Here is a 72,089-nt window from a genome sequence, read left to right on the forward strand (position 1 = left end):
GTGGTTCCAGAGATGAACTTAATGGCCTGCACAAGACCTTCAAAAGCTCAAGTCTGACAAAAGATTGTGGGGGAGTTGGGTGTGAGGTTCCATCCTAGCCTGGGAACATATTGACAACTGAAGGCGGCTAGGAGTGGGGCTTCAGTTTTTTATCAGGATACAGAGTCTAAGAAGCACCTTATGCTCCAGGACATGGTCTTCACCCATGCACATGCATTCAGGGGTGACGGGACTCAGTGGGAAATCAAACCCCAACCCTTAAGCTCTTTAAGTCCCTTCCACTTTTACAGGTATAGACAGGGAAAACAAAGACTTTCTTTGCCTACCACAAGTAACTGGCTCTGTCAAATCTTCCCTCTAGTTTTTTTAAATCCCCCACTTTCCCCAGACCCTCTGTACAGATCATAATGAAGCTCATTTGATGAGTCAAAGACTTTTTTCTCATTAAAAATCTGCTAATTTAATAGTTCTTGAAAAGCATCCTTAAAAACTTGTGATTCACATTCTTGGCACAATACAGAAAGGTTAAATTTAAAGCATTGCAGTACTCTATAAGGAGGCTCAGTTGCATCACGGAATCTCGTACTATACCATGGCTATTTTAGATTTAATTTCTGCCTCAGTGTCTGTCTCTTATCACTCATTCCCCTAAATCATCATATCCTTCAAAGTTGTCTCACTTCAGTCTTCCACATTAGTTCTCAATTCTTTCCCCCAGATTTAAATCTTCTGGCAGACAGGGTGCTGATTCCAACAGTTCTCATTTCTAGTATGCCATGGAGCTGAGTCTTAGTGTTTGTGTTCTACAGAGAAGTTTGGACCAGGCAAGATGCTTCACAGAGTCTCTCTGCTAGAAGCATCCCTTTCCTTGTAGATGCAAAGCATCCCTTCTTCAGGGTCTTGTGACTGAAGCTGAAAAGAAGGGCTGCCATGTCTTACATTAACTGACTGAAGTGGTGTACATGAGCTTCTTATCTCTAAAGCTGTGATCATCTACTCTCTTTAGCATGGACAGACAGCTGCTCACCTTCAAAGCAACAACAAGACTGTAAGAGAAAACCACATCTCTGGAAGATATTCAAATGCCAGAAGGAGAAATAAAGCTACTGACCTGAGGGACGAGATGGAGGCGATGCACACAGAGGCCCTGGAGTGGGGTCTTCTACCTTGTAGCAGACCTTTGGTGTGTCCATTGCGAATGGGAGATGTGACACTGAACTGGTGAACAGCGACAAACTCCTACTTCTGTAAGTGAAATGATCAAAGGGAAGTGCCCTATGAATGAATGCTCTGATGTGTGTGTCCACACCCATTCACGCTTGCCTCTGAGGGTTTCTAGGTAGTTTTGACCTGGGTGTCTGTCCTTCTCACACAGCTTACACACTGTTATCTTTTTTCTCTTTTTCTTCATTCTTTTCTCATACAATAGATCCTGACTGAAGAGTTCCCTTCCTCCCCTCTTCCCAGTCTCTCCCTGCCCCAGCCTCCTCTGTCCCTAGCTTCATTTTCCTTCAGAAAAGAGAACATTCTCAGTGACATCAATGAAGGCAGGATAACAACATGTATTAAGAGCAGTCATAATTTCCCACATCAAACCTTGATGAGGCAGCCCAGCAGGAGGAAAGTGTCCCACAGGGAACAAAAGAGTTAGAGATGCCTTTAATTCCCACTGTTAGGAGTCCCCCAGTAATCCCAAGCTGAACCACCATAGCATGTGTCCAGAGGGCCTAGTGCAGACCCATGCAAGCTCCCTGATTCAGTCTCTGAACCCCTGATACCCCTGTTAGTTGACTCCTGGTCTCCTTGACCCTTCTGCCCCCACAATCCTTTCTCCTCATTTCCTATGGGGTTCCTGTATTCCCCCAACCTTTGACTGTGGGTCTCTGTGTCTGTTCCCATCACATGCTACTGTGTTAAGAAGGTCTAGCATGTTGTTTTAACTTTCTTTCTTTCTTTCTTTCTTTCTTTCTTTCTTTCTTTCTTTTTTCTTTCTCTTCTTCTTCTTCTTCTTCTTCTTCTTCTTCTTATTATTATTATTTTTAAATTTATTTTTAGTTTTTTTGAAAAGAAAAAATTTCCGCCTCCTCCCAGCCTCCCATTTCCCTCCCCCTCCTCCCACTGCTCTCCCCCTCCCCCACTCCTCTCCCCTTCCCTCTCTAGTCTGAAGAGCAGTCAGGGTTCCCTGCCCTGTGGAAAGTCCAAAGTCCTCCCCCTTCCATCCTGGTTTAGGAAGGTGAACATCCAAACTGCTAGGCTCCCACAAAGCCAGAACATGAAGTAGGATCAAAACCCAGTGCCATTGTCCTTGGCTTCTCAGCAGCCCTCATTGTCCGCCATATTCAGAGAGTCCAGTTTTATCCCATGCTTTCTCAGTCACAGTCCAGCTGGCCTTGTTGAGCTTCCAATACATCAGCCCCACTGTCTCTGTGGGTGGGTGCACCCCTTGTGGTCCTGACTTCTTTGCTCATGTTCTCCCTCCTTCTGCTCCTCATTGGGACATTGGGAGCTCAGTCCGGTGCTCCAGTGTGGGTCTCTGTCTCTATCTCCATCCATCGCCAGATGAAGGTTCTATGGTGATATGCAAGATATTCATCAGTATGGCTATAGGATAGGGTCATTTCAGGTTCCCTATCCTCAGCTGCCCCAGGAGCTAACTGGGGACATCGCCCTGGGCACCTGGGAGCCCCTCTAGGTCCAAGTCTCTTGCCAACCCTAAGATGGCTCCCTTAATTAAGATATGTGCTTCCCTGCTCCCCTATCCAACCTTCCTTTATCCCAATCATCCGGTTTCCCCAAGTTCCCCCCATCCTCCCCTTCTCACTTTTCTCTCCCCATCTCCCCTTACCCTCCTCCCACCCCACCCCCAAGATCCCAGTCTTTTGCCCGGCAATCTTGTCTACTTCCCATAACCAGGAGGATAGCTATATGTTTTTCTTTGGGTTCACCCTCTTATTTAACTTCTTTAGGATAACAAATTATAGACTCACTGACCTTTATTTATGGCTAGAACCCAATTATGAGTGAGTACATTCCATGTTCATCTTTTTGGGTCTGGGTTACCTCACTAACCCACTGACTGGGAGAAGATCTTCACCAACCCTGCAGCAGACAAAGGTCTGATCTCCAAAATATATAAAGAACTCAAGAAACTAGACTTTAAAATGCTAATTAACCCAATTAAAAAATGGGGCACTGATCTGAACAGAGAATTCTCAACAGAAGAAGTTCAAATGGCCAAAAGACACTTAAGGTCATGCTCAACATCCTTAGAGATCAGGGAAATGCAAATCACAACAACTTTGAGATATCATCTTACACCTGTCAGAATGGCTAAAATAAAAAACACCAATGATAGCCTTTGCTGGAGAGGTTGTGGAGGAAGGGGTATACTCATCCATTGCTGGTAGGAATGCAAACTTGTGCAACCACTTTGGAAAGCAGTGTGGCGGTTTCTCAGGAAATTTGGGATCAACCTACCTCTGGACCCAGCAATGCCACTCTTGGGAATATACCCAAGAGATGTCCGATCATATGACAAGGGCATTTGTTCAACTATGTTCATAGCAGCATTATTTGTAATAGCCAGAACCTGGAAACAACCTCGATGTCCTTCAATGGAAGAATGGATGAAGAAAGTGTGGAATATATACACATTAGAGTACTACTCAGCGGTAAAAAACAATGACTTCTCGAATTTTGCATGCAAATGGATGGAAATAGAAAACACTATCTTATTCTTATTCTAACAAAACTTCTTGTTCTGATTCCAGTAACCATTTGTTTTGAGTTCTTATTTAAGGGGAAGCTCAGGGTAAGTGATATATAACATTCTTCTTCAACTTATATTTAAGTGACCATTTTCCACAAGTTATCAGCAATTAAGATATACAGTATATTATACTGTGGTAGAAAAATAATTAACATGTGAACTTCATAGTTACCGTTGACATGAATTGAAGCTCTAGAATCCTCTGGAAGCATCCATGCTGTGAAGGAAACTGTGAGATATGGAAGTGAGGACAAGACTGTGGGAAACACACGACACTGACACAACAGGAAGAGCAGTGAAGAGGGAGCCGCATGCGCTGCTCAGCCCTGTCCTGGAGGTCCATGTGGATGCGACATCATTCACCAGTGGAAGGACTTTGTCTGTCAGATCTACAGAGAGTGGAGGACACGGGTCTGTGGGATGTGCTGACTCTCCAAGAATTTCCAGGCCTAGAGCCTTAGAATGGGGTTACACATGCCAAGTCATACATTGTCATAGAAAAGCAAAGTTTTCCTGAAGTCACTTGCTGTGGTTGGGATGGATTGACACAAGGCCCTCACAATTATGAGACAGCAGCAGTCTGGTGACTGTGAGTTCCAGGAGACAGGAGGTGCACACATTGTATGGACCTCACACTCATTCCCCAAGAACACTGATGATTACAAAGTAAGGAGAAGCCTTGTGAGGGTCTCACAACACACTTAGGACCCCATGAATCCTCCTTAGCTGTCACTGTTTGATGACAGTCATTTCACCCAATGCCAGGCACAGGATTCTGCCTCGTGCTTTATCTGGGAGCACTGGGAATTGAACACAGGGTTTCCTAAAGTTGAGGCAAGCATTCTATCACTGAACTATGTTCCTGGCCCTTTGTGCTTTACCTAAACTGAAGATTTCAGCAATTACAGAAGGATTACATCTTGAGACATTAATTTTTCAACAAATATAGAGAATTTATAAGAATATCCTCGGCTTTCAGTACATAAAACTTTCAGCATATATAAAGCCCTCAGACCTTAGTACATAGAGGACTCACCTGATTGCTCATGAGTAATGCTTGTCCCTGTCTACAATCCTCTTCCCTTGCCGAGACACAGCTAGTTTTAGATGAGGAATGTGTGAAAAAGCATTGCTACTATTTAGGTGTTTGTAACCACCTAGTATCCCGGAAACCAATGACAATGGTGTGGATGTATTAGATCAATAAGGAGAAATCTGATGCTCTTAGCAGAAGATTCAAACTATGCTTTGTGGACAGTGAGGTTTAACTAAGTTCTGAAGCTGCCTGTGGCTACCAGGAATCCATAATGCCACTGTGAAATATGACAGACTTGAGGTGAGACATTTTCTTTAACTGTTACTGGCAAAAGTGTGAAGTGACCAGAAGTGAGAAGAGCTTCACGCGTCTGTGGGCTGCATGCAGTATGCAGCTAACCGCGATCATTTTGCCTGATACAGAATCTGGAACATCAAATACCTGCATAATCTTTACACGACAAACATCCTTACAATCATCATTGTACATATAAAAATAAAACCCTCTGAGAATTCGTACTTAGAGAATTTGTCTAGCTGTGCTAATGAAGCCACATGATCACATAATTGCCAAAATGATACTTTACTTCAAAAATCTATCTAAATTCAGGGTCTTGATCATGTCACAATAAAATATAATCATAAAGAGTGGGTGTTTGTGTGGGAAAAGGAGATTACAGTGGGATATTACCCACAATGTGATATTAAATATAACTAATTCCCATGGTGAGGTAGTGGGGTCCGGAGATATGGTTCAGAGCCTATGAGTGCCTGCAGATCTTGTGGAGGTCCCAGGTAGAGTTCCCACACCGCCATCGAGTGCCTCAGTACTGCCTGTAACTCTAGCTCCAGAGGGTTCTGTGCCCTCATCTGAATCTGTTTTGGAAATCAAGAGGCTATTGACATAGAAAGCAGTATTGTGATTCAGAGAACCTTTGAAAATATGTCTGTTTGTGGAATAATCTCCTTAAAAATTTGACAAATGGACTTCAATAGATCTGTCATAAGAGTTTACAAATATTTTCTTGTTGTTTTTCCTGCTTTCACAGAAGATCTTCTGAGCCCCATTTGTTTGTTTCTACAAAAAAGCAAACATTTCAAACATATTTTCTTTTTTCCTGCAAAATTCAGATGCTCCCAACAAGGTATTTTATGGAATGTACAAAATCATTTTCAAATTGTCCACCATTCTTTTGTGATGCCTATTAGCTTCTTTGGTAAAAACAAGTACTATTTTTAAATAGTAAACAGGCTTAGTTCTATGTTACAATGTAAGTCATCCAGTCTCCTAAATTGTAAAGATTCAATTATCTGACTTACTAGGTCTTCATAAGCATTTCTTATACACATATATATTTTTACACATATATGTACATACTTTATTGTTGATGGGGGCTGCTCATTCATTTCCCAGCTGCCCAGACCAAAATAATTACACAGCAACTATATTAATTGCAATTGCAATACTGTTTGGCTAATAGCTTAAGTGTATTTCTAGCTAGAACTTATATCTTAAATTAGCCCATTTCTATTAAATTATATTTTACCATGAGGCTAGTGGTTTACCAGCATTGTTCTGGCATTTCTGTCTTCTCCAGCAGTTACATGGTGTCTCTGACTTTGCCTACTTTCTCCCAGCATTCAGTTTAGTTTTCCCTGCCTGGCTATATTCTGCTCTGCTTCAAGCCAAAGAAACTTCTTTATTAACCAATGATAACAATGAATATTCACAGCATACTGAGGGGAATTCCATATTACTTCCTCTTTTTTGTCTAAATAAAAAGAAAGGTTTTAACTTTAACATAGTAAGGTTACATATAACAAAACAGGTATCAAACAAGAATTACAGTTACAATATTTATATCTACTTTGTCTTTCATCATAATTAAGGAAAACTATAATTATAATTATCTATTCTTGACTCCATCAAAGACTCCAGAGGGTTTAATATTACCCAAGTAAACAGGAAGTACATTTTAAACAACTTCCAAAACTCTAGAATTGACAGAGACATCTCACTGCCTAGACAGTCACCCAAAGTTCTTCTGTAACATTGTGGCATCCATTTCCAGCCTACAGGCCCATAGTATCTGGCAGACTTTTCCATGAAGCTTGAAATTTGAAGATTTGTTCTGCCTTGTAATGGCAAAGTTCATCAGTTGCTTTCTTCTGTGCCCTACAGAATGTCCTGCAGATTCTTTGATGAAGCAGGAACCCCAAAGGACCTTATCACCTTCAAGCAAGTTTAATAATAATTTTTCAGTGGGTCCTTAATGTCCAGTTTATACAGCATAACATCAAGTAGTACAGGCAATAGCAGTTTCTTGCCCAAATGGCTACCAAAGTCCATAAGGAGCCTCTTCAATGCCCATCTTCCTCTTGAAGTAATAGATAAAGAAAGTGTGGCACATCTACTCATTACAGTACTACTCAGTGGTAAAAAAAAAAAAAACAATGACATCTTGAATTTTGCATGCAAATGGATGAAAGTAGAAAACACTGCCCTGAGTGAAATAACCCAGACCCCAAAATAAGTATATGGTATGTACTTACCCATTAGTGAATTCTAGCCATAAACAAAGGACAGTGAGCCTAGAATTCATGATCTTAGAGAACCTAAGTAATAAGGCTAACCAAAACAAAAACATATATAGATCTTCCTGGAAATTGGAAGCAGACAAGATTTCCAGGCACAAGTTGGGAGCATGTGGGTGGGGGTGGGGTAGAGGAAGGGGCGAGGGGGAGATAGGAGAAAAGGACTGTTGAGGAGAGCTTGGGGGAGTGGGATGGTTGAGATGGAGGAAGGACGGATATGGGAGCAGTGAAGAAGATATCTTAATTAAGGGAGGCATTGTGGGGTTGGCAAGAGCCTGGACTCTAGAGGAGGTCCCAGATATCCACAGGGATGTCCCCAGCTAGGACCCTGGGTAGTGGAGGAGAAGGTGCCTGAACTGGCTTTGTCCTGTAGTCAGAGTGATGACTATCTTGCATATCACCATAGAACCTTCGATGGGGACAGATAGAGATAGAGACATAGACCCACCCACATGGGAGTGCTGGACTGAGCTCTCAAGGTCCAGTTGAAGAACAGAAGGAGGGAGAATATGACCAAGGAAGTCAGGACCACGAGGGGTTGATCCACCCACTCAGACAGTGTGCCTGAACTAATAGGAGCTCACCAAAGTCAGCTGGAATGGGACTGAATGAGCATGGGATCAAACTGGACCTTCTGAATGTGGCTGACAATTGTGGCAGACTGAGAAGCCAAAGATAATGGCATTGGGATTTGTCTCTATGGCAGGTACTGGCTTTTTGGGATCCTAGTTTATTTGTATGCTTACCTTCCTAAGCCTGAATGGAGGGGGGGAGGGCCTTGAACTTCCCACAGGGCAGGGTACCCTGCCCTCTATTAGGACTGGAGGTGGAGGAGGGTGGGTGAGTGAGGGAGCAGGAGGGAAGTGGGAGGAGGGGAGGAAGTGGAAATTTTGATTCCTAGTATTAATAAAGTAATAATTAAAAAAGAAAAAAAAAGGAAAACCAAAACTAAAATTAAACCAAGCCGGGCGATGGTGGCGCACGCCTTTAATCCCAGCACTCGGGAGGCAGAGGCAGGCGGATCTCTGTGAGTTCGAGACCAGCCTGGTCTACAGAGCTAGTTCCAGGACAGGCTCCAAAGCCATGGAGAAACCCTGTCTCGAAAAACCAAAAATAAATAAAATAAAATAAAATTAAATTAAACCAAAACAACAAGCAAAGGGAGAAATATTCTACATAGATAAATGAAACAATCAGATGACAGAACCACAGAGAAAGCACTAACAGAAGACAGATAAATGATGAATAAATAAAATTATCTAGCAATATAAATCATATTGAGGCAGGATCAAGCTCCCTCCTGCTGCATCAAGGGTGAGCAAGGCATCCCACCCTAGGGAATGGACTCCAAAAAGCCAGCTCATATATCAGGGATAGATCTTCATCCCATTGCCAGTGGCCCAATAAACAGACTAAGTCATACAAATGTCACCCACATACAAAGGGCCTTGTTCCCAAGCAGGCTCCATGGATGTTGGTCTAGAGGTCATGAACACCTACTAGTGTAGTAAGGTGGCCACTTGTTTGTTTCCTGTCTGCCCAGACTCCCGATATAACCACACAGAAACTGTATTAATTAAATTACTGCTTGGCCAATTACTTAAGCCTGTTGTTAGCTAACTCTTACATCTAGAATCAACCCATTCCTATTATTTTATATTTTACCATAAGGCTTGTGGGCTACTGGCAAGATTTCGGCACATGTGTTTCTGGCAGTGGCTCCATGGCTTCTCCTCTGCCTCTGCCTCCCTTCTCTCAGCATTCAATTTAGTTTTCCCTGCCTAGCTCTGTTCTATGCTATTAGGCCAAGCCAGTTTCTTTATTAACCAATGGTATTCACAGCATACAGAGGGGAATCCCACATCACCTCCCCTTTTCTGTTTAAATAAAAAAGGAAGGTTTTAACTTTAACATAGTAAAATGACATATAACAAAATAGGTATCAAGCAAGAATTTCACTTACAATATTTATATCTACTTTATCTTTTATCATAACTAAGAAAAACTATATTATTACTATCTACTCTTCAATTCCATCAAAGACTCCAGAAGGATATAATATTACCTAAGTAAACAGGAAGTTCATTGAAAGCAACTTCCAAAACTCTCGAATTAACAGAGACTTCTCGCTGCCTGGACAGTCACCCAAAGTTCTCATGTACTGTTGGGGCATCCATCCCATATTTAGCCTACAGGCCCACAGTACCTGGCAGAGTTTCCCATGAAGCTGGAAATTTCAAAGACAGTTCTGCCTATATTGGCAGTTGTCAGTCACCTTTTTCTGTGTCCTGCAGAATGTCTAGCAGGCTCTTTCATGAAGCAGGAACCCTGAAGTACCATCTCGCCTTTAGGCAAGTTCAGAAGTCATCTCTCTGTGGATCCTGCATGTCCAGTTCACATAGCATAGCGTCAAGCAGTCCAGAAAAGACCAGTTTTGTGCCAAAATGACTAACCAACTCCACGAGAAGCCTCTTAGATGCTCATCTTCCTCTTAGACTAATTGGTGGTTCCAGGAGGAGATGTGTCTCATTGTCATGAAAATTCCTAAGTTATTAAAATGTTTTAAATGCCATATTCTGTAGTCTTTGAAAGGTTTGAAGAATGCCTATCCATCTGAAATACATCTCTGTACATCTAGAAAATCTAACTAACATGACTATAAGCTTGACTATTATAGATGATTATCTATTAACCCATATTTCTTAATTATACATTACATTTTGAAATGAGCAGTACAAACACAATACCTTCATCAAGAGCAGAAATATATATATATATTTGCATATATATATATAAATAAACAAAATTGATCTTAAATTTGTACCAAGAAACCAAGATCAATACCAAGGCAAATCTCTATAGTATAACCCCCTTTAAATGTAAAGAAACATTTATAGACAATATTTGATAATATGGTCATAGTTCTGTGCAAACTGCTTCCTGCTGTTTATTGGGCAAAGTAATTTTTTGAGGGACGCTCAAGGCAGCCTTTTAGGGGGCTTTGGTCCATTAAACTACATTAGTCTGGAGGTTTCCACAGGTTCTCATCCTCTGTGGAAACAAAAGAAGAACCTCTTTTCCAAAGCAACAAATCCTTAGACCCATATTTTGAAATCAAGATACTTTTAAAGTATATATATATTGGCTTGGCTTAGCAGACCTGAGTATCAAATGTTTCTCTGCAGTCAAAAAATTCAAATAAAACACAATAGTATACATAATTCAGATATTCCATCTTTACGTGGCTTATTCTTTCTTTACTTCTTTTAATCCATGACTGACTGTACTCTGTCTCTTTAAAGATTTTACCTTTTATTTAAAAAACCATTTACTTCTTTTTATAACTGTCTATATTCTTTTTCTTCTCTCTCTCAAGCCTATGTACATTTATTCAACACTGTGACCCATTTAGTGGTCTTTTTCATCTGAATTTGTCTTTATTGTATATCTGTTATGAATAGGACAGCTTCTTAAAATGCAACGAGCTTCTTAAAAACCTAAGTGGCATCATTGCTAGGTAAAACAAGGCCCTGCCTGCTTGCTCCGTCCAGTCTGACATGGTATGGCAGAGGTCTTTTTAGCACAAGCCATGCTCACAGCCCCATTTTCAGGCACACAGGGGGGGTCTATGTTAAGCAAATTGTAGCGCTCTGCTCCCAAACCTCATTTAAATGTTGGCATCCTGAAAGAGTCAGAGTTCATACTAGCAGCATGGCCCATGGCAGGGAAGCTGCAGTTTCAAAACCACATGGCTATTTTTCTGCTACTGATGAATCAGAAAGACCTCTCTTAAATGAGCCACAGCATGCTGCCAGTAAGCAAATCACATTCAGGGAAAAAATGTGGCTAAACTTTGTTTTCTAGTGTCTAGAATTACTTTCCAAGCTCTCTCAGGTGGATAAAGGAGGCCACTTGTTCATTTCCCAGCTGCCCAGATCCCCCCAAAAACACATACAGAAACCGTATTAATTAAATCACGACTTTTTATATTACTTAAGCATATTGTTAGCTAGCTCTTACATCTAGAATTAACCCATCTTCATTATTTTACCATGAGGGATGTGCCTACTGGCAAGGTTTCAGCGTCTGTCTCTGGCGGTAGCTCAATGGGGTAGTGCACAGCAGTGCAGCCAAACTTGGGGTTCAGCTCTGTCAGTGGATTACCCACAAATGTTGACAAATCATTCCACACTCTGCTTTATTACTTAAAAAATAATTCTCTTGGAAAAGTCACTGTTGCTACCCAGTTTAGGAACAGGGCAATGTCCATTATCAACAACCATATATGTAAATAAAATACGTTGCCAGTAGCCAGGCCACAATGGAGTGTTTGCTGGTTTTTGGTTCCTCTTTCAAGAAGTAGGAATGTTGTGGGGAGCTTCGGGCGGCATTCCTGCTGCTCCGGCTCCCAGCCACCTGGCTAGCTTAAGCCCCGAAATAACAACACACAAACTGTATTCTTTTAAACACTGCTTGGCCCATTATATCTAGCCTCTTCTTGGCTAACTCTTGCACCTGGACTAGCCCATTTCTAATAATGTGTGTAGCACCCCAAGGTGCGCTTACCGGGAAGATTCTAGCCTACCGTCCATCCTGGGTCGGAGCTTCATCATGTCTGCTCCAGAGAGCAGAGTTATCGAGTCTGAGCTCACTTCCTCTTCCTCCCAGCATTCTGTTCTGTTTACTCCACCCACCTATGTTCTAACCTATAAAATGGGCCAAGGCGGTTTCTTTATTAGCCAATGACCTTCCTCCATCACAGGAAAGTGGCTTTACCTAAAGCAAGGCTGTAGTACAGATTAGAATACACAGTAAAGAGGACTTCCAGCAGCAGGAGTGAGTATTCTAGGGCACTGACTGCTGCTCTGAGCTTCCCTTTAGTGGGTACAAGAGAAGGAGGACTTTGGTTACTAGGAGCTTAATTTGGGTGGTTCTTTATTTTTGCCAACAACTCTTCCCATAGCATGTTTGTAGGATTATATTTGTTTAATTATGTTAAGATGTGTTGCTGTTTTACCTTGCCTGCCTAAGACACCTGATTGGTCAAATAAAAGCTGAATGGCCAATAACAAGGGCAGAGGTATAGGTGAAACTTCTGGGCAGGGAGACTAACAAGGAGGACAAATTCAGGATACAGGGGTGAGGGAGAAAAGAGGTGCCAGGGAGTTGCCAGCCACCAATCAGCCAGACACAGAGGAGGCAGAAAAGTAGGACATACAGAATAATAGAAAGACAAAAGGCCCAAGGCAAGATGTTGATGAAGAGAAACAGGTTAACTTAAGTTAAAGGAGGTAGTGGGACGTGCCCAAGCTAAGATAGAGAATTCATAATCAACCATGTTTCATGTCTTTGTTAGGAGCTGGTTGGCAGCCCAAAGAAAATTCCAACTACACGCGTATGTTGTTAATAACATGCGTGCTCTGGGGGCTGGAGAGATGGCTCAGAGGTTAAGAGCACTGACTGCTCTTCCAGAGGTCCTGAGTTCAATTCCCAGCAACCACATGGTGGCTCACAACCATCTGTAATGAGATCTGGTGCCCCCTTCTGGCCTGAGGGCATACATGGAGGCTGAACACTGTGTACATAATAAATAAATAAATCTTAAAAAAAATAACATGCGTGCTCAGCTGTGCTAGGATTACCATGGTAAACAGGAGGGGCTCTCTACTGATTTGCTTCAGAACACAGTTTGCCTTATTGAGCATGTACCCCTAGACCAGACTGACCCATGTTCCCAGATACATTAATAGTATGTTTGATTAGAAACTGTCAATGTCTGATTGCCTTTGTGTGAAGAACTTTTTCCATTGGTTAAAGTGGGTTTGCAGTGCTGTTCTATGGGTGTGGTGGTCTTGGGTGCTAGCATATTTTTAGGGGTGTTGTTTAGAGAGCAGTGTGCGCGTGGACATAGCCTGTGCAAGAGAGGAACCGAGGGTGTCAATTTCATTACCAGAAGAGAGGTATGTGCATAACTAAAATGAAGTAGATCCCAGGGTGATTAATTGTTCCCTGTGTTTGCTGTATTCACAGGCAAATATGTTCACTCTAATTCCAAGAGCAGGGTTTGCCTAGTAGGTTCTGACTAACTCACTGTCTTCCCCAGGGTATTAGTTACGTTTCTGCTGTTATGATAAATTACCATGACCAAGGTGACCTACAGTAGAAAGAGTTTATTGCTGGTTCCAGAAGTACATAAGGGCAGGAAGAAGGCATAAACCATGGTGCCTGGAATAAGGAGCTGAGAGCTCATATCCTGAACCAAAAGCACGAGGCAGACCAAGTTACACGTGAGGTTTTTAGTCTCAAGGCCACCTTCAGGGACACTTCCTCCAGCAGGGCGGCACTCCTAAACCTCCCCCAACAGTGCCACCAACTGGAGACCAAGTGATAAAATGCCAAAGGCTGTGGAGGACATTCCTCATTTCATTCACCACACCCAGGCTGGCCTTGAACTGGCTATCCTCCTGACTCAGCCTTCCCAGTGCTGTTAACACAGGCATGTGGCATCAGTCCCCACATTAAAAGCTTTTAACAATGATTTTGCAAATGGTCATCTGTGCTGTTTGCAGATGACCTCAGACACAGAGAGTGAGGGTCACAGACTCCAGGATTAGAACCCAGTGCTCCTCAGCTGTCTGGGCTCCTGTCCACAGAGCACTTCTCTGAAATGGCACATCAGTGTCTCTATCCTCTCTTCAGAACAAAGACTCAGAACACGGGCATCTGTAGGAGTCACAGTGGTTTTAGAGTCCATGCTTTGTGTCACCAACTGTGCAATATTTGAGCCAACATTCTAGACAGAAGGAGTGCAGAGATCTGTATGATAGAGTAATTGAGATGGGATTCCCAGTCAGGAGTCATTGCACCTGGTTTCAGGGACTCATTTTGGTTCCCTCTGGCAGATCCACTTGTTGTCTGCAGCACACTTCTCAGAAACCACTTTGTCCTTTGAGACAGTGACACAGCTGTTTAGTTTAGAGTCACCTATGATGTTCAGTCTGAGGAGGAAGAGAACAGCCACTATGAGTGTTTAGGATTTTCACATAAATGTCTTGTCATTGCTCTCCTATGGAATTTAAAGGAAACAGTAGAACGCACAGTTGTTAAGTGTACTAAGTACAAACATAATGTTATAAACACTGAAGGCAGAGCTGTTCTAAAACCTGTTGTTTCTTTACTGGCAAAGAAACCTTCCAGCAACAGTGTTCATAAAGATGCATAAATCAGAGACAGTTTGAGGGATAGAGACCTCTTCATTCCACTACTAATATGTCATGTGACCGCCTCTTTTCACTCCTAACATGTCATGTGACATTTTCATTCCACTACTAACATGTCATGTGATCTCATCATTCCACTACTAACATGTCATGTGATCTCATCATTCACTACTAACATGTCATGTGAACTCCTCCTTCCATTACTAACACATCATGTAATCTCCTCATTCCACAACTAACACATCAAAAGAACAGAATATTTTTTGAGTGTCAGTTTTATTTAATACACAGGGTTGGGAACTGGAGATTTGGCTCAGTGGTTGAGAGTCCTGGCTGCTCTTGCAAAGAACTTGAGTTCAGTTCCCAGCACCCACATGGCAGCTTAGAGTATCTGTAACTCCAGTACCAAGAAATCTGGTACCCTCTTCTGAATTCCATGGACACAGGCATTCATGTGGTCCACATACAAACATGCAAGCCAGGCAAACACTCATTTACATAAACAAAAATGAATAAATCAATCCCAATAGATTATTATCAAAGAGCACGGAGTTATATGTACATGTACACACACATATACACACATATGTACATGTATATAATACACAGATACATATACATATGAAGTTAACTAGCTAATGATTGTGAAAGGATTATGATATACATGATGGGTGACAACAGTTACACACAGTAGGTGCTCAATGAATATATCCAGTATACAGAGTGAGCTCACAGGGTCTAGATCACAGAACTAGATGCAGGGAGGGAAAGAGGCTCAGTTCATGAGACTCATAGTCATGATTCCTTTCATTCTCCTCCCTTAGGTGGGCCAGTATTTGATTAACACATGATTTTTTGGGCCCTAAAGCCCCACCAAGGAGGAGGTCACCCCAAGAGACACTATCAGCACGGTTGATGCAATAGCAAGAGGAATTTTTATTCTGCCACGGCAGAGGTCCCTCAGCCTCGAGAGGAGAAGGACACCTGCTTTGTCTATTACAAGCTATTTTAAAGGAAAAACCACAGAATCAGGGAGGGGTTAATACAGAATCAAAGGGAAAGTCCAAAAATCATTTGTCAACTATTTTGACTAGTTCATTCAATGGTCAGCTAACTCTACTTGATCAATGTTATGGCGATTACAAGGAGGAACACCTGCAGGTCGTCTCACCCCAGTTCCAGGGTCTGGGTCTATTGAAGAAAGACTACAATGGGGATGGAAAGTACTCAAAGCTCCAGTGCACGCGTGGTTGGTTACCAGGGTCCTGGTTCCCAGGAAGGGGGGTGCAGTAATGCTAAGGGCCTGGATCCCAGGAAGGGAGGTGCAGTAATGCTAAGGTGCCTCAAAGTCTTTCAGTTTCAAATGTTCATGGCTCCCATGGCCCCATTCTGGAAGGAACACAACTAGAATTTAAGCGCTAACACACAGTATCAGGGTTTACAGTAAGGGAGAGTGGAGTTCTAAGCACACTCAAAGGTCTTAGAAGAAGGTGGCATCTGACAGTGGCCGGGCTCCTCACGGGTGTCCTTCCTTTGTTTAGTTCTTAGTGGAGCCCTTGAGCTTGAGATGTGAATCTGATGCCGTCCTAGTGGTCAGCCTGCAATCCAGCCACGATTTCCTTGGATTCTTCCACCCTCAGGATCTGTCTTCAGTTCTCAGCATCATTTCCCTGTGGCTGATCTGTGTAGTCAAGGACTTCCTTTCACAATCCCTTTAAGGCCTCCCAGGCCTTCTCCTACTGGACTCCTGGAGAGTTCTCTGACATTCCTTATTAATCCCCAAATAACCCTGTGTGGGAAACTGTTACTCTCTCCCTTTCCCTTACCTGAAGCCAGGGTCAGAGAGTTAAAGCAAAGGCAGGGCTTGCTTGACTGACACTTCCTACTGAGCACAGCAGCCTCCAGGCTTCTCAGTCCCTTTAGTCTAATCACAGAGACATTTTGTCCTCAGAGTAAAACTACAAATCAGCTGAATTTAATCTATATACTTTACATACATTTCTCTACTCTACTCAATTTCTATACTTAACAAATTTTCATTACATTTTAAGTAAATCTAAATTAGCATTTTACATTTCAATCTCATGTGTTCTGAATAACAAGAAGTACATTTTCTTGTAAGATTTGTTTGTTTATTCAAGCAAGATTAATAAACAGCTCTCAATATCCCTTCTGAAGACCTCATAGAAAGCAGTGTATAGGAATTTGACTGAATACTACATATTTTGCTTATAAAAGGAATAAATATTCTGTTCTTATTATACAAAAATTCACGAATTATGCTAAAATCTAGAGTTTAGCTCTGAAATGTCAGGTCTCTCATTGCAGAGTTACCTTGATAATCTCAACAATAAGAAAGTGAGAAGACACCAAAGAGCTAATGGCTTCTTTGTGAGCCACAACACACAAATATACTTTTGATATTCAGTAACCCAAGAGGATGTGAAGGATAGCTGTCACAGTGTTAAGAGGTGACTGGATCATGGGAGCAATAACTCCATCAACAATTAACCCATTGCTGAGATCCCACCCAACAAAATGAGGCTCCCAGAAAGATGTAGGTCATGGTGGGAAGCAGCCTTTGATGGCAAATCTCTGCTTCTCATCCCACCCTGGGGCTTGCCATCTCTCCATCCTGCCCACCTTGAGGTGAGCAACTTTGCCTGAATTTATACAACCTTTCTGCACTGCCACAGGACCAGCAGCAATGCAGCAAGATGAAGAGGACTTGAGACCCCTGAACTGTGAACCAAAATGATTTTCCTTTCTTGTTTATCTTGACTAAAGTCTGTTTTCATCACAGCTCCTCAAATAATTGTAGCTTTCACAACTCAGCCAAGCTACACTGCAGCCTGTGACAATGAAGTCATTTCTCTCAGCTGACAAAGCTCCCTGCTGACACTGCCTTCCCTTCCCCACTCACTCTTCCTCTGCTGGCTGTGACCTGAGCTACTGGCCTCGCTGTACACTATGGCTCATTTCACCTTAGCATGGAAAGGACCACTTAAGAAATTCTTTGAAAAATATAAGAAATATTAGAGTGACAAGAGCAAAATTCCTTCTGCCTACAGGCTCTAAGTAGGCATTTTAAAAGGCATTCTCATTGGGTAACTGTACTATATTTTCCTTATCCATTCTTCGGTCGAGGGGCATTTAGGTTGTTTCCAGGTTCCGGCTATGGCAAACAATGATGCTATGAACATAGTTGAGCACATGTCCTTGTGGCACGATTGAGCATCCTTTGTATATATACCCAAAAGTGATATTACTGGGTCCTGAGGAAGGTTGTTTCCTAATTTCCTGAGATATTGCCACACTGACATCCAAAGGGGCTATGCCAACTTGCATTCCCACAAGCAATGCAGAAGTGTTCCCTTTACCCCACAACCTTTCCAGCATAAGCTGTCGTCAGTGTTTTTGATCTTGGGCATTCTTACAGGTGTAAGATGGAATCTCAGAGTTGTTTTGATCTGCATTACTTTTATGACTAAGGATGTTGAACATTTATTTAAGTACCTTTCAGGAATTTTATAATCCTTTGTTGAGAGTACTATGTTTACTACACAGCAGAAAAAAAAATAACATCTTGAATTTTGCAGGCAAATGGATGGAGCTAGAAAACATCATTTAGAGTGGAGTAACCCAGACCCAGAAAGACAATTACCACATGTACTCACTCATAAGTTGTTTTTAAATACAAAGCAAAGAAAACCACCTCACAAATCACAATCCCAGTTAACCTAGACGAAAATGAGGACCCTAAGAGAGACATACATAGATCTAATCTAAATAGTCAGTAGAAAAAGACAAGATCTTCTGAGTTAATTAGGAGCATGCAGACCTTGGGATAGGTCTGAAGGAAAGGGAAGAGAAAGGGAGGGGAGCAGAGAAAAAAGTAGAGCTCAATAAAAACCAATAAAAAAGAAAAAAATTGTTTATGAAAACATTTAACATATGAAAAATGCATTTTCTTTCCTAAGAAGTTAGTTTAGTCCTTAGCCTTAGAAGTCCATTGTATACATACATACACACTTGACCTTATAAAAGGCTAGAATCTTTTTATACATGAAAATTTTAAGTCACCTTTGGAATCATATTTTCAAACCCTTCTGAATATCTTTAATCTTTAGTATCGTTATTAGAGCCCTGAGATGACCTGAAATGAATATTCAAGTGAGCTCCGCCAATACTCACACATCAGAGCTTAAAGTGGAGCCGTTTATCCATCTCCAGTGCTTCTCTGACATGGAGTAACTTAGTCCAATCCAAAATGATTTGCCTTTTTCCTTCATCGAGTCCTTTATGAATCTCTACAATCAAAGCAGAGAAGAGAACTTAATCTGAGCCTGTGTGCTGTGACTTGTATTCCACAGCCTCCCGACACCTAGGTCAAGTGTCACCTGTGTCCGTCCTGAGTCCTCAGCACAGTTTATTCTTCATCCATTGAGGAATCTGTGCCCAGCATTTACGATCCTAGGACACTCACCTTACATATGCAGTTACTGGCTCACATGTCCCTTTAGTCTCTCAGACTATAAGCTCCCATAATGTAAAGTCTCCACTGTCTTTGCATGGAAGAGCTGTTAAGTTTAGAGACGTTGGTACAGCTTCAGAAATGTGTTCACGACTCTGTTTTATAGAACAACTTACCAGTTCTTCTTGGTCTTGAATGAGCAGCAACGTGGCTCCTTTTCTAGTGCAGACAGATAGACCTTCCTTCCAAACACTGGTCTCTTGAGAAAACTGTAGGCATTTATTTCGGTATGGCATCCAGTCATTGGGGCACGTTAGCTGAACTGGACTCTCTGAAGTGAGGAGCAGACAGGATAAATTTTTACCCTGCTGCACACACAGTAGTTGTTTTGTTAACACACACTTTTAGTAACGTGCTGCGAAGAGATTATTGTTATGATGAAAAGAAATGAAAACAACAAGGAATTCATTTTTTTCTATCAATCAACTAGACAGAGCTAACATTAACACATTTGTTTCAACAAATATTCTATTAGGATATTTTTAAAGTTATTGGTCTAGTGTGATGTGATAGCGTTGGAGGCAGCATGACAAAGTGATTAATATCTCAGGCGTCAAGGTTGCATTGTTTCAAAGAAGTTCCCAGCACTATCAACTACCAGTCATGAGACCTCGATATGTTTCTATACTGCATTTTTTTCTAACATAAGACCATGGTGCTGTCTTCGTGGGTGAGAGTTTGCAGCCTCTGCTCACGTAAGCCCTGGTAAATAGCAAATGTCAACTGTTATTCTTGGGAAAATCAAGCTGCAATAATTATATGCTGTGGAACAATGGTTTTACCCTGTAAAGATTTGCTTCTTGTACTTGTTTAATTAAGTGCTGATTGGCCAGTAACCAGGCAGGAAGTAGAGGCGGGGCAACCAAGCAGGAAGTAGAGTGGGAGCAATGAGAATAGTAGAATTCTGGGAAGAGGAAAGAATTCAGTCTACAGTCATCACCCAGACATAGAAGACACAGATGAGAATGCCTGTGGTACCAAACCACATGCCCAACACAGACTAGAATTATGGGTTAAGATGTAAGAATTAATTAATAAAAAGCCTGAGCTAATAGGCCAACTAGTTTATGATTAATGTAGACCTATTTGTGTTTCTTTGAGACAGAAACCTTGGTCAATGATTACCTGTTGAGCTAGCCACAATCCTTGGAATATCCACTCTGCATTTTTCTATTGATGGCTTTTGTATTAAGACTCGCACTAGCAAAGAAGAAAACAAATAGAGAGGATTAAATACTGAAGAGAATGGTGGAATGGGTGTTTTTCTTCCCACTTCAGGAAATTGAGTAATTTCAGCAAAGCTGACCATAAGACTGAGGGTAAAATATCAGCCACTGAGGAACTAGTTTGGAGACAGAATGTGTAAACAAACAAGAAAATCATAGAACATGTGATTTCAGACCACATATCATCTAATGACTTTAAAGAAACTCATAAATTACCAAAATAATGTCTGAATTCCCATCTTTAAAATGAGTATTATCACACTGTCTCCAAGGAAGGCAGCTCATTCCCACTGGAGTTCAGAAGCCAATTAATAAATTAAACACTTGAGCCTTTTAGCTTTCTATCTACATTGTTGTTTATGTCACAATTATGACTTGTTTTCTTTTGTTTTTGTTTTTTAGGTTCTTGGCGGACATGTGTTTTTGGGTGCTTGGAGTCAGCTAAAACATAACACAGACACCAAACTTTCAACACAAAAGAGATTTATTAAACTGAAGGGAGTGGGGAGGGGCTGCCTCTTGATCTGGCATAGACCGCAGCAGGTGTTTTGCAGGACTGGGTTGTTGAGGAGAAAAGGAGAAGTCTGTGCTAGGATGAGTTGTAAGTCCTGAGTGGACAGGTTAAACGTTGTAGCCAAAGAATTAAGTTTGATTGCTGGACATTGATGTTTTGAAAATTGTATCTTGGTGCTCAGCCTCAAGAGTATTCCATGGCCAAATAGAGGAATGCACTGGACTTGGGGACTAGTTTATGAGTGTAATCTAGAAGTTCAGAGAGAGGAAAGGGAAAAGGGCAAAACCTGCAAGTGCCATGTTTGCCATGCATGGTTCTTCTAGAGAGCCCTTCATGTGTAATAGCCCCTCATGGCCCTAGTGAAAATTCCGAAGCACAGGAATGGGAAGTTTCTGCACTGCACATGGGACATTGTCCTGTAACTATTCATGTCATTGACCATCCCCCAGCTTAAGGGGTCAAAGCACATGAAGACGACCTGATATCTAGAGGAACAATTCTGAAACAAAAGCTCTTGCCTCACTTACCTAAAACACTCAGTCCAATCACGGTCAAGAGAAGAAGGATGAGCCCAGCACAACTGAGTTTCAGAGCCAACCTGTGGGAACGTGGGCACCGGCAGGCATCTGTGAAGTTAAACACCTGGTTACTAGCTTATGTCAGTTGAGTACATCTGGGATGAAAGTTAAAGGTGGTTTGGATTAACGTGGACAACTGGATTCAAGTAGAGGGTGGGCTGTGGTTGTGAATGTTTCTCTGCCAATGTAAAGCAAAATTCCATGAGTTGAATTCTTCATTATGTTCAGCTGTTTGCTTTGATAACTTAGGAAGGAAAATGAATGCTCATGCATGTACTCTGCATAAAGACTCATTGAGTGACTCAGACTTGGTAGATGTGAAGATGTGTTGAAAACCACTGAGCGCTGCAAATCAAACAGCACATTCTGTTGTGGGAATGGAGTCAATGAGTCTCTAAGGAGCACTTTCTTTTATCCAAGACACATGTTAGATGATCACTTTTGTGGTCATTGTGACTTTTGATGCTACAGCATGTGATTCCATTGCTGAACATGGCGTCTGCTGCACTGAGGTCTACAATGTTCTTCTCCAATTTGGATTAAAGTTATGGCATCCAAGGAAAGGTATCTCATGAGTCCACACCATACTTTCAGGATTTCAATTGAGGTAGTTCCCCCTACTGGCTGAGTTCTAAAGCCCCCTAATGGACAGATGATCTGGAAGTGTGGCTAATACCACACTACACACACAAGCACATGCACAAACCTGCAAACTAAAACCATACAACACTGTGTGCATGTTGCCTTCACAGTGCACTTCCCTTAGATATCATACATTGATAATTGCTTTTGCTGTGGTCTGTTCTGCTTCTGAGAGATAGTTGTCCATTGGTCCAGGCTGACCTCTAACTCTCTGTGTGGCTGAAGATGAACTTGAGCTCCTCACTCTGCTGCTTCCACATCCCGAGTGATGGGAATCTGTTGGGTGGCGCTGCAGTCAGATGCTGCAGTCTACCATAGCCTGGCAGCTTTCTCTAAGCTCTGAAACATGGAGGAATCCCTCTCCGTCCACTGAGATTTCCTGCTCTCTACCTTCCCCTAGCTGGAGGAAGTCTCTTGGCTGGGAGGACTGTCCTACTAAGAAAGCTGTCTCCAAGCCTAGAAGTCTGATTTATCTTCAGCATGACCCTTGGCACAGTTTCCTGCTAGAAGCCTTTCTCCTGTTGCTCTTAAGGTAACTTAGACTTGTACAGGAACATTGCTATAGGACCCTGCTGCCACATATGAAGCCTTATGATAGGAGCGTGCTGCCTAATACAAATTAGGGTTTGTCCCCAGACTCCCCAATCCTATATATTTCCTATACTCTGGAATAAAGCTGAGCTGATTCGTCAAAGTCATCTCCTCAAGGACTATCTCTGTTGTACAGACAGCCATTCAAATCTTATTCTCCACTTCTGTTTTTTTCCCCCATGCACCAATGTACAATGTAGCCAGCCACCCAAGGAAGAAGCAGAACAACAGGATTCTAAGTGTGCACCAGCCACAAGTTTCAGTATGTAGAGAGTAAAAAACTAAGAAGTCCTCCACCTTATGTGGAACATCTGCATTCCATCCCATTCCCAACCAAGGCTCAGGCATTATCACAAAAGGGGGCAGAATGACTGCCGAACCAGAAGTGCTGGATAACTACAAGGAAAAATCGAATTCTGGACATAACAGTGCAGTTGCAGAGATGAACTCGCACCGTTTGTGATGGCCTGCACAAGACCTTCAAAACTCAAGTCTGACAAAAGATTGTGGGGGAGTTGGGCGTGACGTTCCACCCCAGCCGGGGAACATATTGACAGCTGATGGAGGCTAGGAGTGGGGGAGTCAGTTTTCTTCCAGGATACAGTCCCTAAGAGGTCACCTATGCTCCAGGACATGGCCTTCACCCATGCACATGCTGGCAGGGCTGACTGGATTCAGTGGGAAATCAAACCCCAACCCTTAAGCTCTTTAAGTCCCTTCCACTTTTACAGGTATAAACAGAGAAAACAAAGACTTTCTTGTGCCTACCACAAAGAACTAGCTCTGTCAAATCTTTTGTATAGTTGCCAAAATCCCCCAATTTTCCCTGACCCCTGTACAGATTATAATGAAGCTCATTTGCTGACTCAAAGATCTTTTTCTGATTAAAAAATCTGCTAATTTAATAGTTCCTGACAAGCATTCTTAAAAAGTTGTTATTCACATTCTTGGCACAATATAGAAAGATTAAATTTAATGCATTGTGGTACTCTATAAGGAAGCTCACTTACATCACAGAATCTCATACTATACCATGGCCATTTTAGACTTAATTCTGCCTCAGTGTCTGTCTCTTATTGCCCATTCCCCTAAATCATCATATCCTTCATATTTGTCTCACTTCAGTTTTCCACATTAGTTCCCATTTCTTTCCCTTAGATTTCACATCCTCGGGAGACAGGGTGCTGATTCCACCAGTGCTCAGTGCTAGGATGCTGTGGAACTGAGTCTTTGTGTTTGTTCTGTAGAAGTTTGGACCAGGCAAGATGCTTTATAGAGTCTCTCTGCTAGAAGCATCGCTTTCCTTGTAGATGCAAAGCATCCCTTCTTCAGGGTCTTGTGACGGAAGCTGGAAAGAAGGGCTGCCATGTCTCACATTAACTGACTAGAAGGGAGTGCATGAGCTTCTTATCTCTAAAGCTATGAAGAGATAGCTCTAAAGCTATCTCTTCAGCATGGACAGACAGCTGCTCACCTTCAAAGCAACAATAAAACTGTAAGAGGAAACCATAACTCTGGAAGATATTCAAATGCCAGAAGGAGAAATAAAGCTACTGACCTGGGGGACGAGATGGAGGCGATGCACACAGAGGCCCTGGAGTGGGGTCTTCTACCTTGGAGCAGACCCTTGGTGTGTCCATTGCGAATGGGAGATGTGACACTGAACTGGTGAACAGCGACAAACTCCTACTTCTGTAAGTGAAATGATCAAAGGGAAGTGCCCTATGAATGAATGCTCTGATGTGTGTGTCCACACCCACTCACACTTGCCTCTGAGGGTTTCTAGGTAGTTTTGACCTAGGTGTCTGTTCTGCTCACACAGCTTACACACTGTTATCTTTTTTCTCTTTTTCTTCATTCTTTTCTCATACAATAGATCCTGACTGAAGAGTTCCCTTCCTCCCCTCTTCCCAGTCTCTCCCTGCCCCAGCCTCCTCTCTCCCTGGCTTCATTTTCCTTCAGAAAAGAGCACATTCCCAGGGATATCAATGAAGGCAGGATAACAACATGTATTAAGAGCAGTCATAATCCCCCACATCAAACCTTAATGAGGCAGCCCAGCAGGAGGAAAGTTGTCCCACAGTGGGGAAAAAGAGTTAGATATGCCCTCAACTCCCACTGTTTTGAGTCCCCCAGAAACCCCAAGGTGAACACTACAGCATGTATCCAGAGGGCCTAGTGCAGACCCATGCAAGCTCCCTGACTCAGTTTCTGTGTACCCCCGTGAGACCTGCTAGTTGACTCCTGGTCTCCTTGACCCCTCTGCCCCTACAATCCTTCTTCCCCATATCCTGTGGGTTCCTGTACTCCCCCAACCTTTGACTGTGGGTCTCTGTGTCTGTTCCCATCACATGCTCCTGTGTTAAGAAGGTCTAGCATGTGGTCTCTCTCTCTTTTTTTTAAAACCAAACTCAAAGGACACTTCTTGTTTTGATTACAGTAACCATCTATTTTGAGCTCTTATCTAAGGGGAAGCTCAGGGTGAGTGAAATTTTTTCTCAATTGAAATTTAAGTGACCATTTTCCACAAGTTATCAGCAATTAGATATACAGTGTATTAAGCTGTGCTGTAAAAATAAATATTAACATGTGAACTTCATAGTTACAGTTGAGATGAATTGAAGCTCTAAAATCCTCTGGAAGCATCCATGCTGTGAAGGAAACTGTGAGATATGAAAGTGAGGACAAGACTGTGGGAAACACGCGTAACTGACACAACAGGAAGAGCAGTGAGGAGGGAGCCCCACGTGCTGCTCAGCCCTGTCCTGAAGGTCCACGTGGATGTGACATCATTCACCAGTGGAAGGACTTCGTCTGTCAGAGCTACAGAGAGAGGAGGACACGGGTCTGTGGGATGTGCTGACTCCTCCAAGGATTTCCAGGCTTAGAGCCTTAGAGCAGGACTACATACACATGCCAAGTCAGACACTCTCATATCAAGTGAAGAAGAAGAAAAGAGATTTCCTTAAAGTCGCTTTTTAAATTCAAAGCCTCTAAATTGTGGGAATCTATAGCATCAAAATTAAGTTAAACACTTTTTTACTTCAAGAAGGAAGAACCAGGATATTGTCACAATCAGATCAGAGGAAAATCCAACTCCCAACAGTGTAAATAACAAATTATTGAATGTCTCGGCTTTGCTCACAACCGTCTGGTCTCCTCCATAGGGTTTGAGCACTTCTATGGATTGTTCCTCTACAGTACACGCAGCTTGTGTCCCAGGCTCAGGCCTATATTCCATACCTCAGCTCTCCTCGGCAGTCAGCCCAATGCACTGACATCTACAAAATGGGGTCTTCTACTGCAACTGGGCTGCACTTTCACCAGGATGTTCTCATAGGCTCTCTTCACGGCGCCAAGCTTCAACTTCTCTGCATGACCCCTGCCTTCAATCCTAGGCCTTGAAATATGGCTGTTGCTGCACCTTTACCAGTGGCCTCTCCTGGCCTCTCTGAGTGCCAACACTCGACTACTTTCCATGACCCCTTTGTGCCTTCAAAACCCATACCACCTGGGTGACACTTACACTACCAAGGTAAGTTGCCAGCTTTTGGTACAGCCTTGGGCAAGTCTAAAACACAGTTTCTGTATGTTTTCAGGAAAAACTTCCCAGGAGATTTCACCTCAGTGATTCCAGTCTCTTCTTACTCACTGCTAAATTCTCAGCTCCAGCTTGTAGTAATAGGAGTGGCGGGGCTGCGTCCCCAGCACCCCAGCCACCCGCACGGCTAGTTTATGTCCGAAATAACAACACACAAACTGTATTCATTTAAACACTGCTTGGCCCATTCTCTTCTAGGCTAATTCTCACATATTAATTTAGCCCATTTCTAATCATCTGTGTTGTGCCCCTAGGTGCTCTTACCGGGAAGATTCTAGCCTATGTCCATCCTGGGTCGGAGCTTCATAGTGTGCGTCTGCCCAGGAGCCAGGAGCATGGCTTCTCTCTCAGGCGTCTGCTCCCGAGAGGAGAGCGGTCGAGTCTGACCTCACTTCCTCTTCCTCCCAGCGTTTTGTTCTGTTTACTCCACCTACCTATGTCCTAACCAATAAAATGGGCCAAGGCAGTTCCTTTATTAGCCAATGACCTTCCTCCATCATTTCCCCTTTTTCGGTTTAAACGAAAAAAAAAGCTTTAACTTTAACATAGCAAAATTACATATAACAAAAACAGTTATCAAGTAAAAGTTACAATAATCTTTATCATAACTAAGGAAAACTATAACTAATTATTTTTAACTCCATCAAAGACTCCAGAAAGATACAATACTACCTAAGCAAACAAGAAAAAAAGCAACTTTTAAAACTCTAGAAATGACAGAGACATCTTGCTGCCTGGACAGTTATCCAAAGTTCCTCTGTACCGTTGGGGCATCCATCTTTAGCCTTCAGGCCCATGGTATCCAGCAGACATTTCCATAAAGCAGGAAAATTCAAAGTCAGTTCAGTCACTATCTGTTGTGTCCTGCAGAATGTCTCGCAGACTCTTTCAAAATGAATCAGGAACCCCGAAAGAACATCTCACCTTAGGCAAGTTCACTAGTCCTCTCTCTGTGGGTTCTCTGTGTCCAGTTTATGCAATAGTCCAGGCAAGAGCAGTTTTTTGCCCAAATGGCTATCAAACTCCATAAGGTGCCTCTTCGATGCCCATCTTCCTCTTGAAGTACATTGGTGCTGCGAGGAGCAGAGTGTCTCATTGTCATGAAAAGTCCTCAGTTATTAAAACATTAAATGTCCTATTCTGTAATCTTTGAAAGACAAGAAGAATGTCTATCTAAAATATATCTCTATATATCTAGAAAATCTAACTAACATGACTACAAGCTTTACTATTATCGATGATTATCCATTAACAACCTATATTTCTTAATTATACAGTACATATTTAAATGAACTACACAATCACAATACCTTAATCAAAATCAGAAACACTTATACATATAACAAAATTGACCTTAAATCTCTATCAATAAAGCAAAATCTATACTAATGTAAATTATTCATATCTATATCATATCCCCCTTTAAATGTAAAAGGATGTTTATAGACCATATTTGGGAACATGGGCGCAGTTTTTTCTCTCCAAACTGCTTCCTGCTGAATAGGGGCGTTGTTAATTAGGTCTTTCATGGTATAACCTGTGTGCTAGTTTCATCTCAGTTGGCAGTTGAGCGAAGAAATTTTCTGAAGATGTTCACAACAACACTTCAGGAGGGCGTGGTCCATCATACCAAATCAGAATAGAAGAAATGAACAGCGTCTCATCCTCTGTGAAAACAAAATAAGAAACTCCTTTCCAAAGTATCATATCCTTAGATCCAAATTCAAAATATCTATGTTGGATTAGTTCAGCAGCATTTATAAATAAATATCTTTTAGCAGCTGTTGCTCCTTCCTCAGCATTCAAATAATTCAAAGAGAGCATAATAGCATACAGTATCAAGATTCTCTGTGTATTTTCCATCTTTGTACAGCTTTGTTTTAACCTCTATTTCATTTATTTTTACTTTTAACTTTTTGCTTTTTGAGACAGGTTCTGTATCTTTGACCTGAAGTAACTCTGTAGACCAGGCTGTCTTTGAACTCTCAGAGATAGGCCTGTCTCTGCCTCCCAGGCATTGGGATTGAAGGCGTAAGCTACTACACCTTGAACTCACAGAGATCTGTTTGTCTCTGCCTTCTAGGCACTGGGATTAAAGGCGTGTGCTACCACACACAACAACTCTCTTCCTTTTTTTGCTTTTTACTTTAAGAACTTCAACTTTTAGTCTGCATATATTTTTAACACACTTTAAACCATTCAGAAATTTTCTCTGTCTTTGAATCTCTCTTTACTGTATATCTCTCTTTTTCTGACCACACGAGTCTTTAATTTACCAAGTAATATCAGTAGGATTAAAGGCGTGGCTTTGCCGGCTGGATCCAGCCCATTCCTTAGTTTTCCAGCCTCATGGCTGAGGTACTGGCTGTAGCCAGCAAGCGAGCTTCAGCAGCCTGTGCTTGCAAACCGCACAAACTGCCTGTGTAAAAGAGTCAGAGTTTGCCCTGGCAGGACAGCCCAGAAAGCCGGCATTTTTAAATGGCGCAGCTTTTTTCCTGCTATGGCTGAAAACCGAAAAGCATGCGTTCAGCTTTTCGTCAACACCGTTTAAGTGTTTCGTGGCAGGACCTCTTAATGAGCTGCAGGCTTTGCAGCTAAATCTGAGTCAGGAAGCCTCTCTTAGATGAAAGTGCATGCTTGCCTCTAACAAGCAGAGCAGACCCGAGAACACAGCGAGTCTAGTTGCCATCAAACAAATCGTAGCACTTTACTCCAAATGCTCTATTCAAAAGCTCTGTCTCCTGCAGGAGCCAGACAGAGATCGCAATGCCGGCACAGCCCCAGGAAGTCGCGCTTTAAAATGACACAGCGTTTTTTCTGCTACTGTTGCCGAATCAGGAAATCTCTCTACAGCACAACACCAACAAACAGCAAAAATCTGTGTTAAACTCTCTCTCCCTTATTTTTAAGCCTTCTCAGGTTTTTTTAAGTGGGTTTCGGCTGTCCATATGTCTGGCTGCCAATCTGTAGTAATAGGAGCCGGACATGGCGTCTCTCTCAGGCGTCTGCTCCCAAGAGGAGAGCAGTCGAGTCTGACCTCACTTCCTCTTCCTCCCAGCGTTTTGTTCTGTTTACTCCACCTACCTATGTCCTAACCAATAAAATGGGCCAAGGCAGTTCCTTTATTAGCCAATGACCTTCTTCCATCACCAGCTGACCAGCATATAGCATCCCAGCAAAGCAAAGATTCCACTTTAGTAGCTCTGGGGTCTTCTTTTTTTTTTAAATTTATTTATTTATTTTTTCATTGAGAAAAGAAAGAAAAAAAAACAAGTTTCCACCTCCTCCCAGCCTCCCATTTCCCTCCCCCTCCCTCCCTCCTCTCACCCTTCTCCCCCTCCTCCCACTCCTCTCCCCCTCCCTCTCCAGTCCAAAGACCAGTCAGGGTTCCCTGCCCTGTGGTAAGTCCTAGGTCCTCCCCCCTCCGTCCATTTCTAGGAAGGTGAACATCCAAACTGGCTAGGCTCCCACAAAGCCAGCACATTGCGTAGGATCAAAACCCTGTGCCATTGTCCTTGGCTTCTCATCAGCCCTCATTGTTCGCCATGTTCAGAGAGTCCAGTTTTAACCCATGCTTTTTCAGTCACAGTCCAGCTGGCCTTGGTGAGCTCCCAGTAGATCAGCTGGGGTCTTCTTAATCACAGCTGATTCTTCAGCCTTAGCTAACCAGGATGTCAGAATTTTAATTCAAATAACAAATGTCCCAGTTAAAGACTTTAAATGTCCCTTTGAGACATCACAAAAAAGGCCTCCGTCTTTTGCATTGTTCTGAATATTCTATTCTTCCAAGCTCCTACATAACAGCTCACCCAGCTTGGAACACTCAATGGCTTTTCTTGCACAAAATTCCAAAGTCCTTCCATAATTCTCTCTAAAACAACGTGGTTAGATCTGTCACAGAAATACCCTTCAATCCTGGTACCGATTTATCTTAGGGTTCCTTTTGCTGTGATGAAACGCCATGACCAAACCAGGCTCAGGAAGGGTTTCTTTGGCTTATGCTTCCACATCAGAGTTCACCATTGAGTCTGTGTCAAGTTGACATAAAACTACCCAGCACGGTGGCCAAGGCAAAGAAAGTTTGTTTGAGTTTACAGTTCCAGTGGGTTAGGAGGTCTTCACCATCATGGAGGGGGAAGGGAAGGCAGTAGGAAGGCATGGTGGTTGGAGCAGAAGCTGAGACCTCACATCTTGAACCACAAACAGCACGCAGAGAGAGCAAACAGGTAATGATGCATGGAGAAAGGCCACTCCCAGTGACATGCTTCCTCCAAAGATGCACCTCCTCAACCTACACAAACCATGCCGCAAGCTGGAGATCAAGTATTCAAACACCTGAATTTCATCTTATTTCTATTTTATAACACTGTATAAAATGTAGCTCTCTATGGACTGTGGTGGTTTGACTGAGATGAGACAATTCTCCCTAGGCTCAGGTGTTTAAACACTTGGTCTCCAGTTTCTAAAATTATTCAGACTTTTCAGTAGATGAAGAGAAAATTTCAGGATACATAAGTGAAAAGATAAGATATTGTTACTGTTTATGTTCTACGCATTCTATGAACCCACTTCACCCTGTTAAGACAAATAGAATCTATGAATTAACTATCAGTCTATATCATCCTGTAGTGCTCCTTAGTGTCCCAAGTGACAAATTAAAGTAAGTCAGTAGCAAATCCCAGTGGGGATTTCCTCACCTGTGTTACTCATGAAAAGCACTGCTGATAAATGGAGATGTCTGACTTTAAGCATTTGAACAAAGCCAGTCAAATGCAGAGGAATGACAGTCAGCCTTGGAATTTGATTGGTTGCTGGTTGAAAAACTTTGCTCAGAAATGTTTAACTGTTGGATAGTTTTATGTCAAGTTGATGAACACTGAAGTCATTTGAGGAGAGAGAACACCAATTAAGAAATTGCTTCAGGACAGGGCAGTGATGATGCACACCTTTAATCTCAGCACTCAGGAGGCAGGGACAGGTGGATTGTTGTGAAAAGAGTCGTGAGCTGCATTCCCGCCGCCCAGCTCCCAGCTGCTTATACCCCGAAATAATTACATGGAAACTGTATTCATTTAAACACTGCCTGGTCCATTAGTTCTAGCCTCTTATTGGCTAACTCTCACATCTTGATTAACCCATTTCTAATAATCTGTGTACCACCATGAAGTGGTGGCTTACCAGGAAGTTTCTAACCACCGTCTGTCTTGGATGGGAGAAGCATGGCGTCTGCTTCACTTCTCTTTTTCCCAGCATTCTGTTCAGTCTACTCCACCCACCTATGTTCTGACCTATCAGGCCAAGCAGTTTCTTTATTAAGTAACCAATGAAACAACAGATAGATAGAAGACCCACCTACATCATTGGATTTTTGTGAGTTTGAGGCCAGCCTGATCTGCAGAGTAAATTCCAGGACAGGCTGCAAATCTACAGAAAAACCCTGTCTCAAAAAGACCAAAACAAAACAAACAAAAAAATAAAGCTTCAAGATCAGGCTGTAGGCAAGCCTGTAGGACATTTTCTTAATTAGTGATTTAGCAGGAGGGCTCAGTCCTTGTAAGTGGTGCCATCCCTGGGCTGGTAGTACTGGGTTCTATAAGAAAGCAGGCTGAAAAAGTCATGAGAAGCAATCCAGTAAGCAGAACCCTTCCATGGCCTCTGCACCAGCTCCTACCTCAATGTGTCTGCTCTGTTTGAGTTCCTGTCCTGACTTCTTTGGTGATGAACAATGATATAGGAGTGGGAGTCAAATAAACCCTTTCCTCAACTAGTTTGTTCATCACTATGTTACACTGCAATAATAGAAACCCCAGTAAAGACAGCGGTTACAGATTACCTGCTTTCCAGTGTCATTTGCTGGGAATTTAGGATATAGGGCAAAGCACACATGCACAGCATGCTCTGATTTCACTTTCCCAGGCATGTGAGAAAGGTCCTCAAGGTGGTGTTGGGGTAGTGCACAGCAGTGCAGTCAAACTTGGGGTTCAGCTCTATCAGTGGATTACCCACAAATGTTGACAAATCATTCCACACTCTGCTTTATTTTTTGAAAAATAGTTCTCTTGGGGAAGTCACAGTTGCTACCCAGTTTAGGAACAGGATAGCATCCATTATCAACAACCATATATGTAAATAAAATATATTACCAGTAACCAGGTCATGGTGGAGTGTTTGCAAGTTTTTGGTTCCTCTTTCAAGGAGTATTAAAGTGTCTGGGGAACTTTATCTAGAGCAAAGCTGTAGTACAGATTAGAATACACAGTAAAGAGGACTTTCAGCAGCAGGAGTGAGTACTCTAGGGCACTGACTATTGCTCCGGGCTTCCTTTTAGTGGGTACAAGAGAAGGAGGAGTTTGGTTACTAGGAGCTTAATGTGGGTGTTTCTCTATATTGGCCAACAACTCTTCCCATAACACGTTTGTAGCAGAATATTTGTTTAATTATGTTAAGATGTGTTGTTGTTTTACCTTGCCTGCCTAAGACACCTGATTGGTAAAATAAAAGCTGAATGGCCAATAACAAGGGCAGAGGTATTGGTGAAACTTCTGGGCAGGGAGACTAACAAGGAGGACAAATTTAGGATACAGGGGTAAGGAAGAAAACAGATGCCAGGGAGATGCCAGCCACCAATCAGCCAGACACAGAGGAGGCAGAAAAGTAGGACATACAGAATAATAGAAAGACAAAAGGCCCAAGGCAAGATGTTGATGAAGAGAAACAGGTTAACTTAAGTTAAAGGAGGTAGTGGGACGTGCCCAAGCTAAGATAGAGAATTCATAATTAACAATGTTTCATGTCTTTGTTAGGAGCTGGTTGGCAGCCCAAAGAAAATTCCACATACACGTGTATGTTGTTAATAATATGCGTGCTCAGCTGTGCTAGGATTACCATGGTAAACAGGAGGGGCTCTCTACTGATTTGCTTCAGAACACAGTTTGCCTTATTGAGCATGCACCCCTAGACCAGACTGACCCATGTTCCCAGATACATTAATAGTATGTTTGATTAGAAACTGTCAATGTCTGATTGCCTTTGCGTGAATAACTTTTTCCATTGGTTAAAGTGGGCTTGCAGTGCTGTTCTATGGGTGTGGTGGTCTTGGGTGCTAGCAGATTTCTAGGGGTGTTGTTTAGAGAGCAGTGTGCATGTGGATATAGCCTGTGTAAGAGAGGAACCGAGGGTGTCAATTTCATTACCAGAAGAGAGGTATGTGCATAACTGAAATGAAGTAGGTCCCAGGGTGATTAATTGTTCCCTATGCTTGCCAGCCTTACAGGCAAATATGTTCACTCTAATTCCAAGAGCAGGGTTTGCTTTGTTGGTTTTGACTAACTCACTGTCTTCCCTAGGGTATTAGTGATGTTTCTGCTGTTATGATAAATCACCATGACCAAGGCAACCTACAGAAGTAAGAGTTTATTGTTGGTTCCAGAATAACATAAGGGCAGGAAGCTGGCAGAAAGCATGGTACCTGGAATAGGAAGCTGAGGGCTCATATCCTGAATCAAAAGCTGAGGCAGTATAGAAGGAGCTGTGGGTAGGCCTGCTTTTCGTCCTGCCCAGATCCTGCACGGCTAGCTTTACACCCGAATTAACAACACACAAATTGTATTCATTTAAACACTGCTCGCCCATCATCCCCAGTCCCTTATTGGCTAACTATCACATGTTGATCTAACCCATTTCTAAAATCTATATTGTCACTTGACTGTGGCTTACCAGCATGAGTCTAACAGCTACAGTCTCAGAGAGGAGAGTCATGGTGTCTGACTCACTTCCCTTCTTCCCAGCATTCTGCTCTGTCTACTCCACCTACATATGTTCTGACCTATCAGGCCAAGCAGTTTCTTTATTAATTAACCAATGAAAGCAACACATAGAAAGAAGACCCACCTACATCAAGGTAGACCAAGTTACACGTGAGACTTTTACTCTCAAAGGCCACCTTCGGGGATACTTCCTCCAGCAAGGCTGCTGCCTACACCTCCCCCAACAGTGCCACCAACTGGAGACCAAGCCATAAAATGCCAAACGCTAGGAGGACATTCATCAGGTAATCCACCACACCCAGGCTGGCCTTGAACTCGGGATCCTCCTGGCTCAGCCTTCCCAGTGCCATTGATGCAGGCCATGAGGCATCAAGTCCCTGTATTAAAAGCATTTTAACAATGATTTTGCAAATGGTCATCTGTGCTGTTTGAAGATGACCTCAGACACAGAGAGTGTGGGTCACAGACTCCAGGATAAGAACCCAGTGCTCCTCAGCTGCCTGGGCTTCTGTCCATAAAGCATGTCTCTGAAATGACACCTCAGTGTCTCTATCCTCTCTTCAGAACAAAGAAACAGAACATGGGCATCTGTTGGAGTTACAGTGGTTTTAGAGTCCATGCTTTGTGTCACCAACTGTGCACTGTTTGGGCCAATGGCCTAAACAGAGTGAGTGCAAAGATCCGGTGTGGATGGTATAAAGTAATTGAGGTGGATTCACTATCAGGAGTCATTACACCTGGTTTCACAGACGTTTTGGTTCCTTCTGGCAGATCCACTTGTTGTCTGAAGCACAGTCCTCAGAAACCACTTTGTCCTTTGAGATGGCCATACAGCTGTTTTTTTTAGCATCACCAGTGATTTGTAATCTGAGGAGGAAGAGACCAGCCACTCTTAGTGTTTAGAATGTTCTCATAAATGTCTTGTCATTGCTTTCCTGTGGAATTTAAAGGAAACAGTAGAATGCACAGTTGTTCAGTGTAGTAAACACAAACAATGTTATAAACATTGAAGGCAGAGTTAATTCTAAAACCTGCTGTTTCTTCACTGGCAAAGAATCCTTCCAGCAACAATGTTCATAATGATGCATAAAGCAGAGGTGGTTTGAAGGGATGGAGACCTCCTCAATCCACTACTAACATGTCATGTGACCTCCTCATTCCACTACTAACACGTCATATGATCTCATCATTCCATTACTAACACTTCAAGTGAAGAAAATATTTTTTGAGTGTCAGTTTTACTTAATTTACAGAGTTTGGGGCTGGAGATTTGGCTCAATGGTTGAGAGTCCTGGCTGCTCTTGCAAAGAACTTGAGTTCAATTCCCAGCACCCACATGGCAGCTCACAGTATCTGTAACTTAAGTACCAAGAAATCTGGTACCCACTTCTGGCTTCCATGGACACAGGCACTCATGTGGTCCACATACAAACATGCAAGCCAGGCAAACACTTGTTTACATAAACAAAAATGAATAAATCAGTCCAAATAGATAAATAGCAAAAAGCATGAGGTTATGTATAATGTACACACACACACATTTATATATATGTATAAGAATATGTATGTACACATATATACACACATATGAGGTTAACTAGCTAAGGTTTGAGACGGTATACGTGAATGGGTGACAACAGTTACACACAGTAGGTGCTCAATGAATACATCCAGTATACAGAGTGAAATCACAAGGTCTAGGTCATAGAACTGGATGAAGGGAAGAAAAGAGGCTCAGCTCATGTGACTCATAGTCACGATTTCTTTCATTCTCATCCCTTAGGTTGGCAAGTATTGATTAATACATGGGTTTCAAAAATGCATGGCTCCCATAGTCCTGTGAATTCAAGCGCTAACATACAGTATCAGGGTTTACAGTAAGGGAGAGGTGAGTTCTAAGCACACTCAAAGGTCTTAAAAGAAGGTGGCATCTGACAGTGGCCAGGCTCCTCTTGGGTGTCCTTCCTTTGTTTAGTTCTTAGTGGAGACCTTGAGCTTGAGATGTGAATCTGATGCCATCCTATGTAGAAGGAGCTGTGGGCTGCTTCCTGCCGCCCAGCTCCTGGCCACCGACTAGCTTTACTCCCAAAATAACAACACACAAATTGTATTCTTTTAAACACTGCCTGGCCCATTAGTTTCAGCCTCTTTTTGGCTAATTCTCACATCTTGCTTTAACCTATATTTAGTAATCTTACTGGGAAAGATTCTAACCTACGTCCATCTTGGACTGGAGCTTCTTTGTGTCTGGTTTCATAACGTCTGACCCAGAGCGGAGAGGCATGGCATCTGGCTCACTTCCCTTCTTCCCAGCATTCTGTTCTGTCTACTCCACCTACCTAATTTTCTGACCTATCAGGCCAAGCAGTTTTCTTTATTTGATTAACCAATGAAACAACAGATTGACAATTGACCTTCCCACATCAATCCTAGTGGTCAGCCTGCAATCCAGCCACGCTTTCCCTTGGATTCTTCCACCCTCAGGATCTGTCTTCAGTTCTCAGCATCATTTCCCTGTGGCTGATATGTGTAGTCAAGGACTTCCTTTCACAATCCCTTTAAGGCCTCCCAGGCCTTCTCCTGCTGGACTCCTGGAGAGTTCTCTGACATTCCTTATTAATCCCCAAATAACCCTGTGTGGGAAACTGCTACTCTCTCCTTTTCCCTTACCTGAATCCAGGGTCAGAGAGTTAAAGCAAAGGCAGGGCTTGCTTGACTGACATTTCCTACTGAGCACAGAAGCCTCCAGGCTTCTCAGTCCCTTTACTCTAATTAGAGACATTTTGTCCTCAGAGTAAAGGACAGAGCAGCCAAGATTAATCCATTAATCCCTACATTTCACATACATTTCTCTGCTCTATGCCAACTTTTATGTTTATCAATTTGTATATTTCATAAATTTCATTACAATTTAAGTAAATCTAAATCAGCATTTTAAATTTCAATCTCATGTGTTCTGAATAACAAGAAGTACATTTTCTTGTAAGATTTGTTTGTTTTTTCAAGCAAGATTAATAAACAGCTCTCAATATTCCTTCTGAAGACCTCATAGAAAGCAGTGTATATAAATTTGACTGAATACTACATATTTTGCTTATGAAGGGAATGACTATTCTGTTCTTGTTATACAAAAATTCATGAGTTATGCTAAAATACATAGGTTAGCTCTGAAATGTCAGGTCTCTCATTGCAGTTACCATGGTGATCTCAACAATAAGAAAGTGACAAGACACCTAAGAGCTAATGGCTACTTTGTGAGCTACAACATACATAAATATACTTTTGATATTCAATCTAATCACAGAGACATTTTGTCCTCAGAGTAAAGGACAGAGCAGCCGAGATTAATCTGTACACTTCACATTTCTCTACTCTATGCCAACTTTTTATGTTCAAAAATTTCTATACTTAATAAAGGCTCATTACATTTTAAGTAAATCTAAATCAGCATTTTACATTTCAATCTTTTCTGCTCTGAATAAGAAGTTCATTTTCTTGTAAGATTTGCTTAAGTTTATTCAAACAAGATTAATAAAATGATTCTCAATATCACTCCTGAAAACCTCATAAAAAGCACTGTAGAGAAATTTGACTGAATCTTACATCCTTTTGCATGAATATTTTGTTCTTGTTATACAAAAAGTAATGAATTCTGTTAAAATATATAGTTTAATTCTGAAATGTCAGGTCTCTCATTGCACAGTTACCATGACAATCTCATATAATAAGAAAGTGGCAAGACACCGAGAGCAAAATGCTTCTTTGCGAGCTACCACACACACAGTTATACTTTTGACACCCGGCAATGAAGGATAACTGTGATAGGTGACTGGATCGTGGGAGCACTAATTCCATCAAGGAATTAGCCCATTGCTGAGTTCCCACCAAACAAAATAAGGCCTCCCAGAAAGATGTAGGTCATGGTGGGAAGCAGCCTTTGAGGGCAAATCTCTGCTTCTCATCCCATCCTGGTGCTTGCTATCTCCTCTCCATCCTGCCCATCTCGAGGTGGGCAACTTTGCTGTGCACTTAACATTTCTGCACTGCCACAGGACCTGCAGTAATGCAGCAAGATGAAGATGGACTTGAGTCCCCTGAACTGTGAACCAAAATGACTTTCCATTCTTCTTTATCTTGACTAAAGTCTGTTTTCATCACAGCTCCTAAATAATTGTAGCTTTCACCACTTCAGCTAAGCTACACTTCAGTCTGTGACAATGTGGTCATTTCTCTCAGCTGACCAAGCTCCCTGCTTACACTGCCTTCCCTTCTCCATTCATTGTTCCTCTGCTGGTTGTGACCTGAGCTACTGGCCTCACTGCACACTAAAGCTCATTTCACCACAGCATGGAAAGGACCACTTTAGAAATTCTTCGGAAAAAAAAAAATGTAAGAGTGAAAAAAGCAAAGTTCCTTGTGCCTTCAGGCTCCAAGCAGGCATGTAAAAATGCGTTCTCTTTCCTAAGGAGTTAGTTTAGTCTCCAGTCTTAGAAGAGTGAACTCACAAGGTCTAGATCATAGAACTGGATGAAGGGAAGAAAAGAGGCTCAGCTCATGTGACTCATAGTCACGATTTCTTTCATACTCCTCCCTTAGGTTGTCAAATATTGATTAATACATGGGTTTCAAAAATGCATGGCTCCCATAGTCCTGTGAATTCAAGCGCTAACATACAGTATCAGGGTTTACAGTAAGGGAGAGGTGAGTTCTAAGCACACTCAAAGGTCTTAAAAGAAGGTGGCATCTGACAGTGGCCGGGCTCCTCTTGGGTGTCCTTCCTTTGTTTAGTTCTTAGTGGAGACCTTGAGCTTGAGATGTGAATCTGATGCCATCCTATGTAGAAGGAGCTGTGGGCTGCTTCCTGCCGCCCAGCTCCTGGCCACCGACTAGCTTTACTCCCAAAATAACAACACACAAATTGTATTCTTTTAAACACTGCCTGGCCCATTAGTTTCAGCCTCTTTTTGGCTAATTCTCACATCTTGCTTTAACCTATATTTAGTAATCTTACTGGGAAAGATTCTAACCTACGTCCATCTTGGACTGGAGCTTCTTTGTGTCTGGTTTCATAACGTCTGACCCAGAGCGGAGAGGCATGGCATCTGGCTCACTTCCCTTCTTCCCAGCATTCTGTTCTGTCTACTCCACCTACCTAATTTTCTGACCTATCAGGCCAAGCAGTTTTCTTTATTGATTAACCAATGAAACAACAGATTGACAATTGACCTTCCCACATCAATCCTAGTGGTCAGCCTGCAATCCAGCCACACTTTCCCTTGGATTCTTCCACCCTCAGGATCTGTCTTCAGTTCTCAGCATCATTTCCCTGTGGCTGATCTGTGTAGTCAAGGACTTCCTTTCACAATCCCTTTAAGGCCTCCCAGGCCTTCTCCTGCTGGACTCCTGGAGAGTTCTCTGACATTCCTTATTACTCCCCAAATAACCCTGTGTGGGAAACTGCTACTCTCTCCCTTTCCCTTACCTGAATCCAGGGTCAGAGAGTTAAAGCAAAGGCAGGGCTTGCTTGACTGACACTTCCTACTGAGCACAGCAGCCTCCAGGCTTCTCAGTCCCTTTAGTCTAATCAGAGACATTTTATCCTCAGAGTAAAGGACAGAGCAGCCAAGATTAATCCATTAATTCCTACATTTCACATTCGTTTCTCTACTCTATGCCAACTTATGTCAATCAATTTGTATATTTCATAAATTTTCATTGCAAATAAGTAAATCTAAATCAGCATTTTCAATTTCAATCTCATGTGTTCTGAATAACAAGAAGTACATTTTCTTGTAAGATTTGTTTGTTTTTTCAAGCAAGATTAATAAACGGCTCTCAATATTCCTTCTGAAGACCTCATAGAAAGCAGTGTATATAAATTTGACTGAATACTACATATTTTGCTTATGAAGGGAATGAATATTCTGTTCTTGTTATACAAAAATTCATGAGTTATGCTAAAATACATAGGTTAGCCCTGAAATGTCAGGTCTCTCGTTGCACAGCAATGGAGCAAGATGAAGATGGACTTGAGGCCTCCTGAACTGTGAACCAAAATGATTTTCCTTTCTTGTTTATCTTGACTAAAGTCTGTTTTCATCACAGCTCTTAAATAATTGTAGCTTTCACAACTCAGCTAAGCTACAATGCAGCCTGTGACAATGAGGTCATTTCTCTCAGCTGACAAAGCTCCCTGCTGACACTGCCTTCCCCTCCCCACTCACTCTTCCTTTGCTGGCTGTGACCTGAGCTACTGGCTTCACTGCATACTATGGCTCACTTTACCACAGCATGGAAAGGATCACTTAAAAAATTCTTTGGAAAATATAAAAAATGTAAGAGTGAAAAGAACAAAGTTCCTTGTATCTACAGGTTCCAAGTAGACATGTAAAAATGCGTTCTCTTTCCTAGGGAGTTAGTTTTGTCCCTAGCTTTAGAAGTCCATTGTATACATACATGCACACATACATAGATACACACACATATATACATACATACATACATATTCACACATACATGCATGCACACAATTGACCTTGTAAAAGGCTAGTATCTTTTCATATATGGAAATTTTCAGCCACCTTAGGAGTCATATTTTCAAATGTTTCTGTTTGAAATCTTTAGTATCATTTTTAGAGTGCTGAGATGACCTGAACTGAATATTCAAGTGAGCTCCTCCAATACTCACACATCAGAGCTTAAAGTGGAGCCGTTTATCCATCTCCAGTGCTTCTCTAACATGGAGTAACTTAGTCCAATCCAAAATGAATTGCCTTTTTCCTTTGCATAGTTCTTTACAAATCTCTACAATCAAAGAAGAGGAGAGGACTTAACCTGAGCCTGTGTGCTGTGACTTGTATTCCACAGCCTCCCGACACCTAGGTCAAGTGTCACCCGTGTCCATCCTGAGTCCTCAGCACAGTTCATTCTTCCTCCCTTGAGGAATCTGTGCCTAGCATTTACAATCCTAGGACACTCACCTTACATATGTAGTTATTGGCTCACATGTCCCTCTAGTCTCTCAGACTATGAGCTCCCATAATGCAAAGTCTCCACTTCCCTTACATGGAAGATCTGTTAAATCAGGAGACATTGATATAGCTTCCAGAACATGCTTACACCTCTATTTTATAGAACAACTTACCAGTTCTTCTTCATCCTGAATGAGCAGCAAAGTGGCTTCTTTTCTAGCGCAGTCAGATAGATAGACCTTCCTTCCAAACACTAGTCTCTTGAGAAAATTGTAGGCATTTATTTTGGTGTGGCAGCCAGTCGTTGGGGCACTTTAGCTGAACTGGACTCTCTGAAGTGAGGAGCAGACATGGTAAATTTCCACCCTGTCCCTGCTGCAGCACAGCCAGTTACACACTGTAGTTACTTTGCTAACACACACTTTTAGTAACATGTGCTGGGACAAGATCACTGTTATGACACATCAAAGAAATATAAACAACAAGGAATTCATTTTTGTTTCTTTCGATCAACTAGACAAAGCTAACTTTAACACAATTGTTAAAACAAATATTCTATTAGGATATTTTTAGAGTTATTGGTCTAGTGTGGTAGCATTTGAGGCAGCATGGCAAAGTAGTCAATATCTCAGGCTTCAAGGTCACATAGTTTCAAAGAAGTTCCCAGCAGTATGAACTACCAGTCATTAGACCTCGATAAGTTTCTATATTGCAATTTAATATAACATAAGACCATGGTTCTATCTTCATCAGTGAGAGCTTGAAGCCTCTGCTGATGTAAGCCCTTATAAATAGCAAATGTCAACTGTTATTCTTGGGAAAATGATGCTGCAAAAAGTACCTTCCTTGAGACAATGGTTTTACCCTGTAAAGATTTGTTTCTTGTACTTGTTTAATAAAATGCTGATTGTGCACTAGCTAGGCAGTAAGTAGAGGTGGGGCAACCAGGCAGGAAATGGGGGGGCCCCAATGAAAACAGGAGAATTCTGGGAAGAGGAAATATTCAGTCTGCAGTCGTTACCCAGACATAGATGAGAATGCCTAGCTGATGAAAGGTACCAAGCCATGTGGCTAACACAGACAAGAATTATGGGTTAAGACATACGAATTAAAAAAAAATGTCTGAGTTAATAGGCCAACTAGTTTATGATTAATGTAGACCTATGTGTGTTTCTTTGAGACAGAAACCTTGGTCAACGATTACCTGTTGAGCTAGCCAGGATCCTTGGAATATTCACTCTGCATTTTTCTATTGATGGCTTTTGTATTAAGACTCACACTAGCAAATAAGAAAACAAACAGAGAGGATTAAATACTAAACTGAATGGTGGAATGGGTGTTTTTCTTTCCACTTCAGGAAATTGTGTTATTTCAACAAAGCTGAACATATGGACTGAGGATAAAATATCAGTCACTGAGGAACCAGTTTGCAGACAGAATGTGTAAACAAAGAAGAAAAACACAGAACATGGGATTTCAGACCACACATCACATGTGATTTTAGACCACTGTTAAGCTGCGTATCATCTAAATGGCCTCACAGAAACGCTTATCTTCCCACACTAATGTCTGAATTCCCATCTTCAGAACAAGTATTATCACAGTCTCCAAGTGAGGCAGCTTTCTGCTACTGGAGTTCAGAAGCCAATTAATAAATTAAACACTTGAGACTTTTAGTTTTCTACATTGTTGCTTATGTTACAATCATGACTTGTTTTTGTTTTTGTTTTTTAGGTTCTGTGTGGCCATGTGTTGTTGGGGTCTTGGAGACAGCTAAGAACACACACAGATACCAAATTTTCAACACAAAAGAGATTTATTAACCTGTCGGGAGCGGGGAGGGGCTGCCTTCTGATCTGGCATGACAGTAGCAGGTGTTTTTGCAGTTTTGGTTGTTAAGAAGAAAAGGGGAAATCTGTGTTAGGACGAGATGTAAATCATGATTGGACAGGTTAAACATTGTAGTCAAATAATTAACTGTGATGGCTGGATTTTGATTTTGTGATAGTTGGATTCTGGTGCTCAGCCTCAAGAATATTCCATGGCCAAATAAAGGAATGGACTTGTCTTGGGGACTAGTTACAAGTGTAATCTAGCAGTTTAAAAAGTACAAAAAGTTCTCTCTAAACAAAGGGTAAAACCTGCAAGTGCCATGTTTGCCATGCATGGGTCTGCTAGAGAGCCCTTCATGTGTAATAGCCCCTAACGGCTCTCAGAAAAACTCAGAAGGACAGAAATGGGAATCTTCTGCACTGCACATGGGACACTGTCTTGTAACTACTCATGTCATTGATCATCACCCCCAGCTCAAGGGGACCAACCACATGAAGATGGGCTGATATCTAGAGGAACAATTCTGAAGCAAAAGCTCTCACCTCACTTACCTAAAACACTCAGTCCAATCACGGTCAAGAGAAGAAGGATGAGCCCAGCACAACTGAGTTTCAGAGCCAACCTGTGGGAACGTGGGCACCGGCAGGCGTCTGTGAAGTTAAACACCTGGTTACTGCTTATGTCAGTTGAGTACATCTGGGATGAAAGTTAAAGGTGGTTTGGATTAACATGGACAACTGGATTCAAGTAGAGGGTGGGCTGCGGATGTGAATGTTTCTCTGCAAACTTAAAGCAGAATTCAATGTGTTAAGGGAAGAAGACACCAGAAAATGGAAAGATCTCTCATGCTCTTGGTTAGTTAAAGTTAACATAGTAAAAACGGCAATCCTACTAAAAGCAATCTACAGATTCAATCCACGAAATTCTTCATAGACCTTAAAAGAATGCTATTCAACTTCTTATTTAAAAGCAAAAAACCCAGAATAGTGAAAACAATCCCATACATAAAAGAACATCAGGAGGCATCACAATCCCTGGCTTTGAACTCTACTACAGAGCTATAGTACCGAAAACAGTCTGGTATTGTCATAAAAACAGACAGGAGTACAAATGGTGGTTTGGGAGGTCTTTCTCTCTATGTGTTATTTTATTGGTTAATGAATAAAGAAATGGATTGTCCTATAAGCATGGGAAGAGGAAGGTGGAATCAGGGAGATACCATGGAGCCAGCACTGGAAAGAGATCTGCTGAAATTTGCTGGTAGGCCACAACCTCATAGTGATATACAGATTAATAGAAATGGGTTAAATTAAGATGTAACAGACAGTAAGAAGCTAGAGCTAATGGGTCAAGCAGTGATTTAATTAATACAGTTTCTGTGTGATTATTCTGGGGCTAAACTGCTGGGAACCAACAAGCAGCCTATTACAACAAATTGGCCCCCATGTGGCCAGCTAAATCCACTTAAAACCTGAGATAGGTTGAAAAATAATTCTAGACACAAAATTACAAAATTTAACATAGCTTCTTGCTGTTTACTGACAGCATGCAAATGATCCTTTAAGATTCATTGGTAGCAAAAGAAAAAAATACCATGCTTTTTAAATGGCTGTGCTGCCAATGCAAAGCTGACTCTTTCAGGCAGGAGGTTCGGCTACAGAGCATTTGAGTAGGGTTTGTGAACAGACTGCTGCAGCTTGATTAATGACAGTGTGGACTGGCTGTGTGTCTGGAAGCAGGGTGGTGTGTGTAGATCTCAGAAGCAGCGAGCAACTCTGACATTTTGGAATGGGCATGGCAAAAAGGAGTACCGTATTTATCCTAGTAATGTTGCAGCTTAGATTCTTAAGCACTTAGCATTTTAAGAAGCACTTCTGGTCATAAAAGATTACAGAGATGCAATAAAGACAAATCCAGATGGAAAAGAATTCTAAATGAGTCACAGTGTTGGATAAATGTACATAGGCTTAAAAGAGCGAAGGAAAGGAATATAGAGAGTCATAAAATAAAGTTAATGCTTTAAAAAAGGGTAAAGTCTATAAAGAGACAGAGTACAGATAGTCATGTATTAAAAGGAGTAAAGAAAAACAAGCCATGTAAAAATGGAAAATTCACAGAGAGTCTGGATTATTGTGTTATCTTTGCATCTTTTGACTGTGAATGAGATAAGTACAGAGAGACATTTTATTGTATGGGCTGCTAAGCTAAACCAGCATGTGTTCTAAAGGTATCATGACTTCCAAATTTGGTCTAAGGATATGTTGCTTTGGAAAAGAGGTTCTTCTTTTGTTTCCATAGAGGATGAGAATCTGTGGATTGCTTCCAGACTGGTGTGGTTTGATGAAAGCAGACCCCCTGAAAGGTTGCTGTAAGCACCCCCACAAAGAAAATACTTTGTCCAATAAACATCGGGAAGCAGTTTGGAGAAACTATTCCCATATTCCTAAATATTGTATACAATTTTTTTACATTTAAAGGGCAATATAACACAGATATGCTATAGAGATTTGCATTGGCATGGATCTTGGTTTATTGATACAAATTTAAGGACAATTTTGTTTTATATATATATATATGTATATATATATGCTCTTGATTAAGATAGTGTGATTGTGTAGCTCATTTAAAAATGTAATATATAATTAAGAAATATAGGTTAATAGATAATAGTCAAACTTTCATCATGTTAGATTTTCTAGATGTATAGAGATATATTTCTGTTAGATAGGTATCTTCAAATCTTTCAGATACCTACAGAATATGGCGTTTAAAATGCTTTAATCACTTAGGACTTTTAATGACAATGAGATACGTTTGCTCCTGGAAGGACCAATTACTTCGAGAGGAAGATGAGCATCAAAGTAACTCCTTATGGAGTTAGTTAGCCATTTGGGCAAGAAACTGCTCTTGCCTAGATTGCTTAACTAGACAAGTAGGACCCACAGAGAAATGACTGCCGAGCTTGCCTAAAGGTGAGACAATCCTTCAGTGTTCCTACTACATGAAAGGGTCAGCCAAACATTCTGCAGGACACAGAAAACTGTGACAGACAAACTGCCAGTATAGGTGGAACTGTCTTTCAAATTTCCTGCTTCATGGAAAAGTTTGCTGGATACTATGGGTCTGCGGACTGAAGATGGATCTTCAATAGTACAGAACTTTGAGTGACTGTCCAGGCAGTGAGATGTCTCTGTCAATTCTAGAGATTTGGAAGTTGCTTACAATGTACTTCCTGTTTACTTAGGTAATATTGTATTCTTCTAGAGTCTTTGATGGAGTTGAAAAATAGATAGTTATAGTTATACATAGTTATGAGAAAAGATAAAGTAAATATAAATATTGTAACTGTAATTCTTGCTTGATAACTGTTTTGTTATATGTAATCTTACTATGTTAAAGTTAAAGCATTCCTTTTTGTTTATACAGAGAAGGGGAAATGGTGCAGGAGGTTCTTCTGTGTATGTGTTGATGTTATTGGTTAATGAATAAAGATGTGGCTTGGCCTATAGCACAGGAGGAAGAAGGCAGAGTAAGGGAGCCACCATGGAGCCACCAGTGGAAATAGACATGCTGAAACTTTGCTAGTAGGCCATGACCTCGTGGTGATATACAGATTAATAGAAATGGGTTAAATAAAGATGTGAGAGTTAGCCAATAAGAAGCTAGACCTAATGGGCCAGGCAGTGATTTAAGTAATATAGTTTTGTGTGCTTATTTGAGGGCTAAGCAGCTGGGAACCAACAAGCAGCCTATTACAATAGAAAGGAACCAAATGGAAGACCGGGATATTAATCCACATACCTACAAAGAAATGATTTTTGACAAAGAACCAAAAACATAAAATGGATAAAGAGAAAATATATTTAACCAATAGCACTAGCATAGCTGGATATCAATATGTAGAAGAATGAAAATAGATCCATATCTATCACCATGCACAAAGCTAAAGTCCAAATGGATTAATGACCTCAACATAAAGCCAGTCACACTGAACCTCATCGAAGAGAAAGTGGAAAGTACACTTAACCACATTAGCACAGGAGGCCACTTCCTAAATATAACCAGAGTAGCACAGACATTGAGAAAAACTATTAATAAATGGGACCTCCTGAAACTGAAAAGCTTCTGTAAAGAAAAAGACACAGTTAACAAGACAAAAACAGCTGCCTACAGAATGGGAAAAGATCTTCACCAACCCCACATCAGACTGATCTCCAAAATATACAAGGAACTCAAGAAATTGGTCATTAAAAGAACAAATAATTCAATAAAAATAGAATACAGACCTAAACAGAGAACTCTCAACAGAGGAATCTAAAATGTCTGAAAGACACTAAAAGAAATGCTCAACATCCTTAGTCATCAGAGAAATGCAAATCAAAACAACTCTGAGATTCCATCTTACACCTGTAAGAATGGCCAAGATCAAAAACACTGATGACAACTTATGCTGGAGAGGTTGTGGGGTAAAGGGAACACTTCTGCATTGATGGTGGGAGCGCAAACTGGTACAGCCTCTTTGGATGTCAGTGTGGCGATTTCTCAGAAAATTAGGAAACAACCATCCTCAAGACCCAGCAATATCACTTTTGGGTATATATCCAAAGAATGCTCAATTGTGCCACAAGGACATGTGCTCAACAATGTTCTTAGCAGCATTGTCACAGTCAGAACCTGGAAACAACCTAAATGCCCATTGACCAAAGAATGGATAAGGAAAATGTAGTACATTTACACAATGGAGTACTACAGAGCAAAAAAATAATGACATTTTGAAATTTGCAGGCAAATGGATGGAGTTAGAACACATCATATTGAGTGAGGTAGCCCAGACCCAGAATAACAATTATCATATGTACTCGGTCATAAGTGGCTTTTAAACATAAAGCAAAGAAAATCAGCCTACATATCACAATCCCACAGAACGTAGACAACAATGAGGACCCTAAGAGAAACATACATGGATCTAATCTAAATAGGAAGTAGAAAAAGAAAAGATCTCCTGAGTAAATTGGGAGCATGGGGACCATGGGAGAGAGTTGAAGGGGAGGGGACAGGAAGGGAGAAGAGGAGAGAGAAAAAAGTACAACTCGATAAAATCAATTAAAAATAAATAAATAAAGCAGAATTCCATGAGCTGAATTCTGTATTATCAACAGTTGTTGGCTCTGATAAAATAGGACTGAAAATGAATGCTCATGCACGTACTCTGCATTTGCTCATTGGGTGACTCAGTCTTAGTAGAAGTAAAGATCTGTTGAAAACCACTGGGCACTGTAAATCAAACGGCATGTTCTGTTGCAGGAATGCAGTCAGCGCGTCTCTAAGGAGCACATTCTTTTCTGAAGAGACATTTTTGATGGTCACTTTTGTGGTAATGGTGACTTTTGATGCTATGGCATGTGATTCTATTCCTGAACATGAGGTCTGCTTCACTGAGGTCTACAATGTTCTTCTCCAACTTGGATTAAAGTTATGGCATCCAAGGAGGGGCATCTCATGAGTCCACACCATATTTTCAGTATTTCAATTGAGGTAGTTCCTCCTATTGGCTGAGTTCTAAAGCCCCCTAATGGATAGATGATCTGGAAGTGAGGCTAATACCACACTACACACACAAGCATATGCACACACATGCAAACTAAAACCATACAACACTGTGTGCATGTAGCCTTCACAGTGCACTTCCCTTAGATATCGTACATTGATAATTGCTTTTGCTGTGGTCTGTTCTGTTTCTGAGAGAGAGTTGTCCATTGGTCCAGGCTGACCTCTAACTATCTGTGTGGATGAAGATGACCTTGAGCTCCTCATTCTGCTACCTCCATATCCCGAGTGATGGGAATCTGTTGGGTGGCCCTGCAGTCAGATGCTGCAGTCTACCATAGCCTGGCAGCTTTCTCTAAACTTGGGAACATGAAGGACTCTCTCCCCTCCAGTGAGATTTCCTGCTCTCTACCTTTTGCTATCTGGAGGATGTCTCTTGGCTGGGAGGACTGTCCTTCTAAGAAAGCTGTCTCCAAGCCTGGAATCCTGATTTATCTTCAGCATGACCCCTGGCACAGTTTCCTGCTAGAAGCCTTTCTCCTGTTGCACTTGAGGTAGCTGAGACTTACACTAGGAACATTGCTATAGGACTCTGCTGCCACATATGAAGCTTTATGATGGGAGCATACTGCTTAATACAAATTAGGGTTTGTCCCCAAGCTCCCCAATCCTATACATTTCCTATACACATTTCCTATACTCTGAAATGAAGCTATGCCAATTCATCAAAGTCATCATCTGCAGGTATATCTCTGTTTTACTGACAGTCATTCAAACCCTGTTCTTCACTTCTGCTCCTTCCACCCTTGTGGACCAAAGAAGAGGTTGCACAACAGGATTCTATGTGTGCACCACCCACAAGTGGTCAACACATAAAGAATAAGAGACTACGAAGTTCTCTACCCTAAATGGGACATGTGTATCCCATCTCATCCCCAACCAAGGCTCAGGCATTATCACAGAAGAGGGGCAGAAGGACTGTAGAACCAGAAGTGCTGGATAACTACAAGGAAACACTGTCTTCTTGACATAACAGCGCAGTTGCCCAGATGAGCTTACACCATTTGTGAAGCTACTCACAGCTGATGGCTGCTAGGAGTGAGTCAGTTTTCTTCCAGGATACAGTCCCTAAGAGGTCACCTATGCTCCAGGACATGGCCTTCACCCATGCACATACTGGTAGGTTGGATTCAGTGGGAAACCAAACCCCAAACATTAAACTGCTTAAGTCCCTTCCACTTTTACAGGTATAAACAGGTATAACAAAGACTTTCTTGTGCCTACCAAAAATAACTGGCTTCGACAAATCTTTCATATAGTTACCAAAATCCCCCACTTTCTCCAGACCCTTTGTACAGATTATAATGAAGCTCATTTGGTGACTCAAAGATTTTTTTCTGATTAAAAAAATCTGTTACTTCAATAGTTTCTGACAAGCCTGCTTAAAAAGTTGTGATTCACATTCTTGGCACAATATAGAAAGATTAAATTTAATGCATTGTGGTATTCTATAAGGAATCTCAGTTACATCACAGAATCTCATACTATACCATAGCCATTTTAGATTTAATTTCTGCTTCATTGTCTGTCTCTTTCCATCCACTCCAAGTCATTATATCCTTCATATTTGTCTCACTTCAGTCTTCCACATTAGTTCCCATTTCTTTCACTCAGATTTTAAATCTTCTTGGAGACAGGGTGCTGATTCCACCAGTGCTCAGTGCTAGGATGCTGTGGAGCTGAGTTTTTGTGTTTGTGTTATGTAGAAGTTTGAACCAGGCAAGATGCTTCACAGAGTCTCTCTGCTAGAAGCATCCCTTTCCTTGTAGATGTAAAGCATCCTTTCTTCAGGGTCTTGTGACTGAAGCTGAAGAGAAGGGCTGCCATGTCTCACATTAACTGACTAGAAGGGAGTGCATGAGCTTCTTATCTCTAAAGCTGTGAGCATCTACTCTCTTCAGCATGGACTGACAGCTGCTCACCTTCAAAGCAACAACAAAACTGCAAGAAAAAACCATAATTCTGGAAGATATTCAAATGCCAGAAGGAGAAATAAAGCTACTGACCTGAGGGACGAGATGGAGGCGATGCACACAGAGGCCCTGGAGTGGGGTCTTCTACCTTGTAGCAGACCTTTGGTGTGTCCATTGTGAATGGGAGATGTGACACTGAACTGGTGAACAGCAATAAACTCCTACTTCCGTAAGTGAAATGATCAAAGGGAAGTGCCCTGTGAATGAATGCTCTGATGTGTGTGTCCACACCCACTCACACTTGCCTCTGAGGGTTTCTCCATAGTTTTGATGTAAGAGTCTGTCCTGCCCACACAGCTTACACATTATTGTCTTTTTAAATTTTTCTTTATTCTTCTCTCAATAGATCCTGAATGAAGTCTTTTCTTTGTCCTCTCTTCTCAGTCTCTGCCTGCCTCCCCTTTCCCTGTCTTCAATTCCCTTTAGAAAAGAGCAAGCTCTTAGGGATATCAGTGAATGCAAGATAACAACAAGTATTATGAGTAGACATAAATCCCCCATATCAAACCTTGATGAGGCAACCAAGCAGGAGGAAAGGATCCCAACAAGCAGGCAAAAGAGTTGGGGTGTCTGGAGACCCCAACTCCCATTGTTCAGAGCCCAACGAAAATCCTAAGCTTGTATGCACGGGGCCTCGTGCAGACCCATGCAGCCTCTCTGATTGCACTTCAGTCTTTGTGAGCCTTTGTGAGTCCTGTTAGTTGATTCTGTGGGCCATGTCCTCCTGGTCTCCTCTACCCTCTGGCTCTTACAGTCCTTGCTCCCCATTTCCTGTGGGGTTCCTGAACTCTATCTAACTTTTGACTGAAGGTCTCTGGATCTGCTATCATCACATGCTATTGTGTTAAGAAGGTCTAGCATGTGGTCTCTTTTTCTTAAGAAAACTCAAGGGAGACTTCTTGTTCTGATTCCTATAACCATCTGTTTTGAGCTGTTATCTAAAGGGAAGCTCAGGGTGAGTGAAATGTAACATTCTTCCTCAATTCAAATTTAAGTAGCCATTTTCCACAAATTATCAGCAATTAAGATATACAGTATATTATACTGTGCTGTAAAAATAAATATTAACATGTGAAAGTTCATAGTTATTGTAATGGTCTGTCTTGTCCCTTTAAGGGACAGGCCCTGCCCACTCCCTTCCCTTTCCAGGAAGATCTTCCTTCTGCTTCTGGTCTGAGCCCTTCCTTTTCTGCCTTTCTCTACGAGGCAGCTTCTGTCTCTCTCTCTCTCTTCTCCTTACTTCTCCCTTTCCCCCCTTTCTGTTTCTCTCTCTGTTTCTCTCTCTGTTTCTCTCTCTCTCTCTCTCTCTCTCTCTCTCTCTCTCTCTCTCACACACACACACACACACACACACATACACCCACTATCTTTCTTTGCTCTTCCCCCTCTCCCCTTCCCTTCCATAATTCACTAAATAAATATCCAACTTCACTCTTCATGGCGTGCCTATCTGTCTCGGTTTCTCACCAGCCACATGGCTTCTTACCTGGGACCTGGCTGCCTTCGTGGCCTGCTGTGGTCTTGCTACCCGCTGCCTGCTCCCTGCTGCCACTTGGGGACCTGTGGCATGGTCTCATGGCGTGCTGCCCACTGCTGTCACTTGGGGACCTGCAGCATTTTTACTTAAACCCTTACATTGTGCCATTGGACTCAGTAGGTTCTCCCGTCCCTCTTGCAGGGTCCGGATCTGGAACCGGGTATTTTTTCCACAACAACCATGTGTTCCATCTGCCTGAGCTTGGACCTCTATGCACGCCAGCAGCTTCAGTGGTGAGTTTCCCCCTTCCAGCTCCTAAACACATCCTTCACTACTACAGTTGAGCCCTTTGCTGCTTTCTGTAGCTAAAAACATGACCGGTCAATCCGGGGTCATTCCTCACGTGCTAGCACTGCACACACTGTGCAGTGCATTCCACTGGGGCCCAGGGTCCCTCAGATTTTTCTTTCTCCTTTTTTCTTTTCTTTTTTGTTTCTTTTCTTTTGGACCACTCATCAGTGGTCCCTGCCCTGAGAAAACACTGGGAGCAGCCTCTAGCCTCTGGCTTCCAAGACACCAGGACTGGAGCCAGTCAGGCATTAACATACCACCTGTAGATAGAGAATGCTCTTCTACAAGCCTCATAATGCTCACTTTCACACCCCACCTATAGAGGGGAGACGTCCCCCTATATAAGCCTTGTGGTATTGCCATTTTTGTGGGTTTTTATGTTTTCAGCTATGGTATAAACCCTCACTCTGCCGGTGTCCTGCCACTTCCATTGGCTCTACTTTTCCTCAGACTGTCTCTGCCACTGCTACTGCTGTCAACAAATTGGTTAGATCCACGAGGCAGCTGTTTTCAATTCCAGCCTTTTGCTCCTTACCATGGCTTGTGGCATGGAAGCTCCGCAACAGGACGGATCATGCCTCTAGGTCTCTCTTCCATACAACATGTGATCTCAGCCATTTTGACTGTGGTCAGGTGACCTTCCACCATCTTAACTGAGGTCAGGTGACTTCCCTGTCATCTTAACTGAGAGCCAGGTCAGATGATCAAGTTCCACCATCTTTACTGAGGTATTCCCTGCCTGGTCCCAATTTACTTATATTTTTTCTCTAAATTCTTCTTGCTGACTCTGTTGCATGTGTGTTTTGCATAGTGGCATGCCTTTGGTAGGGCCCACCAAGAGTAATCACTCCACCCAATTCCTGATCACTCTCTGTGTGTGTGTTCATACCTGTAACTTAAATGCACCTATGTTTACTGTTAAATGTTGTAATTGTTTGTTCATTGTATCTCATTTCAGACTACAAAAACAATACATCTCATGTTTTAAACCAGTATGTACTTTTAAGTCTCTTGCAAAAGTACTTTATATTTACTCTAACCCTCCTTTACCTGTTAATTTGAGAACCAGTACAGTCAAACTTGGACCCAGCTCTCCAGGCAGATTCTATACTATAATCGTACCTAATAAACAGCTCTCAACTGTGCAGAGATCTGGGGAATATGGCATTTAAATATTTAATTATTAAAAGACTTTTAATACCCAAAAGAGACAGGTTGGCTCCTAGCAGCAGCACTCTACTTCCTCCAAAGAAGACAGAAGGCAAATGGGCACACAACAATGTCCATCCACACTTTGTTTTAACTGCCAAGTGTTGACCACTGGGAAAAACTGCCTTTCATCTAAACTGAAGATCTCCAGATGTGGACAGAATCGCTGGAATTGACAGCCTAGCTGCTCAGGTCAAGGTAGGCTTGTTTTCCTGTAGATTTCTTAGCTCACAGGATCTTCTGGAGACTGGCAGGCCCTGCACTAAACAGCAAAATCAAATATGACCTAGCGACCATAGAGGACCCTGAGAAGTAACTCTAGGTGCCAACCAAGTAAGTTCTCTGTCGTTTTTAATCAATAACTTCCCAAGTAAAATTTTATCCTTCTCAAGGATCTCTGATGCAGTCTGACAGCTGAGAGGTTTTGTCAGTTTAAAAGGACAACCTCATCAAACAAATTTCAGTAAAACACAAATACAAGTTATTAAGATGTATACCTGCAAGTTATAAAGGTGTGAGGACAAATACAAGTCATCAAATTTCTCTTTCATGTTGCTTTCCATAGTTTTAAAAATACATACATTGTGCAAAAAACATCTGTAAGAGTCATTCTGACATAAACATGCTGCTGTTTATATAATGCGTATGTCTAAAACTTATGTTTTCACAAACCCAAAGAATACTTGTGAGTTCCAGGGAGCCAAGTTGAAGGATCCACCTTAAACAGGTCAGATACACTCCTCTCAATTCCATGGCCCTAAATTTTTTCCCCTAAACTTAACTTTGTCCTCTGTTCTGTCAATACCTTAAATAGGTGTAAGAGACACCAGATGTTTCCATACCACAAACACTGGACAGGAGCAAAGAGACCAGCTCTGCCAGGATGTGGCCAGCACCCAGCCTTCTCAGGTCCCCCCTCAAAATGACACCCACAAATAAGCAGGAGCAGTCTTGAGATTCTGCTGTCCCAATTCCTTTAACTTGTTGTGCCTAACCTCCCATCTTTTTATTATAAAAAAGAAATGGGAATGTAATGGAATGCTTGTCCCTTTAAGAGACAAGCCCTGCCCACTCCCTCCAACCGTCTACTGCTGAGGCAGGCAGATCTTTCTTCCTGCCTTCATCCAGAGTCTTTTCCTTTCCTCTCTCCCCCAAAGAGGTTGCTGCTGTGGCTTTCCCCCTCCCCCTTCCTCTCTCTCTGTTCTATCCCCCTTTCCCCTTCCCTTCTATAACCCACTAAATAAATATCCTACTTCATACTGCATGGTGTGCCTATCTGTCTAGGTCTCTCACCTGCCATGTGGCCTCTTGCCTGGGGCCTGGCTGCCTTCGTGGCCCACCGTGGTTTCAGGACCTGCTGGCTGCTGCCCACCACCACTCAGGGACCTATGGCGTGGTCTCATGGCCTACTGCCCACTGCTGCCACTTGCAGACCTGCAGGATTTTTATTTAAACCATTACAGTTACAGTTGACATAAATTGAAGCTCTAGAATCCTCTGGAAGCATCCATGCTGTGAAGGAAGCTATGAAACACAGAAATGAGGACAAGACTGTGGGAAACACGCGTGACTGACACAACAGGAAGAGCAGTGAGGAGGGAGCCCCACACGCTGCTCAGCCCTGTCCTGAAGGTCCATGTGGATACGACATCATTCACCAGTGGAAGGACTTTGTCTGTGGGATGTACTGACTCCTCCAAGGATTTCCAGGCCTAGAGCCTTAGAGCGGGACTGCACATGCCAAGTCTTACACTGTCATAGAAAAGCAAAGAATTCCTGAAGTCACTTGCTGTGGTTGGGATGGATTGACACAAGGCCCTCACAATTACAAGATGGCAGCAGAAGTCTGCTGACTATGAGTTCAGGAGACAGGAGGTGCACACATTGTATGGGGCTCACACTCATTCCCCAAGAACACTGATGATTATAAAGTGAGAGGAAGCCTTGTGAAGGTCTCACAGCGCACTTAGGACACCATGAATCCTCCTTAGCTGTCACTGATGACAGTCATTTCCCCTAAAGCTAGGCATGGGCTTCTGCCTCATGCTCCATTTTTTTTTGTAGTGTTGAGAATTGAACTTAGGGTCTCATGAATTTGAGGTAAGCACTCTATCACTGAACTATGTTCCTGGCCCTCTATGCTTTGCCTAAAGTGAAGATTTTAGCCATTACAGAAGGTTTTCCATCTTGAGCCATTATTTTTTACAATCAAATATCAAGAATTTATAAAAATATTCTCAGCTGTCAGTACATAAAAATTTCAGCATATATAAGGCCCTCAGGTCTAAGTAGAGAATTCACCTGATTGCACATGAGTGATGCTTGTCCCTGCCTATAATCCTCTTCCCTTGCCGAGACACAGGTAGTTTTAGGTGGGGAATGTGTGAATAGGCATTGCTACTATTTAGGAGTTTATAACCACCTAGTAACCCGGAAATCAGTAACAATGGTGGGGATGTATTAGATAATTAAAGAGAAACTTGATGGTTTTAGCAGAAGATTCAAATTATGCTTTGTGGACACAGAGGTTTAACTAAGTTCTGAAGCTGCCTGTGGCTACCAGGAATCCCCAACGACCGTGTGAAAAACAACAGATCTGAGGTGAGATGTTTTCTTTAGCTGTTACTGACAAAAGTGTGAAGTGACCAGAAGTGAGAAGAGCATCATGCATCTGTGGGTAGCACGCAGTATGTAGTTAAGTGCGATCATTTTGCCTCATGCGGTATCTGGAACATCATCAAATACCTGCATAATCTTTACACAGCAAAAATCCTTATAATCATCTTTGTACATGTAGAAATAAAACCTGTGGAGGCCTGAAAATGTGAGCCTGTTTCCATGTTGACCAAAGGTCAGAGTGTTGGAACTTGACTCCAGTTCCTTCAAGGTTATTGGGTTTCTACCTCAAACAAAGGTCGCACCTAGCTGTTGGTCAGAGAGTTCTGCTCTCTCAAGTTATTGTCAACAGTGTGGCTAATATCCAGACCTTGTGCTTCATGACTAGAGAAGTAGATTGTTCCTACTTCAAACAAGAGTCTAAGGACCCAACTAAGTTCCAGTTCCCTTTATAAAGATAACTTAGGATTCCACCCAGAGAGTGGTTTGAGTACAGAATATTTTGGTCTAGGGTATAAACGTGACTTGCTTTGTTCTAGTAACAGAATGCTTAACCTTGAATGTAGCTCACGACCTCCAATTGGTACGTTCATTTCCTTGTATCATGTTAATGTAGTCTTTTCTCTTACTCCTTCCTTTTCGGATCAGGGTTATTTTAAGCAGTCGGAAATCAAACGGGGGCAAATTTTCAGTACTCACTGGAATTGTCTTCTGATACTATCTTATATGTTTCTCCATTTTATTATTTTTATTTGCATCCAAGGCCCTCCCTACTACATCTAGGTTGAGCAAGGTTTACATCCAAAGAGAATAGGATCCCATGAAACCAGTATATGCAGTAGAGACACATCCCAGTGTCACTATCAGTGGCCCCTCAGTCTGCCCCAGCTATCAACCTCCTTCAGAGGGGCTTGGTTGTTCCCCTGCTTGTTCAATCCCGGTCCTAAATGCTTGGATTAAAGGCCTGTGCCACCACCACCCAGAATAAAGACAAGTTTTTAGCTAAAAGCTGTTTTAATATTTAACTCAAGCTAATCATGGGATTTTGGACATGTAGACAATGGAACAAAAAATAATATAAATAACATTACCCTTGAATGAAATGAGGCATGAAAACAAGAGTAATAAAATAATAATTTTGTAGAACAAGGTGAAAATATGAAACAGAAAGTGGTCATTATGAGAGGAAAACATTCACCTCATATCAAGGTCTATGCTGAGGTTAAGCCCCACTAACCCTCTCAGGATTCAGAAGGATGGCTATAGCAGGCGAAACCTGACTAAGGAGGTCTGAGCGTAAGCAAAATAAATTGGCTCACATAAGTCATTTTATCAAGTCCCATTTATTCTTTCTATGCTCTCTTGATGTTTCCCATTCGATGTTCCTCACTGTTCTTTTTATCCACAGGTTTCCAGTTTATACAACCACACAGATATGATACCAAGCATGCATTTCTTAGGGCTAACAGGATGAACAAAAGACTAACAAGGTAGGTGTTTTAGAACATGACTGTGATGCTCCTGAAAGACCTGGATAAATCCAGACCACCACCACCACCACTTCCCCCTCCCCCCCCCCCCCCCCCCGAAGGAAAAAATAGAGCCAAAAATCTAAGCAGGGAGAGGTGAATCAGAAATCTAGGATTAGCCAGTTCAGTTTCAGGAACTAGCTGAAGATAAAGTTAGATTGTAATCTTGAGTATAATCTTGAGAAACAGGGAATTGCCCCCTTGTGATCATCACTGGTATTTTCGGAATTTTCTGTGACGCTCCCCCTACCCCTTTCAGATTACTGGGCTGTGGTTTCCTCCTTTAAAAACCCCCTCTCCCAGTTACTCAGGGTCGAACTCTTTCCCCTGTGTGGGTTATGAGTCTCGGCCCCAGTGCACTGGTTCCCGTCTTGTGAGCAAACCTCGTGTGATTGCAGCAAGGATGGTCTCTCGTGAGTTACTGGGGTGGGGGGTCTTGTTATTCCAAGACTTGAGTGAGAGTCTCCCCACACTGGCGGTCTTTCACTCCCAGGCAGATACTGGGAGGATTAGGATTGAATTTTTGCCCTCCCCCCCAACTCTGAGCTAAACATCTGGGTGCTTTATCTGCAGGCACCCAGGTGAGAAGGAATTTCTTTCTCTGGGGTTGGTTTAATGACCTAAGCTTTTTTCCTGTATATTTTAGGGGTAAAGGTACAAACAGTTAATTTTGTAGACTAAAACCTTGTATCTAATGAAAGGTGAAGGTAAATCCAGAATATTAATAGCTTGTTAGGGTGGAGGAAAGGCCAGTAGGTTATACTCTCCTGAGCCTGTTGTTAGAGAATTCAGGGCCAAGGAGACTTGTTTATGGGTGAGAGCAGACGTACTGTCTCTCTGCTCAGTGCCTCCTGCTCAGAGCTCCTTTCTTGTCAATAAGTCCTGTCAATAAGGATAATTGTGAAGGTCCAGCTTTAGGTAGATTTGACTGAGAATAAAGGTTTGGCTGAGTAAGTGCTTTCACACCAGGGCCCCATGGTGTGGGAGAAGGTTTACAGTTGCCAGCACACGAAAAGTCCGGTTTAAAGAATGCTTTATATGCTGCAGGCATATTTTGGGAAGAATGCCGTTATGGAAGGGAGTCATAGCTCCACAAGATATCTACAGACCTGACAGTGACGATCCAAAAGACAGGTGTTCCGAAGCTTTGCGAATTGGGTTCCCCATAAGCTGTACACTTGTGCGTTTGTCTAGTGGTCTGCCAGCTGTACTTTTACTGTATAATGGTTGTGACTCACAGCAAGTTCAGCTAGAAAACACAGAAGAAATGGCAGACATCGATAAAATGCCTCACCAACCTTGTTCCACATGGGCCAGCAGCGTAAAAATCGGTACGCCTTGTGTAAAGACTAACTGAAAAGCCAAGGCGACAGACCATTTTTTTTTCTTTCTTCTCTTCTAATCCTTTCAAATTTTGTTTATCCTTTCCTGTAAAGAAAAATGCCAAATAAGTCTGAATCTGTTTTGGAAATCAGGAAGCTACTAAAGTAGGGTGCAGCATTGCGACTCAGAGAACCTGTAAAAATATGTCTGTTAGTGGAATAATCTTTTCAGGAATTTGACAAATGAACTGCCATAGATCTCTCACAAGAGTTTAAAGACATTTTCTTGAAATTCTTTTCTGCTTTCGCAGATGATTTTTCTGAGCTCCATTTGTTTGTTTCTACAAAACAAAGCAAACGTTTCAAACATATTTTCTTTTTTTCCTGCAAAATCCAGATGCTCCAGACAAGCTATTTTATGGAATCTACAAAATCACTTTCAAATTGTCCACCATTCTTTCATGATGCCTCCTAGCTTCTTTCATAAAAATAGGTACTTTTTAAATAGTTAGCAGGCTTAGATCTATGTTGTAATTGAAGTTGTCCAGTCTCCAAAATTGTAAACGTACAATTATCTGACTCACTAGGTCTTCATGAACATTTCTCATACATACATATGTAGGAGCCAGTCATGGTAAGCTAAATATGAACAGATCACCCAAAGGAAGTTCTTTACTTCCAACCAATATCACCTGCCAGAATAGGACTCAGCCATTGATAAATTTGATAGAGGCCTGAGTCTCAGCAGCTTACTCTGAAGCAATGCCTGGTTGCAGGAAGAACCACAAACTGAGATTACCTGGGCACCACCCAAGAACAGACCATCCAAAGGAAATACCTAACATTCAAACTGCTGTAGATAGGACCACCTGCCAGCAAACATAAACCAGGACACCCCTAGACAAATGTCAGCCAATCAAGGATCCTGAACCTCAGAAACCCCTTACCCTCACCTTTACTACTATAAAAATCCAACTCTAACTGAGCTTGGGGCTCTCCGTTTATTCCAATACGTTGGACATGTGGAAAGACCGAGTTTGCAAACTTGCATAAAATAAAGGCTCTTTGCTTTTACACACAGGATTCGGTATCCTTGTTGGGTTTTGGGGGACTTTGCAGATTTGGGCATAACACACACACACACACACACACACACACACACACACATAATGTTCACACATGTATGTACATAGTTTATTATATATAATTTAATCTCATTTTTTTCTTTTTCTTTATTCTTTTCTCAAGGAACATATCCTGACTACAGCCTCCCTTCCTTCTCCTCTTCACAGGTCCCTCCTCTTCTCTCCCTCAAACTCGCTGCTCCTCCATTTCCCTTTAGAAAAGAGCAGACCCCTCAGTGTTATTAACTTAACAAGATTCAATAAGACTAGGCACAGATCCTAGTTGGCTAGATGAGGCAATTCAGTAGGAGGAAAAGGGTTCAGATAGACACCTGATTTTCGACAAAGAAGCCAGAAATACATAATGAAAAAGAAGAAAGCATCTTCAACAAATATGCTTGTCTAACTGGATGTCTGCGTGTAGAAGAATGCACATAGATCCACATTTATCACCTTGCACAAAATTCAAGTCCAAGTGGACCAAAGACCTCAACACAAAACCAGATACACTGAACCTGACAGAAAGGAAAGTAGGGAATAGCCCTGAATGCATTGGCACAGAAGACAATTTTCTAAACAGAGTATTGACTGCTTAGGCAACAAGATCAACAATTAATAAATGGGACCTCATTTATTAATTGGAAACTGAAAAGTTTCTGTAATAGGATAAAACAGTAGACTCTAGAATGGGAAAAGATTTTCTACAATTCTACCTTCCATTGAAGGCTAATCAAAAATATACAAAGAACTAGATATCAACAAACCAAACACTCTAATTAAAAATGGTGTACTTGCCAGATGGTCATGGCGCATGTCTTTAAACCCAGTCCTCAGGAGGCAGAGGCAAGCAAATCTCTCTGAGTTTGAAGCCTGGTCTACAGAGCAAGATCAGGACAGCTTCAGCTACATAAACCCTGTCTTCCAAAACCAACCCCCCCAAAAAAAGGGTGGGTGGTACAGATCTAAACAGAGAATTCTTGTTAGAGGAATCTCAAATATTTGAGAAACATATAAAGAAATGTTCAGCATCTTTAGCAATTCCATCTTATACCTGTCAGAATGGCTAAGATCAATCACACAAATGACAGTGCATGCTGGGGAGGATGTGAAGCAAGGGGTCCACTCCACCATTGCAGATGGCAGTGCAAACGCATGCAGTCACTATGGAAATCAATATGCCGGTTCTTCAGCAAATTGGAAATTAATCTACTTCAAGACCCAGCTATACCATTCTTGGGTATATACTCAAAACATGCTCCATCCTACCACAAGGACACTTAAGGGCTCAACTTTGTTCATAGTGGCTTTATTCATAATAGACAGAAATTGGAAACGACCTAGATGTCTCTCAGCTGAAGGATGGATAAAGAAAATGAGGTATATTTATACAATGGAGTTATTATTCAACTGTTAAGAAAAAAAATGACATCATGAAATTTGCAGGCAAATGGATGGAACTAGAAAAAAATGTTCTCAGTCGACCCAGACCTAGAAATACAAAAGAGTAGGTGATTGGTGCAATTCTCCTATGCCCCATTCTCCAGAGAATCTAGGAGGAAAGACCCCATACAGGCATTACCTCCTCTCAGTGAAATCAAACAGCACGCATTGAGTGTTCTGGCTTGTCTGGGATATGTCCAGGGGTGGTTCTGTCTGTTTCTTGGATTGTTGATGGGAAGGAGAGTTGCCGATTTTGCTAAAGAACTTTAGTTTTCAGTATGTAGCCCAAGAAGCCAGATTCAGCCACCCACCCTTGAGAAGCCAATTAAAGCAGCCAAATTAATAGTGCATGGGGGATCAGAAATGGGAGATTTCTTCAACATGGCCACAATGGGAAGAGGGACAAAGGGATTAGTGACTCTGACCCTGCTAAGTTACAGTTTTGGAGCTCACAGAACATGTTCCAAGGGCAGTTCCCAGGCAGATTCTAGGGGGAGAAAGAGATGAGGAAAAGAATTGAGGAGCGCCATTAATTCAAACGGGGCTGCTTGACCAAGAGTTCCCTTGGGTGGAGAGCTTTTGTAAACCTGGAAGAGATAACTTGGTTTTCAAACGCTGAAGCCACAGTGAGAACTGGGCATAGTGGTGCATGCCTTTAATCCCAGGACAGAAGAAGAGGCAAATTCAGAGGCAGAAGCAAGAAGAAATCTGTTAGTTTGAGGACGTTCTGATCTACATAGCAAGATCCAGAGCAGCCAGGGCTATGTAGACAGACATTGCCTTAAGAAAACCAAACCAAAATAAAAAAAAAAAAAAAAACAAAGGGAGAAAATATTCCACACATCAAATGAAGAAACAGGGAAAGATGGTCCCATCAAATGAAGAAGAGGATGTTCCACAGACTAAAAGTGTCACAGATGTGTAAGCCCCTTGACAAGAATTTTTAAAAAATGTACTAAACATGCTCAATCAGCTGACAGAACCACAGAGAAAGCACTAATGGAAGACAGAGAAATGATGAATGAACAAAACTATCTGGCAATATAAATAGAACCAAACAGGAAGACAAAAGGCATACGGTTATCTCCGTGAATGTAGAAGCCACTTTGACAAGATTACACACCTCTTCATGCTGAGATGTTTATCAAGTAGTTGGGAAGTCCATCCCTGAAGTCAGTCACAGAGTGGAGAGATGGCTCTTTGGGGAGAGGCTCCTACCACCAAGCACAAGGAACGATCTGAGTCCAATCATCAGGACCCACATGATGGTGAGGGATGGCTTCTACAGCTGTCCTCTGTGCTCTGACCTCCAAGAGCACTCTAAGGCACTCATGTGCCTTTTGCACACACACACAAAAATCAGTGTTCTTAAACATGTTTACATCTAAAAACCAGTGACTAACATGATACTCAATGACGTCAGGCTGAAAACATTTTCTCTACACAGGAGTATCTGCCTCTCCACTCCTGTCCATGATGACATGGGTATATACAGAAGTGAAGATGTGACATATTTGCTGTGTTTGTACTATGCTTTCATTTGCACTGAGGAACAGATGTGAACTGCTTCCTGTATTGGATTGTCTAGGATTTGCATAAAGAGTACCACTGTCTGGGCACCTTAAACACTAGGAATTTATATTCTCAAAGTTCTGGAAGCCAAAGTCTACAACCAGAGTGCTCTCAAAGTTGATTTCATCTGAGCTCTCCTCATGACTTCAAAGTGATCTTGTTTCTCTATTGTTCCCCCTCCCCTGTATCTATACCCTAATATTTTTGTCATCTGTTATAGTAGATTAGGGTATAACTTAAAAGCTTCATCTCAACTAGTGAACCTATACCTTGTCTCCAACACCATCCTGTTCTGAGGCATCAAGGATTAGAACCCCATCATACAAATGGGAGGGACACAATTAATAACATATCCAGTATATTTAAACCAGTCCAGTGGTGACATTTATCTACAAATAACTCTTTACATTGTTAACACTCTAAAAAAATTATTTAATATGTTTATATGTGGGTATGCACATACTATAAAGTGCTAACTCATGAGTTTGGTTCTCTCCTTCTACCCTATGGGTTTTTGTGTTCAAACTCAGGTCGTTAGGTACGGCTGCAAGTGGAGTCACCCTCTGAGCCAGCTCTATCTGTCAGTGATTTTGTCTATATATATGACTGCGTATTATAGCTGAACGGATGGTTATTGATACCCACAGGACAAATAGAGATTGTGACTTCTCAATGCCCAGTGAAACCGCTGATTAGCATCAGACTTTAAGTGCAAAGTCTTCTAAACAGCAAGTGCTCTTTCTGACTTGTCCTGTAATAAATGAAACCACTACACAGAAACTTTCAAAGTCATGATGAAATGGGACATTGGGTAAAAGCCTTTGATATTCAAGGTTCAGAATTTTCCACTGTAAACAAAAGCAGGCCAGTTGTCTTTGTGTACAGGAAATAACAACCACAAAGGTCTTTAAAGAAGTAGGTTTTTTTTTCATTTTACTTACAAACCACAGTTCCCCCTCCCTCTCCTCCTCCTTGCACCTCCCCCCACCCCCATTTACTCCTCAGAAAGGATAAGGCCTCCCATGTGCCTGGCATATCAAGTTGAGTCAGAATCAAGTCACACACACACACACACACACACACACACACACACACCCCACATCAAGAGTGAGCAAAGCATCCCTCCGCCAATAGGAAATGGGCTCCAAAAAGCCAGCTCATGCACCAGGAATAGATCCTGGTCCCACTGCTAGGGGGTCCCACAAACAGACTAAGCCATACAACTGTCACCCACATACAGAAGGCCTAGTTCCCATACAGACTCCACAGCTGTCAGTCCAGAGGCCATGAACCCCACGAGCTTGGTTCAGCTGTCTCTGTGGGTTTCCCTGTCATGATCTTGATCCTCTCCCTTGCTCATATAATCCCTCTCCCCTCTTGAAAAGTTGTCTGTGGAGCGATAATCCTCTATGCCAATGTAATAATCTGAATCAGACCAAATCAAACCGAATTTTTTTAAAAAAGCCCAGGTTTAATGGATACTAACGCTCCTGGGTGGCTGGGGAAGGAAGATGGGAAAACCACGTGCTTATTCTCTGGGGGGCAGTTTAAATACCCCGTGGCTGTGATCTTGAGCATCTCTGGGGAAGGTCCATCATTTGGCGGGCTTTCTCAGAGGTGGAGTCTGGACTAAGGCAACTCCCAAAGGAGAGGGCTTGGGATGGAACTTTCCACCTAAACATTCCAGACTTTTTTGAATGTGTGGAGGCCAGGGGCTGAGATGAAGCCTTAACCCAAACATTTCAGACTCTTTGGGTATAGGGGTGCCAGGGGCTGGGGTGACACTTCCAACCAAACACCTGTCTTCCACTGGGCTCCCAGAGCTTGGCCCAGTGGTTGGCTGTGGATCGTGGCCTCTGAGAAGCAGGCTTTTATGATTCTGCTCAGTAGACTCATCAACCATCTGTGCCCTAACAAGCCTATAAGCTTCTGTCTGGAGTCTGTGGACATCGATACTCTTTATTTCTGTAACAGATGGCTCTATAATTCTGTTATCAAAAACAAAGATTGTAGATGGAGGATAAAATGGGGGACAGCCTGGGAGTCACTCCTCTCCAAATTCCCCTTTTATAAACAATACAGCCCCCTTAGTAGGTGGTCACTCCAGTTCAACCATTCAATCAAGAGTCACTACACAATTACTTGAGCTGCAGGCCACATCTATTTGTTGGGAGGGTTCCATGGGAAAACTGAAGTGTGGAATACACATCATGTATGACAATGTACGACATATAAAGCTGGATCACCAGAATTAGAAAACAAGGCCTGGGGGAAGGCTGCTCACGTGATGTTGTATAGATCGGTTTTGTTGTTAGGAATAGAGAAAAAGTCAGACATTTTACCTGAAGCATGGGAAGTCTTAAACGGATGACCAGGGCTCTTTGGTTATGGAAATACCACGAGATAAAAATGACATAAACAAATGTATGCTACTTATCACTGAATATTTATGATGAATTCACAGGAATGGCAAATGCAAATAAACTCTGAAACCTCCTATCACACGTTACCTCTGAGAGTTACCTCTGTTTATATAGAAAAAGGGCATTTCATTGGGATGTATTTTTTTCCTTGACTGCTCAGAATATTTTTGGTAAAGCTTTTTGGTATGAATGTGTAGCTCCTGTGCTGTCTGTTCTCCAGATCCCTAGTTATTTAACAATTACCTTTTTATGGCTTTAACCTGGCTGACAGGTAGCTATACCCTATTATCACATTGCATCCCCTTTAGTTGCTGTTGTCTTCCATGTCTCTGCTAACTGCTGCCGGCTCATTTACTCCCTGTTCTTATGCTCATTCTTTTCATTTAGCCTATTGCAAAAACTCTTTTATCAAAGTCAAATTTGTCCACAACTTAACCTACTATGATCAGGTTGCTATATATTTATGATATTTATCTTAAAATATTTATTCTGAAATGAATTCTCCCTCAGCGTTCATACTTGTTTCCCCTTGATTCCGGTGAGGTTTGTGGTAAAGGAATGTCAGAGCGGCGTCTATGTAAAATCTCCAGCAAGTCATTCTTGTAATTACATGGTGTGTGTGGAAATGGCTGGGGGTTCCTTCCCTCCACGTGGGTAGGCAAGAAATGCTTGCATTTCTGTTGCTGGCTGCCTTGCTTCACTGCTGTCCTCAGTTGCAGAAGCGAAGCACAGCAGCTGTCTGGGAATCAGCAGCAACTGGCGCCCTCAAGTGTCCGGTCCTTGTATAGTCCTCAATAATCATGACCTCAGCCCTCGAGGGTTCAGTCCTCAGGACTCTGGACCCTTAGCACTTAGCAGAAGCCTGTGTCCCAGCTCTCAGCCCCAGATCTGAGACCCTTGTCTGTGAAGACTCTAGCTTTCTGGGACTCTTCCCACAACAAGGACCTGTTGCTGCTCTTCACTTGTTTCTCGCAGCCTCTTGCCCTTATTCAGCCTCAGCCTCTGCCTGCTTCGTGTCCTCTTTCTCCTCCTCCCTTTTCCCCTCCTGCCCTGGGTGCTTGAAAACTGGGCAGCTACATCTTCAGCTGTCAAACAGCAGCTGACTTGCTGAGCTCACAGCATGGCCTGCTACCCTCAGCTTCCCTGCCTCTGCCATTCTGTCGCTGCCATTCTGTGGTCTGTGCTGTCTCGCCCCTGCTCTGCCCTGTCCCTGCTGATCTTCCACAGCGCTATCAGCTCAGCCTGAACTGCTTAGTGTAGGCAAGAAAAGGCCACTCAAGAGAGGGCTTTGGGCAGGCCCGAGAGGCAGCACAGGACTTGATGAGGCAGAGCAACCTTGGATGGTCAGAGTCCTGAGTATAAGTAATTGCTGAGCCCTCCGCCTCAAACAAGACATCTATGACAATAAGGCATCCCTTGACTTCCAATGCCAAGAGAATCCTCTGGAATAGGGTTGGAAGACTGACTGTAGGAGCTGAAAGGTGGGGAGGGGGGGAGGCGGCACGCTGTCTTCTTAGATTCACACTAACTTCATGATTGTGTGTTCAGTATTCCCTCTTTAAAACACTTTTAGGCCACCACGTCTCTTTTTTTTTTTTTTTTTTTTTTTTTTTTTTTGCTATAGTGCCCATTGAAGTTCTTCACCCATTTTTATTTGGTTATTAAATTCTTAAAAGCTGTTGAATCAGTCATGAAATCTCCTTGTATATTTGGACATATATGAGGTAGGGCATGGGCCTCCCCAATTGTCAAAGAAAAGTCTAAGCCATTAATAGGATACCATTCAGGTGCCCAGTTGCCCTCCATCGCAGATGACTGAGTCTAGGCCACACCCAGTCCATTAACAGGGTTCCTAAGAGTCCGGCTTTTAAGAAACCCCTCTCATGGTTCAATTAAAGACACCACAATAAGCCAAGGGGATTAAAGCCTGGGGGTTAGAATCTGAGGGACAGAGGCACATAGGATCAGGAGTGCGAGGCCAGCCTGGGATACCAATCTTTTTTCTTTCTTTTTCTTTTCAGCATGAAACACGAATCCATGACCATACCCCACTCCAAAGCATCCCTCTAACAGCCACAAAGCCTTCCTTCCACCCCAATCCCTCTGGGCACCCAGCACCCAGCTCGCTCCAGCTACTTCAGGAACACAGGCACCAGCTCCACGCCGCTGCTCACTAGCCCTTGCCCACGTGCACTCCTGACCCTCACATCTGCCCACGTACGCACTCTGCTCTCTCTCCTGACACACTCTGTTCCCTCCTATGGGCATCTTCAGCCTTCCCGACCCCTCGGCTTCGTTTCCCTGAGCCTGCAGGTGCTAAGCTGCAAGCAGCCTTCGCCTAGATCAGAAATGATGGACGCAAAGGTTTGGGATTCATCCAGTGGTTTCTGTTCTGTTTTTAAACCTCCCACTCAGGCAAACAGTTCCTCAGAGAACAGAAATGCGAATATGATCAACAGAAATGTTGGTTCGCAATGGTTTTGAAGTAATTCAGAGAAAGGTTGAAAATTTGCTGTAGTCTGGAGAAATGGTTCAGTCTTCAAAAGCTAGGATCATGACCCCAGCTTTCTCTCAAGCTACTTTTATTTTTCTTAACAGGCCCTGCCTATTTCAATAAAAGACTATTTTCACTTTTAATTTATTTTAAATTCAACTTTTAAACCTAACCTGATTCTACTTAGTTTAGAAAATTAAATTCATCCCAATTAATTAATTTAATTAATTAATTCCAATTAAATTAATCTCAAAATCAGGAACTTTCCTGGGAGTGACATATTTTGAAAAACACGAAGTACTCCACTTCCCTGTCTGGTCTGCATCATCCTCGTTCTGGGGTACAGGTCCTTGGTGCTCTTTGCATCAGCTTTAGGTTTCAGAGCAGTGTGGGGCTACAGGAAATGTCCAGCCAAAGAGATGTATGTTTCCCACAAGCTACTTGTCCCACATCCTTACATAGGGCCCACACCACCTGCCCCACATCCTGCATAGAATCTAGACGACTGACCCACATCCTACATAGGTTCTACACCACATAGGGCACACACCACCTGCCCCACAGCCTATACGTATTTATCTTCTCTTGCTTGCTGAACTTCATTTAACATAAAGTCCTGGTTTCATCCTTATTGTACCTGGTGCAATTCCCCACCCCCTCTTCTTCCCCCACCCAATGAGCCTCTCTCACACCACCAGGACACAGGCACTCACAACATCTTTTTTTAAAAATTTATTTATTTATTAAAGATTTCTGCCTCCTCCCCGCCACCGCCTCCCATTTCCCTCCCCCTCCCCCGATCAAGCCACTCACAACGTCTTTCATCTTTTCAAAGTCTTTTGTGCTGAGCTGTCCCCTCTATTCAACAGGACCTTAGGGGTTCAGCCCTCCCTAAGACCCTGTAGTAGTCCCAGGTCCACATGCAGGGTGTGCGTGTGGTGGGGGGAGCCTTTCTGTCAGGACAACCATTGAGTTTCTCTGCTCACTAGCCACGACCCATGTGTCAGGGCAGACACCCTTGTCTGGGAGAGGTCTAGCCTCCTGCGTACTTTCCTAAGGTCAAAGGTGATGCTGTAGTGATACATGCCACTGGCAGGACCCCAGCCTCTCTGTTCTGCTCCTGAGAGAGGGGATAGAGATGGCAGTGGTTCAGGCAGACTCTTCCTCAGCATAGATGGCATGTGGGCAACAGACTCTAACTGGTAGTTCTTGTTTAAGGCTGAAGAATGTGATCTATGCACACAACACTCAGTGTGTAACTATCTCTGGGGAAGCAAGCTTGCCTGTTGCTGCCTTTTGACTGCTATGAATCCTGCTGTGATGATAATGGTCCCTGAATTCTCCCCTCAGATACACACCCAGTGCCAGACTGCTGGATCATTTGATGGTCTTTATCACTGATCCATTCATTTAGTCAGTCATTGATGGCATATTCAATGATCCTTTCATTTCTTAGCTTCTTTAGTAACGGACCTACAATCTTCCACAACAGCTTGGCCGTTTTGCGTTCCTACTAGTTGTATACCAGTTTCAAGTTCACCAACAGGCTTGGCAAACATCTCTCTCCTCTTCCCATCCCTCTGACCGCCTTTGCAATTTAACAGAAAAGTGGAGTCAAAAGTTCCCTCAAAAGTCAAGTGGGGTGGCACATGCCCTATGTGGATTCATGAGTTCAAGGCCAGCCTGGTCTACGACTGAATTGCAGAACAGCTAGGGCTGCACAGAGAAAAGCTGTCTTGAAGAAACAAACAACATTGATCTCCACATAGTTCCCTTATGAATACAGATGTAAATATACTCAATAAAATACTTGCAAACTGAACCTAAAAACACATCAAAAAGATCATCCACCGTGACCAAGTAGGCTTCATACCAATGATGCAGGGATGGTCAGATATATGAAAATCAATAAATGTCATCCACCAGATAAACACACTTAAAGACAAAAGTCACTTGATCACCTCATTAGAGGCAGCAAATGCCTTGACAAAATCTCACTCCCTTCATGGTAAAGGTCCTGGAGAAATCAGGGATACAAGGGACACATCTCAACATAATAAAGGCAATATACAGCAATCTCATAGCAAACATCAACATCAATGAAGAGAAACTCAAAGCAATTCCACTAAAATCAGGAACAAGACAAGGTTATCCACTTGCTCCATATCTATTCAATATTGTACTTGTAGTCTTAGAGCAATAAGACAACTGAAGAAGATCAAGGAGATGCAAATGAGAAAGGAAGAAATATCACTATTTGCAGATGATAAGATAATAGACATAAGGGACCCTAAAAATTCCACCAGCAACCATCTATAGCTGATAAACACTTTCAGCAAAATAGCTGGATACAAAATTAACTCACAAAAGTCAGTAATCTTTCTATAGACAAGTGGCAAACAGACAGAGAAAGAAATCAGGGAAATAACACCTTTCACTATAGTTACAAATAATATAAAATATCTTCATAAAACTCTTACTAAGCAAGTGAAAGACTTGTATGACAAAACCTTGAAGTCATTGCAAGAAGAAATTGAATAAGATATCAAAATATGGAAAGATCTCCCATGGTCATGGATTGGTAGGATTGACATAGCAAAAATGACCACCCTACCAAAAGTAACATACAGATTTAATACAATTCCCATCAAAATTCCAACACAATACCTCACAGACCTTGAAAGGACAATTCTCAGCTTCATATGGAAACAAACAAACAACACACACACACACACACACACACACACACACAAAACCCAGGATAGCTAAATAGTCCACAACAATAAAAGAACTGCTGGAGGTCTCACCAGTTCCAATCTCAAAACTGCAATAATAAAAACGGTGTGGCACTGCATAACAACAGACACACTGAACTGAACTGAAAACACAGACATAAATCCACACATCTATGGACACCTGACTTTTTATTTTTAATTAGGAAGCTATAAAAAAAAGACAATGTCTTCAACAAATGGTGCTGGTAGAACTGGATGGCTGCATGCAGAAGAATGCAAACCTACCACCCTGAACAACTCAACTCCAAATGGATAAATGACCTCAACATGAGGCAAGCTGCACTGAACCTGGAAGAAGAGTAAGGGAGAATAGCCTTGAACTCATTGACACAGGAACAGACTTTCTGAACAGAGCACCACTAACGCAGGCACTAAGATCAACAGTTAATCAATGGAACCTGAAGAAACGGAAAAGCTTCTGTAAGGCAAAGGACAACATCATGTGGACAAAGCAGCAACTTGCAGAATGGGCAAAGATTTTTTTTTTTTTACCAACTCTACATCCTGTAGAAGACAAATATCCAAAATATACAAAGAACTCAAGAAAGTAGATATAAAAAAACCAAATAATCCAATTTTTAAAATGGGGCACAAATCTCAACAGAGAATTCCCAATAGAGGACACTCAAATGGTCCAAGAGAAAGAAGTGTGCTGCAGTCAACAAAGAAAAGGAGTTGGAGATTGGCCTGAGCTTTGACAACAGGCAAGGAAATGTAGAATTTAGAGTTTGCCCGCTTAATTTTCAGTCTTGCTTTGGTTCAGTGTTTCCTCACGAGGCTCCCTTTCCTCCCTTTTAGAATGATGATGTAGAATCTGTGCCATTGTAGACTGGTAGTAAGTAATCTGCTTTTTGGTTTTGATAAAGAAGCTAAAAATAAAAAATGTAAAAAAAGAAAGCATATTCAACAAATGGTGCTTGCATAACTGGATATCAACATGTAGAAAATGTAAATAGACTCATATCTATCACCTTGCACAAAACTCAAGTCCAAATGGATCAAAGACCTCAACATAAAGCCAGCTACACTGAACCTCATAGAAGAGAAAGTGGGAAGTACACTTGAACACATTGGCCCAGGAGACCACTTCCTAAATATAACACCAGTAGCACAGACACTGAGAGAAACAATTAATAAATGGGACCTTCTGAAACTGAGAAGCTTCTGTAAAGCAAAGGACATGTGGTCAACAAGACAAAATGGCAGCCTACAGAATGGGAAAAGATCTTCACCCACCTACATCGGACAGAGGGCAGATCTCCAAAATATACAAAGAACTCAA

At 42.1% G+C, this 72,089-nt stretch overlaps 1 protein-coding gene and 2 pseudogenes across 1 annotated transcript in view; all 3 read right to left on the reverse strand.

The window, feature by feature from the left end:
• The window catches only part of LOC121436296 (killer cell lectin-like receptor subfamily B member 1A), a 10,088-nt gene extending 8,895 nt beyond the window's left edge, over window positions 1-1,193 (reverse strand). Inside the window, exon 1 of the mRNA XM_041636121.1 lies at window positions 1,112-1,193. Coding sequence (XP_041492055.1) covers window positions 1,112-1,193 — 82 coding nt within the window. The remainder of the gene's footprint in view (window positions 1-1,111) is intronic.
• Window positions 1,194-14,249: 13,056 nt separating this feature from the next.
• Window positions 14,250-24,402, reverse strand: LOC121440927 (annotated as a pseudogene).
• Window positions 24,403-34,792: 10,390 nt separating this feature from the next.
• Window positions 34,793-50,570, reverse strand: LOC121440829 (annotated as a pseudogene).
• Window positions 50,571-72,089: the final 21,519 nt, after the last annotated feature.

Source organism: Microtus oregoni, unplaced genomic scaffold (genome assembly GCF_018167655.1).
Source record: "Microtus oregoni isolate MIOR12 unplaced genomic scaffold, Mior012 000002F_ref0000024, whole genome shotgun sequence".
In the NCBI taxonomy this organism is placed as follows: Eukaryota; Metazoa; Chordata; class Mammalia; order Rodentia; family Cricetidae; genus Microtus; species Microtus oregoni.